Source organism: Mesoplodon mirus (genome assembly GCF_964341445.2).
Source record: "Mesoplodon mirus genome assembly, chromosome: 2".
Taxonomy (NCBI): domain Eukaryota; kingdom Metazoa; phylum Chordata; class Mammalia; order Artiodactyla; family Ziphiidae; genus Mesoplodon; species Mesoplodon mirus.
Genome location: NC_138977.1, coordinates 89,898,372 through 89,953,510, shown reverse-complemented (window position 1 = coordinate 89,953,510; position 55,139 = coordinate 89,898,372). Strand labels below are relative to the sequence as shown.

General features: G+C 41.1%; 2 protein-coding genes and 1 pseudogene across 3 annotated transcripts; all 3 read left to right on the top strand.

The window, feature by feature from the left end:
* Nucleotides 1–4,525: 4,525 nt before the first annotated feature.
* Nucleotides 4,526–25,862, top strand: SGCB (sarcoglycan beta). Its single transcript, XM_082638563.1, has 6 exons — nt 4,526–4,628; nt 11,233–11,442; nt 18,620–18,805; nt 19,466–19,657; nt 19,990–20,121; nt 23,446–25,862. Exons 1-6 carry the CDS (start codon nt 4,566–4,568, stop codon nt 23,647–23,649), a joined length of 987 nt encoding a protein of 328 aa, XP_082494689.1. The 5' UTR covers nt 4,526–4,565; the 3' UTR covers nt 23,650–25,862.
* A 1,492-nt stretch (nt 25,863–27,354) lies between these two features.
* On the top strand, nt 27,355–51,608 carry LRRC66 (leucine rich repeat containing 66). The gene is made up of 5 exons (XM_082638491.1): nt 27,355–27,697; nt 30,291–30,791; nt 40,511–40,680; nt 47,311–47,500; nt 48,771–51,608. The coding sequence occupies exons 2-5, from the start codon at nt 30,296–30,298 to the stop codon at nt 50,642–50,644; spliced, it is 2,730 nt and encodes a 909-aa protein (XP_082494617.1). The 5' UTR covers nt 27,355–27,697; nt 30,291–30,295; the 3' UTR covers nt 50,645–51,608.
* Nucleotides 42,972–43,949, top strand: LOC309813631 (dr1-associated corepressor-like; annotated as a pseudogene). The gene has a single exon. The product of its transcript is annotated as a dr1-associated corepressor-like (transcript).
* Nucleotides 51,609–55,139: the final 3,531 nt, after the last annotated feature.

Genomic DNA, 55,139 nt, shown 5'->3' with positions numbered 1-55,139 from the left:
TAATCTACATTATAAGATACCCTTAAACACCTCAGGAGAGGGACATGGGACAGCATGAGAACAGTCTCTAGGATGAAGGATGTTGAAATAGATCTTTTCAACACATTTGATAAGCATTTACTGAATTTCTAGTGTGACAGAAACACCTGCCTTAATCCTAAGGCAAAATTAGACTCAGTCCCTTCTCCCTAGCGTCTCACAATCTATTCAGGAGAGAGAGACACAATCATAGTTCATTGTGACAAGTTACAATAGGGTAAATATAAAATTGTATGGAAACACTGGCCTTCCTCTACTTCCTCCTCCATCTCCCTGAAGAAAGGAAATTGTAATGCATGTGCACATATCAGCAACACTTAGGTGCTAGTAATATTTTTTACCCAATAGAAAAAAATTAATCCAATAGTTACCCATCAAAGTTACTAAGTACATATGATGTACTTGGTTCCTAATATGTCCAGGATTTGGGGCAACACAGAAGTAGTAACACATTATCCCTGCATTTTAATGAGCTTACAGTCTCCCCAGGAGCACAATCTATGTGCATGAAAAGTAAAATAACACAAGATAATGTGTTACTAAGTATCAAATGGGTGTCATAGCAAATTGGTGCAATGCAGTTAAAAATAGAGAGTAAGGGCTACCCCTGGTGGCACAGTGGTTAAGAATCTGCCTGCCAATGCAGGGGACATGGGTTTGAGCCCTGGTCTGGGAAGATCCCACATGCCACAGAGAAGCTAAGCCCGTGCGTCACAACTACTGAGCCCGCATGCTGCAACTACTGAAGCCCGCACGCCTAGAGCCTGTGCTCCACAGCAAGAGAAGCCACCGCAATGAGAAGCCCGCACACCGCAACGAAGAGTAGCCCCGCTCACCGCTACTAAAGAAAGCCAGCGCATAGCAATGAAGACCCAATGTAGCCCAAAATTAATTAATTAATTAATTAATTATTTTTTAAAAAGAGCATAATAATGATTGGCTGTAATTGTCAGGCAGAGGTGGAACTGAGGTTGGTGCCTAAAGATGACTGGAATTTGGGGAGGTGTGAATTCATAGACCAGAAAGATGGCCAAATAAATAAATTTCAGCTTAGTGGCAGAAATGTGACAATAAAGGCGGGCTTGAGGATCACAGGCAGGGGCACGGAAATCAGCAATTCATGATGGGGAGGAAGATTAAAGAAGTCTTCCCAAAAGAAATATCCCTTGAGCTGAATTTTAGTGGACAAGCTGAAGAATATCTAGATAAAAAAGAGAAATATCCACATATGCAAAGGCACAGAGACATTAAGAACTTGATATGTTCAGACAAATACTTAGGAACTGCAGATACTGCACACGGCAGGAGTGAAGGATGAGTTTGTGGAAGGGGCAGGAAAGGAGGCTAAAAAGAGGTAGACAGGAACCAAAAAGTAAAGGACTATATATATATACATATATATATTACTATAAAGAGTTTGATTTTTATCATGGAAGGTACTGGAGGGTTTTAAGCAACAGGGTGAGGAGAGACATGATCAGGTTTGTACTGTAGAAAGATCATGCTAGAAATAGTATAGAATGACTTTTTAGGTTTCTGACAGGATGGTGGTGTCATTCACTAAGAAAACACAGGAAAAGTAGATTGGGGGGAAGTTTTTGAGTTTAATTTTTGGATGGTTTCCTAACGGCTGCCATAACAAATGATCACAAACTTGGTGGCTTCAAACAACAGAAACTGATTCTCTCACAGTTCTGAAAGTTAGAAGTTAGCAGGGTTGGTTCCTTCTGGAGCCTCTAAGGGAGAATCTGTCTCAGGCTGCTCTCCTAGTTGTTTTTTTTTGTTTTTGTTTTTGCACTACGCAGGCCTCTCACTGTTGTGGCCTCTCCCGTTGCGCAGCACAGCCTCCGGACGCGCAGGCTCAGCGGCCATGGCTCACGGGCCTAGCCGCTCCGCGGCATGTGGGATCCTCCCGGACCAGGGCACGAACCCGTGTCCCCTGCATCGGCAGGCGGACTCTCAACCACTGCGCCACCAGGGAAGCCCTGCTCTCCTAGTTTTTGGTGACAAGTCTTGTCATCCTTTGCCTTGTAGACACATGGCTCCAATCTCTGCCTCTGTCTTCACATCATCTTCTCCCATGTGTGTGTCTCTGTCCTCACCTCTTCTTATAAGGACATCAGTCATTACATTTACAGCCTACTCTAAATCCAGAGTGATCACATCTTGAGATCCTTAACTTTATTACATCTGCAAAGACCCTATTCCCCAAAAATGTCACATTCACAGGTACTGGAAATTAGGACTTGGATATATCTTTTGCGGGGGGAACACTATTTAACCCACTATAATGTGAATGAATGGATAACTGTCTCTATGTTCTGACTAGTACTCTAGCCTTGCGGAGCTCTGCTTTGCACTTCTAAATGCTAATAATATGTAACAGGCAAAAGGAAGTGCAGAATTAAAGGTTATGTGATATGGTAGAAAAAGCAAACACTTTAGTCAAGTGGACTTAGGTTCAATCCTGGCTCTTTAGTAGTTGAAAGCTTGGTTAGGTGTTTAACCTCTATAAGCCTTGATTTCTTCATTTGTAAAATGGGGATAACATGACCTATCTTGTAAGACTGCTGGGAGAATTGGACCTAAAATATTATTTCTGAAAAAAAAAAGCTTGAAGATAATGCATTTGGGACTGACCTACATTAAAGTTGTGATCTTATGAGCGAATTTAAAGACTATACAGTAATTGGCATCAAGGAGAATAGTGAGGTGTCCTTTCACAGAGCTGGAGATCAGCAAGGAGGAATCCAAGAGAAGGTAATTTTTTTTCAGATAGCCTAAGGGGAATTTGGCATTAGGAAAATCAGGTATCTCACCACCAGAGAGGTTGGCAAAATCAAGGCAGGGCTGCTGGTCTTAGAAACTGGGGTATCAGGCATATTTCTAAGACACTTATTAAGTTTTCTTACTGTGTTAGGCATTGAAGATAAAAGAGTGAGTGAGATACGGGCGTTCCAGATAGAGCTCCCTGTTTTTTAGATGAAATTAGACAGGTTAACAAAATAGAATACAATGCAATCTAAAGTGCGTGTAGAAGACCAGGAGCAGAGTTAAGGGACAGACCAGCTAAAACTGCACATACGCCTGGGAAGGCTTTAAAGAGAATGCGACGTTTGAATGGATTTTTGGAGGACGTATAAGAGTGTGCTTGCCAGAAAAAAAGAGAAGGATTTTCCAAGCAGAGGGAAAAAAGGCAAAGCATAGGAAGTAAGAACTACAGGACCAGAATTGGAGACAGGAAATAAGGATCAGTCAAAAGCCCTGTTATCTGAATGGATAATTGGGACCACAGTCAAGACTATTCAAAGAGACTTACTGCTGACTCCCAAAGCACTGGGCTATAACTTATAGTCTTCCTGCCTAAGATGAGGTTTGTCCTAGAGACCCAGGCAGGAGTGAGCCTAGACATGCAAAACAATTGGTTCCAGCATTTGGGAAAGGATAGGCAGAGACTGATGACCAGGTAGGTACTGATATTAGCCAAAACCAGAGGAGAGAAGGGAAAAGATTACGAGAGACTTACCACGTGAGAGAGTGTCTAACTTAAACTTCACGGCAATCCTCCGAAGTAAAGTAGGCCGAGAGCGAAACAACGGCTCCAGTCATCGAAAAGCAAAACTGACCTAGTTCCCAGAGAACGGAAAACTTGGCCAGCAGGTAGGTCTCTTTGGTGCTTCCTGCTGAGTTAGGCAGGCCTAGGGCCCAAAGGTGCTTAGGAGAACTGGTTTCGGCTTCCTGAGGAACAGTTCTTGGAACGGTTCTTGCACCTTGATTGCCACTGCCCTCTTTTTTTTTTTTTTTTTTTTAAATAAGAGGATTATTGGATTATATTGACTCGACTGGGAACAAGGAATGTGTACTCGAGTTACTTGTGTATCTGAGTGGCTTCCTGGTGTGAAGTAAATATCTGTTAAATCGGGTTCCCCAGGAGATACATCGACACTATCTCCAACCCACCTCCAATACTACAGAAAAAAGCATCAGACTTCACAGGCCCTGCAGAGCTAAGAAGCATCCCTGAAGTGATTGTTATGTCTTCTTAAGGGGTCTCGGTTTTCAAGATTTTTCCTACCTAATCGGCAACTTGTTAACTTTTGCCACATTATCACCACCTCCTTCCTCGTCCACGAGTACTCTCCTCTCTCCAGGGAGATCCCGGCCCGTGCAGCAAGGAGGACTCAGGATGGCACCAGCCCCTCGTGATGGGGAAGGGAGGGGAAAGGGAGAGGCGTCTTCCGTATTTTGAGGGCGCCCTTTTGGAGGAATCCAGAGGCAGCCCGGGGTCGCGTGCAATCCCGGTGCGTGGGAAAACGCGCCCGGAGACCACCGCCTGGGCGCCAGGCCCCCGCGGCCGCCGCGGGCTCGGAACCTCCCTGCCCGGGCGGGGCGAGGTTGGAGGTGGGGAGGGGCGGTGAGGGGCTGGGCCCCCTCCCGCCCCTCCAGGGCGCAGGCGCAGGCGCGCGGGGTGCGGCCGCGGCGGGGAGGGCGGTGGCAGCGGCGGCGGCGGTGGCCAGCGGTGGAAGATGGCGGCATCGGCGGCGGCGGCGGCGGCGGCGACTGCTGCGGCGGTGGCGGCAGCCGAGCAGGTCTGTGAGCCCCGCCGCGGCCGGGCTCTGGAGGGCCAGCGGAGGCCGGGGTGCTGCCGGCGGGGCCCGCCTAGGGCCGGCGGGGATGACTCCGCGGGGTGGGATGGGGTGGGGCGGGAGGAGCTGTCCGCAGTCCGCGATGCTGGCAAAGGCCGGGCGGGAACCCAGGCAAGGGCCCCGGGGTGGAGAAGGGGGAGCCAGACCGGCCCTCGGCCTGGCCTGGCTGTCCGTCGGCGGGGTAAGGAGGGGTCGCTGTCCTGAGGGCCCGGGAGGCAGCCGTGGCAGCCGGGAGCCTGGGCCAGGACGTGCCGGGGACATGCCATGCTCGGTGGCCAGCGAAGATGCAGGCAAAAATAACCCCAGCCAGCGATCCAAGAGCCTCCCCTGACACCAGCCAAGAAACACTCAGCTGTTGCCTGGGTGTCAGCTTGCAGCCCCTTCGTGTGTGCCATCCCCGTATGCTGACATCCACGTTTCTCCTCCCGCTTTGGTTTTTGGAGACAGTCACCAATATAAAACTGTCTCCTATCCAGTTGGTTTAAAATCATTTTTTAAAATGCTTTATCAAGTATTTCCTGATCTGCATTGTAAACGGGTAACTTAGAATAATAGTTTAAAAGGCTATTTTCTTACAAAAAGCAAGCTATACATAGGCACACATGCACACACACATATATACATACCTGTAGTTACTAGGGTCATTTGTTATAATAAAAATAATTTTGATAGTCACTTTTTCCCCTTAATTGTTATTTCCTTTTAAAAAGAAACTGGTATTATAGTTTCTTTGGGAAAGTCTCATTCTTCAACACTGCTGAAAAAATACACAAGTCAAGTAGCCAACATTCTGTTTCCAGAACTGGAAAGATTTTCTTAGGCAGTTAACAGCTTTTAGAGACATAGTAGACAGATATCACTGGAACAGTCATTCTGAGGGACATAAAAAATAAAAGACATGACATCTGCCTTCAAAGCTTAAAGTCAAACTGCCAGATAAATGCAGAAAAATCAGCTAAAGATGGTAGGCAAGCTACAGGTCCTAACAATAAAATAAAATCTAAAGGAATGAGTGAAATTGAAAGGAGACAAAGCTTCTTGAAGTTGTTGAGATTAAAATTGTCCCTTGGCGGGCTTCCCTGGTGGTGCAGTGGTTGAGAGTCCACCTGCCGATGCAGGGGACGCGGGTTCGTGCCCTGGTACAGGAAGATCCCACGTGCCGCAGAGCGGCTGGGCCCGTGAGCCATGGCCGCTGAGCCTGCGCGTCCGGAGCCTGTGCTCCGCAACGGGAGTGGCCCGCATACCGCAAAAAAAAAAAAAAAAAAATTGTCCCTTGGCTTTCCTGATTTCCCTCCTGATTTATCAGTGCCCATTTTAGATGGTTCTTTTTTCATCTGCGTCACCTGTTGACGCTCTTGAAGTTCCACTGAACTTCTGTTCTTGCTTTACACCTGCACTGGGCAATCTGATCCATTCCTCAATCTCTACTGCAGAGTTAGGCGTTTATGTCTCCAGCCTGAACTTAACTGAATTTTCCACAGGCACCCCAAACTCAAAAATGTTGGATTGGATCATATTCACCATTAAAAGGGTTACAGCCATCCATTCAACTTGGTTCACCTCGCCACAAATTTGGGAGCAGGGCGGGCTCAAGGGAACTGAGGAGGGACCCGCATTTGGTTTAATGCTCTGCTGTCCCAAGCTTGATATTTGAGCAAAGGGCCTCACATTTTCTTTTTGCTCTGGACCCCACAAATTATGTAGTGGGTCCTACTTGGTAGTCATCTTAGATGCCTCTAAGTCACACTCACATCCAGTCAATCACCAGGTCCTTTCGGTTCTACCTCTTAAGGCTTCTCCCCAATCTTCTCTTCATCTGCAGTGCCAAAGCTCAGTCAAGCCTTCATTTGGACTGTTAGAGAAACCTGTTGTTGAAATCTCCATCTTTAAACCCTTCTATTCCAGTTCATCTCTTTTTGGTTTGATTTTGCTATAATGCAGATCTGATTATATCAGTGACCTATTTGAAATCTTCAGTAGTTCCCCATTGCCTTCAGGATAAAATTCATCATTCTTGATGTGATATTTATGTCCACTCATTTTCTAGCCCCTAATGACATCTCACCTCAATTTTTGTCCCATTCCTATACTCATCCTCTTCACCATCCACATAAAGCTACCAAAATTAGTTTGCAGAGATGACTTATACTCAAAGTTCCCATGCTGTTCCCTCTGCCTGGAATGCCTTTCTCTGTACTTTGCTTGGCTAACTCCTGTTTGTCCTTCAAGATTCAGCTGAAGCCCCAACTTTTCTTAAAAACCTTCAACTGATGCCCCTGCTCGCTAAGTCGAGTGGCATTCCTCTTATGCACTCTTTCAGTATTGTGTGCATTGCTGTACGACAGCACTTGCCATGTTGAACTGCAATTGCTGGTGACCCTGTCTGTCTACTCTGCTGGCCTATAAGTAAGTTTGTTGAGGGTAGCTGCTCTGCCTTGCTCATCTTGGTAGTCTGGAGCCTCTGACATATAGTAACTCCAATAAATGGTAAGTGCATCAAATGAAATATAATACTGTACATGAATTGGCAGAGAAAATTAAAGAATGCATCTCAGGAGGGTAAGTTTTGCCCTGTCTCTCTATTATGTAGACCTGTATTCAAACTCTGGCTAAGATTTTTAAATTGCCCACCTTTCAGCACTGTCATAAACCCATACTGTGTCTGTGAAAATTAGAAGCAAGCACACTTCCCCTAAGGTATTTTACTGCTTTCGGCTGTCAGAATGCATGTTCAACTCTAAAATGTTTGAGTGTCAATGCACCCTCATAGCTGTTGTACCTCATGCAGATATACAACCTACACAACTGTATTCAGCAACTTGTTTTGTGTTAAAGCTGTTGAGTAGATTGAATTAACTTCTACAGAGGCTTTCTTACCGCTTTGTAGAATTTAAACATTTTTGTCTGCCACATTACTCGCAATGATTATTCCTGTCTTTTTCCATTTGCCATAAGCCCTCAACCAGCCTGCTACCCCTGCCACCACAATAAGATTCCAGCTGCCCTCTCCACTCTTTCTTGGCAGAGGACCTTGCCTTTTACATCCCCAGGGAAAAGAAGAATTTTTTTTTTTTCCTCCTCTTGGTGTGAACCATTTCAATGAGGTGGGCGCCCACCCTTTAAGACTGGTTTCTCCTGTACTATCACTTTTCTTTCCTATCTCCTGAACGATCTTATTTCCCTCATTATTCTGCCCTACTCTGAGATCTTTGACCTTTGCCCTTCTTGGCATCTTTCCCTCTGCCGTCAAACATACAAGTCTTCCTGCAAATTGTTGTGAGGAGAGAATGAAGACATACTAACAACAACAAGAACAAGCACAGTTGTCCTCCGACAGTACCTAATTCTTTAGTCTTCTGTCTTAACGCTTCTGTCTTTCTGGACTCGAAAATAAATGCATACATGCTGGCATCCTTTCAGGACTATTCCTACTTACCAATTTGCTGCTCAAAGTTCGTATTTGAAAGTCACAGAGGCACTTCTTGACAAATTCAGCAACACTGCACATCCGTGGTTTTCTTGTATTTCTCATTTTCCACTGTTCCTGCACATTTAAAGTTTCCCACGGGTACATCCTTGTCTCTTTATTCTCTTCCTCTATACTGTTTTTTACAGCAAACTGATGTGGTCTCATAGATTTAATTTACCTTGAAGGCGAAGACTCACAAATCTGTATTTCTAGTCCTGACCGACCTAATACCCCGTCCCATCCTTCCCATTGCCTTTAAGGCAGGTGGTTATTTCTCAATCAGTTCAAATACAACATGTGTAAAATCTTCTCCCTACTTCATTCCTCATATTTAAATAGTCACCATTCAGTAAACATGAGAGGCTTTTTTTTAACCTGCTACAAATTCACTTAACTCTTCTCTTGAAGTATATTTTAAATCTATTCTTTTTTCATCCCACCTTAGTTTAGGCCCTCAATACTTCAGGCCTCCATTACCACAGCATCCCAACAGCCTACTTGCTGGTTTTCCTCTTTCCTGTGTCTCCTACAAATGCCCACACAATGAGCATCCTGAAACGTGTGTCATTCATCTTCAGAGACTTCCAGTGACTCCCAAATAAGCAGACATAAAGACTAGAGTTTGTACCCAGATGTCCAAAAATTTTCACAACCTATCCTCCATTTCCAACTTGATTCTGCCTTCTTTGCCAGATTTGACCCACCTACTCCTCCTGGTTTCCCTGACAACTCCAAGCCCTCCTGTCTCTTCTCCCATGAACTCCACAGGATGTATTGTCTAAACTATTGATTTGGGCATCTGAACATACAGAGCATTTTATTGCATTGCTAACTGTTTTGTGTACCCAAATCACAATTGTAATATCTGGAGGATAAGGATCTTGTCCTATATTTCTTTTGTATTCCTATTTATAGTATTAGTGTTTAAGCATAAAGTGCTTAATAAATGCCTATTCAATAAATTAATTTTCTCAGAGCTCTGAAAAATATGAAAATTGGGCAGTATTCCATTCTACTCCTTCCTTTTGTGTTCCTGATATACCAGATTATTATGTAAAATGTCTTTCAACCATAGTCGAAAGTCAGAGGTTCTCAAACTCTTTGGTCTCAAGTTCTCTTTATACTCTTTTTTTTTTTTAAGATTTTTTTTTTTTAGATGTGGACTAATTTTAAAGTCTTTATTGAATTTGTTACAATATTGCTTCTCTTTTATGTTTTGGTCTTTTGGCGTGAGGCATGTGGGATCTTAGCTTCCCGACCAGGGAACAAATCTGCACCCCCTGCATTGGAAGGCAAAGTCCTGACCACTGGACCGTCAGGGAAGTCCCCCTCTTGATACTCTTAAAAATGACTGAGAATCCCAAAGAGCTTTTGTTTATGTGGGTTATATCTGTTGATACTTACCATATTAGAAATTAAAACTGAGAAATTTTGTAAACACAGGAATATACAAACACACATTCCATTAGCTGTTAGAGCAATGGTGTCATCACATATGGTCATGTAGCCTCTGGAAGCTTCACTGTACAGTTGACCCTGGAATGACACAGGGGTTAGAGGCGCTGATCCCCACACAGTCAAAAGTTCATGTATAACTTTTGACTCCCCCAAAACCTAAACTAATAGAATGCTGTTGACCGGAAGCCTTACTGGTTACCTAAACAGTCAATTAACATGTATTTTGTATGTTATATTTGTTATATACTGTATTCTTACAATAAAGTAAGCTAGAGGAAAGAAAATGTTATTAAGAAAATCATAGGAAGGAGAAAATACATTTACAGTACTGTACTGTCTTTATCGATACCATAAATTTATGTCGTCTGTTTACAAGATGAATCATCTATCAGCACCTACATCAATATTGTCTTATAAGGTACAAAACACTGTAGGTGTTATACATATTACTAACACTGGACATCAAAAATGAAAAGATAATGTGGAAAAGAAATTCATATTTATTTATGTGCATAACGATTCATGCATTGATAACGAAGAAGCAGCAGTATGGTTGCTTTACAGTAGCCTCATGTAATCAGTACAATTCCTTCACAGTAGCCTAACCTATACAATAATGGAAGGATCGTAATAAAATTTTTTATGGCATAGAGTATCACAGTCATATTCATAATATCTTTTTTAAAAAACCAGTTACATGGGATGACAGGCTGATACACAATTTCTCCAGTTATGAGAGAGAGAAACTGTACAGTAATGTAATTCTTTGAAAGCAAAGTTATAAAACAGTAAGAAAACTAGCATTATTAATTTTATATTAAATATCACTAAACTTATGTATCTACATATATTTTATGCATTCATGACGCACCTTTTTCTTATTTTTTTTGATATTTCTAGGCTACACAGTTTATCTGCAAGTTTTTTCAAATTGTTGCAAATCTCCAAATTTTTTTCCAGTATATTTACTGAAAAAAATCCACCTATAGGTGGACCCATGCAGTTCAAATCCATGTTGTTCAAGTGTCATCTGCATATTCGTGGGATAAGAAGAGTAAAACAAGAAAGTAACATCTTAGTATTATTTTGAAAATAATTTGCACCCTCCAGACACTTGAAAGAGTTCAGGGGACCCCTCCAGGGCTTCCCAGCCCGCATTTTGAAAACTGCTAGTCTAGGATAATGTTAACTTTAGCCATTTGGAGTGATAAATAAAGTGTATTAGCCTTTCCAAATTATTTTCATATAAATGAAAAACTATATACAATTAAACAAATCGTTAGAAATCATTAATTAAAACAAGATTACCCACTGTAGAATGTGTATGTTAACTCTTCCCCCAAATGAGCTAGCTGTTCAGTTTACTGACGGTAGGACTATTCAAAGCAGACAGTGGAAATATGTTATCAGATGGTCACACTGAAGGTTCTTCTCTGTGACCCTTCTCAGCACAGTCATGTCCTTACCTGGAGCCTGCAGCTCAACATGACTTGAGGTTTATTGGTGGAAAATGTATCACTAACCAATTCAGCTTTCTTTAGTTATGAATTTGCACCTAACAAATAAATGCATCAAAAAGAGAGGGTATAGCTGTTCCATTGTGTTGTATTTTGTTTTTAGCAAAGTTCCAATGGTCCTGTAAAGAAGTCCATGCGTGAGAAGGCTGTTGAAAGAAGGAATGTCAATAAAGAGCACAACAGTAACTTTAAAGCCGGGTATATTCCAATTGATGAAGATCGCCTGCATAAAACGGGACTGAGAGGGAGAAAGGGTAATTTAGCCATCTGTGTGATTATCCTCCTGTTTATTCTGGCTGTCATCAATTTAATTGTGAGTATTTAGTACAGAATATTCTTTTCTTAATTACCATGGGGAATTTTTCTTCTGTTTTTCAGTCAAATCATGAACTCTCTTCCTATCATTTCTTTCAGGACCCTCTTTCTGCTTTTCTATACAGGCATACCTTGTTTTATTGCACTTAGCTTTATTGCACTTTGCAGATACTGCGTTTTTTACAAATTGAAGGTTTGTGGCAACCCTGCATCAAGCATATCTGTCGGTGCCATTTTCCCAACTGCATTTGCTCACTTCAGTCTCCATGTCACAGTTTGGTAATTCTCACAATATTTCAAGCTTTTTCAATATTAATATATTTGTTATGGTGATCTGTGATCCGTGATCTTTAATGTTACTATTGTAATTTTTGGGGAGTTGCCACTAACCACATCCATGTAAGATGATGAATTTAATTGATAAATGTTGTGTACGTTCTGACTGCTCCATTGATTGTCTGTTCCCCATTTCGCTCCCTCTTCTCGGACCTCCCTATTCCCTGAGATAACCCTACAATGGCCTCTAAGTGTTCAAGTGAAAGGAGGAGTTGCAGTTGTCCCTCACTTTAAGTCAAAAGTTAGAAATGTTTAAGCTTAGTGAGGAAGGCACGCGAAAAGCTGAGATCAGCTGAAAGCTAGGCCTCTTACGCCAAATACTTTGCCAAGTTGTGAATGCAAAGGAAAGGTTCTTGAAGGAAATTAAAAATCCTACTCTAGGGAACATATGAATGATAAGAAAGCAAAACAGTTTTATTGCTGATATGGAGAAAGGTTTACTGGTCTGGGTAGAAGATCAAACCAACTACAACATTCCCTTAAGTCAAAGACAAATCCAGAGCAACGCCCTAACTCTCTTCAATTCTGTGAAGGCTGAGAGAGGTGAGGAAGCTGCAGAAGAAGTTCGAAGCTAACGGAAGTTGGTTCATGAGGTTTAAGGAAAGAAGCCGTCTCCATAACATCAAAGTACAAGGCGAAGCAGCAAGTGCTGATGTAGAAGCTGCAGCAACTTTTCCAGAAGATCTTGCTAAGTAATGAAGGTGGCTACACTAAACAACAAATTTTCCATGCAAACAAAACAGCCTTCTATTAGAAGAAGATACCATCTTGGACTTTCATAGCTAGAGAGGAGAAGTCGGTGCCTGGCTTCAAAGTTTCAAAGAACAGGGTGACTCTCTGTTAGGGGCTAAGGCAGCCAGTGACTTTAAGTTGAATCCAGTGCTCATTTGCCATTTGGAAAATCCTAGGGCCCTTAAGAATTATGCTAAATCTACTTCTTCCTGGGCTCTATAAACGGAACAACAAAATCTGGATAACTGCACACCTGTTTACAACATAGTTTACTGAATATTTTAAGCCCACTGTTAAGATCTACTGCTCAGAAAAAAAAGATTTCTTTCAAAATATTACACCTCATGGACAATGCATTGGTCACCCAAGAGCTCTGATGGAGATGTACAATGAGATCAGTGTTGTTTTCATGCTTGCTAACACAACATCCGTTCTGCAGCCCACGGATCAAGCAATAATTTTGACTTTCAGGTCTTATTATTTAAGAAATACATTTTTAAGGCTATAGCTGCCATAGATTATGATTCCTCTGATGGACCTAGGTGAAGTAAGTTGAAAAGCCTCAGGAAAGGATTCATCATTCTAAATGCCATTAAGAACATTAGCAGTTCTTGGGAAGAGGTCAAAATATCAAAGTTAACAGGAGTTTGGAAGAAGTTGATTCCAGCCTTATGGATGACTTTGAGGGGTTTAAGCCTTCAGTGGAGCAAGTAACTGCAGATGTGATAGAAATAGCAAGATAATTAGAAGTGGAGCCTGAAGATGTGACTGAATTGCTACAATCTCATGATAAAACTTTAAAGGATAAGGAGTTGCTTCTTATGGATGAGCAAAGAAAGTGGTTTCTTGAGATGGAATCTACTCCTGGTGGAGATGCTGTGAAGATTATTGAAATGACAATAAAGGATTTAGACTATTACATACACTTAGTTGATAAGGCAGTGGCAGGGCTGCCTGAGCTGCTTCCAAGCCTTAAGAATGTTTGCATCTCGGGGCTTCCCTGGTGGCGCAGTGGTTGAGAGTCCACCTGCCGATGCAGGGGACATGGGTTCGTGCCCCGGTCCAGGAAGATCCCACATGCCACGGAGCGGCTGGGCCCATGAGCCATGGCTGCTGAGCGTGCGCGTCCGGAGCCTGTGCTCCACAACAGGAGAGGCCACAACAGTGAGAGGCCCGCATACCGCAAAAAAAAAAAAAAAAAAGAAAAAAAAGAATGTTTGCATCTCCGTGAAGCCCTGCTATACCTAAGTTTACCAGGAGATTTCGGTCGGAGTGGGGTTGACGGGCTTCTTTGTTTATAAAATCAGGAGTGCTGATAAAAGAAGTAAAGCCTTGAAAGCTTCTAGTCCTACTCCTGCTCATGGTCATCATCAACCAGCTTTACTTGGATGGGACATCAGTCTGGCTGTATTGTGGGAATGTGGGACATCATGCACACTGGTAGCAGTGCCGCTGTCCTCGAGCATGAATAGACATACCTGTGAGATACCCGCAACAAAAAGAAAGAAATTAAATAAAGCAGTGGCAGGATTTGAGAGGATTGACTCCAATTTTGAGGGAAGTTCTACTGTGGCCGAAACGCTATCAAACGGCATCACATGCTACAGAGAAACCGTTCATGGAAGGAAGAGTCAGTGCAGCAGACTTCATTGTGGTCTCACTTTAAGAAATGGCCCCAGGGGCTTCCCTGGTGGCGCAGTGGTTGAGAGTCCGCCTGCCGATGCAGGGGACACGGGTTCGTGCCCCGATCCCGGAAGATCCCACATGCCGCGGAGCGGCTGGGCCCGCGAGCCATGGCCGCGGAGCCTGTGTGTCCGGAGCCTGTGCTCCGCAACGGGAGAGGCCACAACAGTGAGAGGCCCGCGTACAGCAAAAAAAAAAAAAAAAAAAAGAAATGGCCCCAGCCACCCCAACCTTCAGTGACCACCACCCTGGTCAGTCAGCAGCCGTCAGCATCAAGGGAAGACCCTCCACCAGCAAAGAGATCACAACTTGCTAAATGCTCAGGTGATGGTTAGCATTTTTTAGCAAAAAAGTATTTTCTAATTAAGGTATGTACATTGGTTTTGGGGGGTTTTGGTTTTTTGGCTTTTTCAGCCACATCGCATGGCTTATACAGGACCTTAGTTCCCGAACCAGGGATCGAACCCTGGGACCCCAGCAGTGAGAGCACCGAGTCCTAACCACTGGACTGCCAGGGAATTCCCTATACATAGTTTTTTTAGACATAATCCTGTTGCACACGTAATAGACTACAGTATAGTGTAGCCATAAGTTTTATATGCACTTGGAAACCAAAAAAGTTTGTGTGGACTTTCTGTATTGCAATATTCGCTTTATTGCTCTTATCTGGAACCAAACCCACAATTTCTCTGAAGTGTGCCTGTATATGTTTTATCTCTTATTGAATTTTGATGAATATTTTCTATGAAAACCTAGTATGTTAATATTGCCATGCACTAATTTTATTTAGAAAAAAATGTTCCTAGACTCTTTCCTTTAAAAGACTTAAATTTTAGGGCCTCCCCCAATGCAGGGGACACAGGTTCGAGCCCTGGTCCGGGAAGATCCCACATGCTGCGGAGCAACTAAGCTCGTGCGCCACAACTACTGAGCCTGCGCTCTAGAGCCCGTGCTCCACAACAAGAGAAGCCACCGCAATGAGAAACCCGCACACCGCAACAAAGAGTAGCCCCCACTCGCAAGCAACAAAGACCCGATGCAACCAAAAATAGTTGATTAATTAATTAATTAATTTTAAAAAATAAAAATAAAAGACTTAACTTTTAAAAGGTTAGAGTCAACTCAATAGAAGAGACCTTTGCCAACATGATTTTACTGCCTTCATCTCTCCTAAAAATATACTCCTTCCTGTTTTCATTCAACTTTTCCAAAATTTGCTCTTGCCTCCTCAGCTAGATTTTAAAATTGTAAACCTTGGATGGCAGTAAAGGGTTATATTTTGTAGTCCTAAATCTCTGTTATAAAAGAATGAAAGGATCTGAGGTAGACTGGTTTACACTAAGGTGTGAGAAACTGGTGTGTTGCCTTTTCCAAAGATATTTGCTTTCTTAAAGAAAGTGGTTAAATTTGAACCCCTCTGGCATGTGTGTGGATAGATATTTTCAGAGAGTGATTATTGGTATCCCTGAGACCAATCATGAACATGGATGCAGCAGTTCTAACGTAATTTCACTTACTACTGTATTTTTTTACTTCTAATACTCTCAAACCAGTCTATTGTATTTTATGTACATCCAAAACATTTGTATCTAATTCTTCACTTAAATCAAAAAGAGCTGATACTGTAAATAGCTTTACTAGGAGCACATGTTCTGAAGTTATTTTATTTTAGAAATTTTTTGGGGGGAAAGTTATGGTTAAGATGGCAAAAAAAAAAAAAAAAAGACATTTTCATCCCCTTCTGCTTTAAAAGCTCATCCTAAGGTGACAATGTTAAGAACCAGAAATACCTTGGAAGAAAGTGAGAGGCAACTGAAATCCTGAACTGTAATATATGAAGACAAAAAGGAGGAGGAGTGGCAAATAACTTACCAGAGAAGAGAAACTGCATGTTGCAGGGGGCATGGGTGGAAGTGTCTTGCAGAATCCTGAAAAGCCTCAGGAATTGGAAGTACAAGTGCCTTGAAAAGTGAAGGGGGAACTGAAAGCAGAGAGCTTGTTTGAAAAGTCCATAGAAGGAGGCATGCGATCCCCACCCTCCCTCTCCTTCCAGGCAGCAGTTAGGCAGCCAGCCCTCCTAACCCCACACTGAACCAGAGGGGATTCTTTCTGCCTGAGGATATTGCCAAGAGGAGAGTAAGGATGGGTTTCCACACCGAAGGCAGAAAAGTCTGTATCCTGAGCACTGAGGCTCCCTTATCCTCATCCTCCACCTCCAGCTCCCTGTACCAGGCTTACATCCCCCAGCAGGAGATAGAATAGCCTGCTCTGGAGAAACTGAAGAACATAGAGAAAAGACCTGAAGATACACTTGGCAGGTCCCTGTGAAAAAGCCACCTAATCTCCCTACTGTGAAGCCTGTCAGTCACAAGTGCCACCCCACCCAGAGAACTTTCCCTGAACTTTTTATAACTGCTCTGTGAACTATGAACACAGAGCCACCAGGGGTCAGTAGACTTTTATGGAAAGCTCCCAGAATTACGAAATGATTGAGACCAAAAGCACCCAAACCATGGGGAAAGTGGGAATTCAGGGAAATGGAGAAAATGCAACAAATGACAGGAAACTTAAAAAAATTAAAACACACAATCAATAGCTTCAGAGAAGTCAGAGGATATTGCATCCATTAAACAAGGATACCATGCCATTAAAAAGAAGCAGTTAAAGAATATGGAAGAACTCATAGAAATACACATACATGGATGGATGGATGGATAGATAGATAGACAGACATTGGAAGATAAAAGAAAATCTTCCACAAAGTTCAACTAAATTAAAGAATGAATCCAGGAACATTCTGTTAATTGGAGTTTTAGAAAGAGAGAAGAAAAAACACAATGGGAAGAAAGTTATCAAATAAATAAATCAAGAAAGATTCCTAGGACAGGTTGAAAACTACCATTCTGGATCCAGCATATGTATTAAAAAAAGGCTCACACCAAGGCTATTACTGTGAAATTTAAGAAGACCAGGAATAAAAAGATGATCCTAAAATCTTCCAGAGAATTAAAAAAACAGGTTTTGTATAAAGAACACAAAATCAGAGTGGCATCGGACCTGTCAAAAGCAGTTCTGGAAACTAGAAGGCAAGAAAGCAAGGACCTTCAAGATTCAGAGAGAACATAGTTTCAAATCTAGAAATGCATACCAAGCTAAACTCTCAGTCAAATGTGAGGAATTATAGAGACATTGTTTTAGCCACGCACACTCTCAAAAAATATTTACTTCACGTACATTCTTTCTAAGGAAGCCACGGGACAATGTGCTCTACCAAAAGAAGGTACTAAACCGAGAATGTTGAAGACAAGGATACCGGAAACTGGGTATCCTGCATGAGAGAAAGCTGAAAGGAAGTTCCAGCATGAAAGTGAAGGGAAAGCTCATAATTACAGCCGTGCGACAGACCCAGAGGGCAGGAGCTCAGACTGGAGCAAGAAGATGAGGGCTCGTTCCAGAAAGATTTCCTGGGAGAGGAAAATAGAGCTAATACATTTTCTGGGAGGTTTGGACTTTTAGAACATTTTATTGAGAGACATTTTACAGAAATGTTGGAGGGTTTGAAAAAACTTAATCTGATTTTCAAAGAAACTAAGCAAATGAAAGAAGGACAAATATTAAACTCTGAAAGACACAAAGTACAAGAAGGGAACTGCCATCATAGTACAGTATTTGACTTAGCAGTGAACAATATTTACATTGTTGTAATACTGAAAATACTGAACATGGATTTAACCAAAACTTGAGATTGGAGTTGGAGGAGAAGAAATATAAATTCTCATCTGCTGAAATAGGAAATTGATAGATAAAACCTAAAATTGATCAGTAAAGAAATAACATATACTTATTATTTAGAAATATGGAGATAAATTCTAGATGAAATGGCTAAGGTTGTTGAAAGTGGTTGTTCTGGGACGAGGTATAGGGGAGGTAGAAGAAATAAACTGCTCTTTTTTTTTTTATTATTATAGAACCTTTAGCACTTTTTTTTTTTTTTTTTTTTTTTTTTTTTTTTTTTTTGTGGTACGCAGGCCTCTCACTGTTGTGGCCTCTCCCGTTGTGGAGCACAAGCTCCGAACGCACAGGCTCAGCGGCCATGGCTCACAGGCCTAGCCTCTCCGCGGCATGTGGGATCTTCCCGGACCGGGGCACGAACCTGCGTCCCCTGCATCGGCAGGTGGACTCTCAACCACTGCGCCACCAGGGAAGCCCACCTTTGGCACTTTTTGACTTTTAGTTATTGGTATGTAATACCTTGATAAAAATAAAATTGGTTTTGTTTGTAAGTGGAAACCCAATTGATGTGTTCATCTCACTGATGAAACATTTTAGGAAGTTTAATCCTTTAGCAACTATCTTTCCTATTTGTTTACTGATTATGTTAAATGTATGCTACCTATTAACAGTGGGCTTGATTTCTTTTTTAGGTAACACTTGTTATCTGGGCTGTGATTCGCATTGGGCCAAATGGCTGTGACAGCATGGAGTTTCATGAAAGTGGTCTGCTTCGATTTAAGCAAGTGTCTGACATGGGAGTTATACATCCTCTTTATAAGAGCACAGTAGGAGGAAGGCGAAATGAAAATTTAGTCATCACTGGCAACAACCAACCTGTAAGTAACCACATTAATTGAGGAACATTAGAGAAAAATTCTTCGTAAAAACCTAGAGTTGATTACTGGAAATGGATATTTTCCTTTAAAGAAAATTCATAATATATTTAATAATATTGTTGGTCTTCTCATCCATCTATTAATGTTAGTTACTTTCTTAATATTCTAGATTTTGTCCCATGGTAGCATTTTCTGGGATAGATATAATTACTGTAAAATACATAGTTTACTCTTTTCTCCTCCATATGTGGAAACCATTTTAAAAAGCACCTTCCCAGGTTAGAATACCCTCTACTCTCTGGGAGTCTGGAAGAGAATATGCCAGTCTAGTCAGTGGCAACCCCTGTCAAGTGGCTACTATAACGTAGGTTTTCAACTGACCAGAACCTCAAGGAGGCATCCTTACTGCCCCTGCCCGTCTTAGCTCTGGGTCCCTGTGCTCTGCGACCATCTGTGTCTGCCAAGCATTACAGCAAATAAGCATGTTAAGCCCCCGTTTTAAAGGACTCTTCTCCCAAGTGGGTGGAGGGAGTCAGAGAGAGGCAGTTAAAATTATTAGGAGTTAAGCCTGCTATTGTAGAGTTCTTTTAGAATGTTCTTGATGAATTTTGGATGCAGCCTTGTTCGAAAACATATTCATGATAAAGTGTTTTTCTGAAGGTTGTTTTTCAGCAAGGGACAACAAAGCTCAGTGTAGAAAAGAACAAAACTTCTATTATAAGTGACATTGGTGTGCAGTTTTTCGACCCAAGGACTCAAAATATCTTATTCAGCACAGACTATGAAACTCATGAGTTTCGTTTGCCAAGTGGAGTGAAAAGTTTGAATGTTCAAAAAGCATCTACTGAAAGGGTATGATTTATTTTCCTTGCTTTATTAATGGAAGAGAATTATTATCTAAAGTTACAAAGTGTGTGAGGTGGGGGGCAGGGGCAGCTTTACTGATAAAATGCTATGAACGAAGTGACTCCACAACAGCGGAAAAGATTAGTTCTAGATTTGTCATCAACTAGTTTATGTGACCATTATCAAATCATCTCTCTTTATCTCTACATGTGTGAAATGTGAGTTAAAACACTTGTCTTTCATATTTTGTCATTGAAACGCCTCCTCCTCTATCTCTAATAATAATCCTCACTTTAATTTAGAAACTCTTCATCACTACTTTTTTTTTTAATCTTCAGATTACCAGCAATGCTACTAGTGATTTAAATATAAAAGTTGATGGGCGTGCTATTGTGCGTGGAAATGAAGGAGTATTCATTATGGGCAAAACCATTGAATTTCACATGGGTGGTAATATGGAGTTAAAGGCTGTGAGTATTTTTTGATTTTAAGAGAATTATTAGATTCTTGGGTACATAAGTCCTTATGTGGAAAAAGAGTTATGAAAAATGATAATGTAGTTGTATTTTTCGGACATGGAAAGATGTTCAAAATGGATTATGAAGTGAAAGAAAGTTATAAAACAATCTGTGAAATATCTCATTTTTATTTTTCAGATTATGTGTATGTTTATAGAAACCTAGAAGGGTATGCCAAAATGTTAACAATGGTTAGTTATGGGTAGCAGGGTAACAGATGATTTTCATTTTATTTCTTCTTGCCTGTTATTTTCTAAATTTTTTTTTGCATAATGATGCCTGTGTTATTTTAAAAGGCAAACAAACAAACAAGCAAAAAGCTTCCAAAAGAGAATTCTCAGTATGCATGCCCTGAAGTTGATAGGGTTTTTTTCAGTTAAAGATTTTTCACATCTCTTCATGGGTTTTGTGTCTAGTGATGTGAAAATCAATTAGCAAATATATTAAATGTATTTTTATTTATACATCTATTATTAATTGTAAAGGAAAAAGATTTTGCCTTTATTACACCTGTTGAAAAGTAAACTTTTCTTTGTGCCTCACAGATTATATCTGAACTTTAATAAGTAACATATACATTTCATTTAAGGGAGCTATAAGTTCAAAAACATTTTACCTGCTCACAATTCTGGTCAAAGTATATTTATTCAAAATGTCTTTGGGCATCTGATCTATGCTACCTAATTAAAGCTAATTAAATTTGCTCTACTAAGCATTAAATGACAAAAGTTAAACCTAAGGACTTATAAAATAGTTCTTTCCTTTTAAAAAATTTAATCATAGTTCTTGAGGGGAAAAACTTAAAAAAATTAAGTTCTTTCACTTTCATAAATATCTTTTCCCCCTGAAGAATATGTTCCAATCTCTAAATAATAAATATGAACGTAAAATGTGATTCTTGCCCGAAACTCAATAGTAGTGCTGAGTATTGTTTACATACATTGTAGAAAGAAGCCATTCCTCTGAGAGAATAATAGTGTTGAAGAATGGTTACAGTCGGGCTGTTGTTCTCTGCATCAGAAACTCAAAGCAGCAAGAGATGTGATTGATTTGTTTATAGCCATTAGCAAGTCACCTAAATCTTTTAAGTTTTTCTACCTGTTGTTAATATGACATACTTTGAAATACATATACACACATATCAGTTTCTCCACAGTTAAAAAAAAATAAGCCAGTATTGAAAAGATAATTAGCTTTATAATTCAGTTAATATCAGAGGTTAGTTTTTAAGTGTATGGCTAGTCATTAGAAAGAATTTTATCAATCAAACTGCTTTTTAAAAAAAACTGCTAAGACAAATATTATATCACTTATATGTGGGCTCTAAGAAACAGTACAAATGAATCTATATACAAAATAGAAACAGACTCACAGACATTAAAAACAAATTTATGGTTACCAAAGGGGAAAGGAAGTCAGGGAGGGATAAATTAGGAGAATGGGATTAACAGATACAAACTACTATATATAAAACAGATAAGCAACAAGAATTTAATAACCTATAATGGAAAATAACCTGAAAAAATATATATATGACTGAATCACCTTGATGTACACCTGAAACTAACACAATATTGTAAATTAACTATACTTCAATTTAAAAAAAAAAAAACTACTTTAGCAGTTTAAAGAAAGTAAAATTACATAACCACAAGATGGCAGCGTTGGAACAAAATTTGAAAATTCCATATACTATCACTACATAGTCAATTAGCCACTTCCATTACTTCATAATCAACTTTCATTGCTTTAAATACCCTCTATAAGCTGATGACTCTCAACTTTGGAACTCCTTCTTTCTCCTCTGAACTAAGTAAGAGTCACATATCCAGCTGCCTTCTTACCTCTCCACTTCAATATCTAATAGGCATCTCAAACTCAACAAGTCTAAATTCTTCATATCCTCCTTCTCTCCCCAAACATGCATTTCTTTCAGTGTTCCCATCTTGTTAAATGGTACCCATTATTTCATCAGCAAAGCCTTTGGGCTCTACCTTCAGAAGATGTACAGAGTCTGGCTGATTCTCACCACCACCACCATAGTGTAAACCAGCATCGTTTCCTGCCTGCACTGCTAGAATAGCCTCCAAAGTGGTCTCCCTGCTTCGTCTTTCACCCCGGTATTCAGTTCTCTGTACAGCAGCCAGAGCGATCCTTTTTAAAAGATCATCACTTCTCTGTTCAGAACCTTCCAAATGGCTTCCCATCTGATTCAGAATAAAATCCAAAGTCCATTCCCTGGCCTTTTGTGTCTGGCCCCTAGTTATTTCTTTGACTCATCTCCTACATACCAGTCGACTCCCTCTCTCTGTCCTTCAACCACTCTGGCCTCCTCTCTGTTCCTAGAACACAAGGCACATCCTCACCTTGGGGCCTTTGCATATGTGCTTTCCTCTGCCCAGTTACCCACATGTCCTACTCCCTCATGTCATCCAGTTTCCGTCAGACTGTGACCTTATCAGAGAGGCCTTCCCTGACCATCCTCTGGTCACTCTCTCTCTACTTACCCTGACTTGCTTTTCTCAGATGATGTCCTGTTTGTTTTACCTCTTCAGGTGTTTGTTGTCTGCCCCTCCCCAGTAAATGGGGACTTGGACTTTGCCTGTCTATTGACTGCTGCATCCCCAGCACCTAGAACAGTATCTGACACATAGGAGACCTTTAATAATTATTTGTTGAATGAATGAAAAGAAGAAAAGGGAAGAAGGGAGAGAGAGGGTTAGGAGTTCCGAAAAAGAGAGAGTCTGCAATACAAGAATGTTCCTGGGATAGTGGGCTTGAAGAAGAGAACTTCCAGGCAGTTTTCTTTGAGTGCCTGGGCTTCAAAATTGTATGGTTTGAATCTTCATTTATGGTGTTACAAAAAAACATTGGAAATTAAAATTACTTTTCTCTAGGAGAAAAACAGTCTTTTTCTTCTTATCGTCAGAAATTTATCAATCAGTAACTTGGTTAAAACTGTCTTAGGAAATAATAAATGAAAATGATCTGAGACTTTATCAGTATTAGTCTTATTGTGCACTTAGGAATTTTGATATAATTTTTAACTAACTGGGAAATAAACTGTGTTAACAAGCGTACTGATATACATTGTGAACAATTACTAAGAGGTCACTAGGTGAATTTTGATTGGTTTTGGTTTTTTGTTGTTGTTCTGGTCATGACTTTTTCTTGCTGCCTTCTATTCTTGCTAATATTTCAGTGAGTTTTGTTTATTAATTTTGTCCTCTCCCTACTTGTGGATGCAAACAAGCCATATCAGTTTTCTCCTGACAGGAAAACAGCATCATCCTGAATGGAACTGTGGTGGTCAGTACAGCTCGCCTCCCTAGTTCCTCCAGCGGAGACCAGTTTGGTGGTGGTGACTGGGTGCGCTACAAGCTCTGTATGTGCGCTGACGGAACCCTCTTCAAAGTACAGGTGACGGGCCAGAACATGGGCTGCCAGACCTCAGACAACCCCTGTGGAGACACTCGTTAGAAGAACCTGAGAGGGCGTCAGTAGGTTCATATCGTGACTTGACTTTTTTTTTTCAGAGTAGGCATGCAAATCATGTTTTTACAGAGTGTGTGATAACTCGTTATTATTTTATCTGCAAAGCACTACTGTATCTATTATATAGTCTCCATGTTTAAAATAGTCTCAGAGAGCCTAAATTCTAACACATTTCATTAAGTTGCACTGATCTTCAATTTACAGTTCTCTAAAACAATTAAGAGAAGTGAATGCAATCAATATTAATCTTTAAAGAAGTGTTTTTAAAATGCCACTGTTCCTTGTCTAAAGGCTAAAGGTCTGAAGCAACTGTTTAGACTCACTATAAGTAAGCTTTTGGTAACTAACGGGGATAGACCCACTTAAGATGTTTAAAGGTACACCATCAGTAAATGTTACATGCTCTGTCTTTTGGCTTCTAAGAGGAAAGACAGATTTTTAGTGCATTGACTTTCAGCCATATTCTCACATGCAAGTGAGGTCATTAAAGAACTTCACATATGGGAGTTAGTAAGAAACTATGGTTCCTTAGTTTTGCACTAGGAAGAAAATACTCTAAAAGAATGTATACTCATTAAATATTGGTAAATATTATGCTCGCAGTGTGGTAGAAATTAAAGCACCATCTCAGCTTTAACTGTTAAATGATGATAGCTGTCATGTATTGAGCATCTTACAGTTCTAGGCATTGTCCTAGGCATTGCACATGGAATGTCTCGAATTCACACCACAACTCTATAAGCAGGTGTTGTTATCCCAGTTTACCCATTAGGAAACTGAGGTTCAGAGAAGTTAAGAAACTTGCCTAATGTTACAGAGGAAATAGCAGAGTTGGGATTAGAATTCGGGTGTGATTCAAACCTAGATGGACCTGTTTCTAAATACCGCATTCTTTTCACTATCTGCGCTGGAGTTTTAATTATTTAAAACTCTGCAAAGATGAACAAAGACTAATTCAGACTTACCTAGGCAGATAAGAATCAAACAAAACAGGTATGCTTACTCTAATTAAAAGAAAATAAATCAATCTCAGTCAAAAAACTGACCAATCACTGTCAGATTTTAAATTTTCTTAAGCCAATTCCAAAATATACTATAGAGAGATCAAATTGGCCTAGTTGTGGGTTACCCCCATTTCCCAACTGGGGTACCTGAATGGGTAAAAGGGTTGCCAAGATATGTATACCCTCAGCCCTCGGGGCAACACATTGGGAAATGGGGATGCCATGCCCCAGACGAGTCCTGCTGGCCCAGAATGGCTGGTGGATTTACCTCAGCAAGCCAGACAAATATTACCCTTTTTAATATGTGCCATACCTTGAAAAAAGTCAGGAAGCACTGGACTAAAGGGTACTAATGCAGGAAATAATATAAGTAATTTTTACGTAAGTATGAGATTGATCTCTGCTTCTAATATCACCACTCGTTATAATGTTTTACAACCCTCAAGCCAGTTGATTTTTAAGGTGTTTTATATTTGACTTGAAAGGAACTCTCTGGTATTATTAAGATACACACAACATCAGGAAGAGAGACCTCAAAGTAGTGTGCTGCCCCAGAAGCCCCATTGTGCTCCCTCCCTGTCACTATCCTTTTCTGTCACTATGCCCTCACAACCACCCCCTACGTGCCAAGACTAGTTTTACCAGTGTATGGTCTCTTGTGTCTGGGTTCTCTCACTCAGCATTTCATTTGTAAGATTCAATATATCAGTCATTTCAATATGGTGTCCTACTGTGTGACTCTCACACCATTTATTTATCCTACTGTTGATGGGCATTTGGGTAGTTTCCATTTGGAAGCTATTAAAATTATGTCTTTTGGTAGAATCCTATATTCTTTAACAAGACTTGGGCAAGGAAGTGGAAGCCATCTGGTCTTATAAGATTTAGGTTAAATTCTAGGTATTTTCATTCTTGTTACTTTGGAACAGTATTACAAATTTCATTTCTAAAACAGTATGTATAAGTAAATAATGCTTTCTATGAATATAGCTCCATACTTCTAACTTGCCCCATGTTTTCCTGCCTGATGCTTAGAATATGCTTCCATATCACCCTTCCTATCCTTCAAGGCCCGGCTTAAAGAACATCTCCTCCATGAAGCCTTGCCTGATCCTACAAGAAGTGACCTCTCTTAAAAAAAAAAAAAAAAAAAAAAAAAAAGTAGTGTGCTGTAAAATAGGCAGAAGAGATAAATCACAGGCCCCGTTCTGCATTCAAGTAGAATATTCTGTCCTTGCCAGTTTGAACTATATAGATAGGAAAATCAATACAAAAAAATTTGCATTCAATATTGTCACAGTTCTCTCTGATAGAAAAACCAAATACGTTAGAGATTATGAGTAGTCAAAGTATACTAAAGTAGAGATTGACTTACTACCTACTACTGAGTGAAGTTTTTTTTTAAGTGAAGAAAAAAAGAGAGAGAGTGAAATTTATGACCTCTGGGTGTTATTTGTTGTAGTGATATTCAGAACCCATATGACTATATTCAGTATCATTTAATATCTGAATAATGTTCAGAAAAACTCCATCGGAATATTCGTTCAGATGCTCAGTGCATTTGTAAATTTTACATTGTAAATTTTACATTCATTACTTGTCTGCTCTATTTAGATTTGTTTTGAAAGTTTAGATAAATATTTTTACAAAAACCACAGAACACTATGTTACAAAGTATTATTTATTGAATGTAATTCATGAAATAATCTATTTTTACTCCTCTTTGAGAAATACTTGTTTTTGATACATCTCCATTAAGTGCTTTGGACATGAGAGAATATTTTGATGTTTTTACAGAACTGATTGTTAAGGTAACAGGTATAGTAATTTAGGACACTTCACAGGTAGCTTTTGCTTTTTCATTGAAATGTAGACCTGGGAAATTCCCTGGGAAGCAGAACAAGAACAAACTGTCCATTTTACCTGTGACCTGTTTAGCATAACAGTAAAGCCTCAGCTACTCATTCTCACCATCAGATGCTATTTTTCTATAAACTAAACTGAATTGTTAACTTTGCCTCTTCTGCTGTCATTCCTCCCCTCCATCAAGCGCTGATATGACAAGCAACAGACCTGGGGGAGGTAGAGGACAAAGACAGGATCCCCGGAGATGGGGCAGACACATGCTTGTTTAAATAACTACAGTCCTTCAGAGGTGGATTATAATGACATGGGGGACAAATGAAATGAAAGCAAGGTATTTTAGGGGCTCTCTAATGGGCAGGTAGGAAGAATGCAAAACTATACACAGTAGGGACTGTATGTGTGCTCTGTAATATTTTAAAATATACTTATTTGTATTCTTTTTGCATTGAAAAAACAAATTGTGTGTGATAGTTTTGAATGAAAAGTGGACGTTCTGCCTAGTTTTTGAGTGAGTTTTTTTAAAGATCATGAGAATGTTACGGTGCTAAACTTGACAAAAAAAAAGAGAACATTGAAATGCTGATAATTTTAGTAATCTTTTTTAAAGCACTGAGGGGGCAAAGATTACAAATTATGCCATACAAAAGTAAACCTATAAATGTGTCGAGTTACCAATTTGACTTTCAGTTGATTCAGTTTGTAATAACTATTAATGACCTCTGTTTACAATAAAGATTCTGTAAAATTGTTTGCTGTTAATTTTTTAATTGTTAAAATATTAGCAGGTTTCTACTTACTCATATAAACGTGCTGAATGTAAATACAGCTTGAGAATTGGACGCCGCCAGTATTTATGTAATCTCTCTGGAATCCTGGAGCTTAAAGTTAGAAGTTGTACAGACCCAGTCTGGAAAGTCCTACCCTCTGCATTGCAGAAGGCCTCTCTCTGTTGACTTTTCCCCCAGTATCCCAGGGGAATGTGCACCACGCTGTCTGTTGCTGTCACCTCTGCAAGAGGCCAGAGCTTGGAGATGAAAGGGTTGAAGGTTTGCCACAGGGCAGGCTCCAGGGCAGATGGGTGGAGCCTCAAAGGCTCAAGTCTAAAATCCCCACCTGGCTTGATTCAGAGAGAGACCCATTTGAAAAATCCCTAAGGATCAAAGGTATGCCTTAGAAACAGTGTTACTGTTGTGTTCTTTCTACATCTTAACAAAACTAGCCTCTCCTGCTTTTTTTCTTCTAACTGTTGTAACTTCTCTTTCTTTTATATAGGAATGAACTCTTCATTTCCTTTCTACTTTTTTTCTACTGCCTTCTCCCTGTCTCACTGTCTGACACACCCAGTATTTCTGCTTCCTCATACTTCAGCTTGAATATGTCCATTTAAAGATTTACATTCCATGTAATTGTCTCCAATATCCTCAGAAAATTTTTCTGGAGTTCTCAGGTGTTCCTTACCTAATACATATAAGTTTGTTTTATACATATATAATATTTTTTAAAATTTACAAATGAATACCTTTCACTTTATGATATAAGATTATGCTTATCTAGCTGTTTTGAACTCAAAACTATTAGTTATAGATAAATCTCTTCAACTTAGAAAGAATCAGGTCAGTGAAAATCTTACTTAAGTCCCCTTAAGAAGAAGTTTTTTCCAACCACGTTTCTCGTCAGTATTGTAGTGTGCCTATGAATGATGAATCTTTTTTTGTTGCTGATGTCGTTACATTAGCTCGCTATATAATTACGTATGTAATGATTGCAGCTTTGAATATGGTAACAAATATCTTTCTGACTCTACAAATTAATTGAATTTCTGGTATTGCATAAGAGGCACACTTTAAAAATAAATCACTCCTCCATGTAGGGCACCTTTGCAGTTCATAGCCATGTGTACCGGAACTTAGGTGCCTTTCAAAATATGGCAGATTTGACCTTGTATGAAACCAAAGTTTAAAAAGTTACATGGTAAATTTCATCCATTGCATGCATTTATCCAAGCAGAGCATGACAGACTGCAGACTATTAAAAATATAAAACATGGGGGAAAATATATAGATACATAGATGAGATAAATAGATGATAGATAGGTAGATAATACAGATATAGCCCTATATATAGATATATAGATAGCATAGTCCTATGACAGACTAAAGACTATTAAAAATATAAAACATGGGGGGAAGTTATATATATATGTATGTATGTATGTATGTATGTATGTCTGAAAACATGGCCCTTACCATCTGGGAGCTTATAGTCTTTTGGGCTGTTTAAAACAGATGCAATGCAAAGCAATAGCAATATAGGACAGTACTGATATTCTTTCAAACTGAATGTTACTAACATGCATTCATTCATTCAATAAATATTTACTGAAAGATTTCTGAACAAAATAGAGGCCAAAGCAGGAAGAAGGGTCTTCAGGTCATAGGATTTGTGATGGATCTGGAAGGGCATATGTAGGATTTGGACTGAGGAGAGGAAAAGGCATTGGGCTTGGAATTGGAGTGAACTAAAAGCTAATTTTTGCATGAGATCTACATATATACTGAGGTGCACAAGCCCCATCTTGCAGTTGCTCCACATGTACTTTTAAAACTAGTTCATAAACTTAGGTAAATAATACAAAGCGTGGGAAGCCAACCTGAGGGATTTGGACTGTACGCACTGCAGAGCCCTTTAAGGATGCTGAATGAGGATATGATATGGGAAAACAGTACTATGGGGAAGTAACCCTCTGGAATTTCATTGGATGAAGCAAGAAGGAAAATTGAAAGGCAGTGACAGGAAAACCAGTTAGCCCATTCTAGCATTGCAGATTAGTGATGAGAACTAGAGTGGTGCCATTTGCCATTGGAACAGAATGGAAGGGACGATTTGTTGTAAACCTATGTGCCAAGTAATGTGGTTATTTGTACACACACTGATCTTTTAATGGAATTTAGTAATTAAAACAAGTCACAAAAGTCATTCATCTACTCTTAAAATTTTTTTGTGTGTATACATTCAGGCATTGTGATTTGTAGATACTTGTTTTAAAGCTTTCAATTGCTTCTCAAGAATCTTTGGTGAAAAAGATACTTGAGTTTCTGTATCTAATTATATCTTCATGGGTCCTAGGGAGAGCATCCTTTTTATAACCCTTTTTTTTTTAACGTAGATATCTAAATGGTTTCAAGTGGATTTGAAAAACCACAAAAGCCACAAAGACAAAGCTTGTAGTTCTTCTGGTCATTAAAAAAAATCGAGTCTCCTTCATGAGTTGATCTTTCCACCTATACAGTTCCACGGTTTGGTGTAACTGTATGGCTTGTCACTCATGTGATAAAGCACATGGCTGATTACCGTGCTGTAAAATAAGGATAATAGACTTTGCTCGGTACTAAAGACCAGGAAGGAAGCAGAAAAGTTTTTAATCTTGGTAGGTTTCCCTCATTCCAAAGCAGACTGCAGGGTGAGTAATCCTGGAAAAGCAGACACAGGTGAGGCCCAAGTGAGTACATATTTTTTGACAAATCAGGAGATGTTCTTTCTTTAAAATTGTGGCATAAATGTAATTTTACACTAAAGCTGTTTACCATTTTGGTACCTACATTTTGCCCCACTGTCTAAGAAATCAAACATCCATGTAAATTGGCGATCAAGGCAAGATAACTTTCCTAAATCTTAAATTGAAAGTTAAAATTTCTGCTTATTTGCTATTAGTTTTTACATAAGTTACTTTGAATAAGTCAATTTTTCTTTCTCCAGGCATTATGAAAAACCTACGTTTCAGAGTCATTACCATGGTTATAGGTCTTTATTTTACTGGCACAATGACAAACCCATCAAGAAAAAGCAGTATTTTATTCAATTCCGAGTGCCAATGGAACGGATATATTCTGACAAATTGTTCTTTTGCTGGAAAGCATGAAATACCTGTGGACATATCACAGACAGCAGCCACAGTGGATGTAAGTTCCAGTTTCTTTAGGGTTCTCTTACAAACTCACATGAAAAAAGAAGAATGGAATATAAAACACCTGGACCTCAGTAACAACCTCATATCGAAAATAACCTTAAGCTCTCTTGCACATTTTCATGCTTTGGAAATATTAAACCTCAGCAACAATGCCATTCACTCCGTGTCATTGGATCTACTCAGTTTTAAGTCCTTGTGGGTGAAACGCCACAGAGGCAGCTTGAGAAATGGGCTTCCATTTCTAAAGTTGCTCATTCTTCAAAGAAATAAACTCAGTGACATTCCCAAGGGTAAGTACAACTTTAAAAGATGGACTAGACCAAGAAACAGTGAGTATGTGGAGAGCTAATTTTTATGTCAATAAGAATTCCAGGTTCGTTTTCAGCTTCAAGGAAACAGCTGAAAGTAAAGCAATTGGATCAGAGCAAATATAATAAAAGGAGTTTCTTAGTGGAATTTTAAGTTATAATATGTGGAATTTAAAGTCAATGTAATTTAATCTCCCATTGCTATAACTTACATTAATCTTATATGGATTTGTCAAGAGATACTAGGAAGTACTTAAGTACTAAATAATAATGTGTGATTTTAAATTACCTACTTTGATTTATGTATTTTTTTTTACTAATTACAGAAAAGCACTGAGAAATAAGTATTTCAGATACTTTTAATATGTAACAATGCAAATTAAGTGTTACCATATTTATAATTTTTATTTTTACCGAATACATTTTACATCTTCTTATCTAGTTTTCCTCCAAATGTAGACTACATATATGCTAATATTATATATAAACTTCCTTATTATCAAATCAAAGTAGGACTCCTTATCAGAACTGCACATACCCTCCTATTATAATAAATTCTCATCCATTCCAATACTCAATAATCTACATTTTGGAGTTCCTTAACTAATCCACCAATGTTTTATTTAGAAAATGTATCAGATTCATAAACCAGAGCTTCCTTTTTATATTCAGGAGTGCTAGACAGTTTCCTTTCCCTGTCTGTTTTCAGTCTTGGTCACTATTTGCTAAGTACTTACTTTATATAAGATCTTATGCTAAAAAAAGAAAGTGTAAGGATATTGTCATTTTTCTCCATCTCAAATTATGCATATTTAGTTTTTCTCATTTTCAGTTCTTTCATTTCATGCTTTTATTTTTTTATGTATTCTTTTATTTTTTGCTTTCTCCAGTATCTTGTTTTAAGCATAATTTTCACTATAATAGCCTGGCAGGTGAAGAGACTACCATTTCAGTCACCACAGCAGCAGAATTGTGTGAGAAGGACAGGAGTCTTCTCTCCCTGAACTTTCCCATAAAAGGAGTGTAATGTATTTTCAGTGCAAAGTGTAAACTAATTGCGTTTTATTTTATGATTTTTATCATATTGCTCTTATTACAAAAGGAATGCCTGTTTTTTGTAAAACATTAGGAATTAAAGAAAAATTTAAAGGGAAACATTAAAGTCCCTCATGTAATATGTATTCTTCAAGTTTATTCTTTATGCCTACATATATATTTTTCTTTCAAAATTGGATTTACTGTCCAAAATATTTCATAACATAATTTTATATCACAGAATATTTTGAACATCTTTACATAATTAAGCAATCTCATATTAATATATACATATATTATAATCTGATCAATCAAACAGCATTTAGATTATTTCCATTTTGTTTGCTATAACTCTGACGAACATCATTAAAGCTACACATATCCACATGATATAACTGTGTTTTCTAACTAGTATGGTAGATGTGAATCTCAACCCACAAATTCAAGTGTACTAGAGATATAACCTTCTGCTGTTTATAACTCAGCACAGTTTCTGATTCTGAGCCCCCATTTTGCTAGCGTCAGTTGTGATGGGATGTAGGGGTACTTACACTTAACATCAGTTTTTCATGGGCTTTCCTTTATCTTTTCCTAGATTTATACCGCAGCTCTAGAATCTTATACCCTGACAAGGCATCAAAGTGTGTGTGTGTGTGTGTGTGTGTGTGTGTGTGTGTATGTGTGTGTGTCCCTTACCCCCTCTGGCCAGAGAATGTTTCTTTTCAGTCTTTCAGTTTGGAGAAAATTCTTACCTGCTTTTGTTTCTTCAAAACTCTCTATCTAGATCTAGAAATTCCTTTCCTCTAAAGATTCAGGCCTTTGGAAAACAAAAGCCAAAAAGACTTGTAGTCGCCTCTGCTTGCCTCTGCTTTCTGCCTTGCGATGTGCCTCCCCTGGAACAATTAACACAGAGCTTTTACTTTCTGCTTGAACAGAGAGAAAGGTCACAAGGAAAATAGAGACAGGTAAAAGCTTAATATGTCAAAATATTATCCCACCATAACAGTAGATAGAGAAACGCTGACTATATCTCCTTAAGGCAGATGAATTCTCCAGAGCTAACTGGAGGTTAGGATGAATACATTTCATTTAAGGACCAAATATCCCTATAAAATGCAGATGCAGTCCCATCCTCCTTTCCCAAGTTAAACTTCTGCCTCCCAGAATATCAGGAAATATGTTAAGCTTGCAAAGGAGGGGATAAAAAGATGTGAAATGAGTAAATCCTTTATCTGAAATTCTAATGGAATTCTAGCAAATAAAACCATGGAGAGATGAATGAAACAGATTGATGATGGAGGTCCACTGTAAGCCCGGAATCTAATTGGATGTAATTCAGAGTTCTTTTCTCCATAGCATTTTGCGGTTTGTTTTCCTGTAATCATCATACACTTTCAGTTCTTATTAGGGACTAGAGTCCCCTCTGGCATCCCGTCCCATTTTATGATTCTGTGACTATGGCTGGGTAACTCTGATGTTGAAATCCCATTTTCGAGGGAAAAAGCTGGTAAGAGAGGTGCTCCCTGAGGTGCCATCCTATTCCTGACCTCTGTTCTTTTTTGATTCCTTTATCCTACGCCTTTTTAAAGGAAATGTCTAGATAATGTAATATTTACTCAGAACTGTGAGGTTTAAAGGAAAGATGTATCTTAAGAACCTAACTTAACACAGTATTTGGCATCATAAATAGTAGCTATTAAAATGAGAAAAGTACTTCATAAACTTCTAAAGTACTTTGCAAATATTAGTTATTATTACTCTCGGCACAAATTGAGAATAACAGTCTTTTAGAAACAAATGATAAATTTGTTTTTGTCTGAATCTCAAGTTATCTTTTACAATGTTAACTAATTATTGCAGTAGATACGACTCCTAGCCCACTATAATTCATAAGCAGAGAATCATTTGTATCTATTTACATAGGTGTTTGCACTCATCTAAAGATGATTAATTAGAGATTTCTCAGAAAGCAGCAATCAAACAATTGGCCTATAGCACCTTTATAAATCATGTTTCACATGTCTTAATATGGTGACAGTTTATAGAGCCAGTGAAAAGTTGCTTTGACTGTGGAAAGCCCTTTTTTTTTTTTTTTTTTTTTTTTTTGCGGTATGCGGGCCTCTCACTGTTGTGGCCTCTCCCATTGTGGAGCACAGGCTCCGGACGCGCAGGCTCAGCGTCCATGGCTCACGGGCCCAGCCACTCTGCAGCATGTGGGATCTTCCCGGATCGGGGCACGAACCCACGTCCCCTGCATAGGCAGGCGGACTCTCAACCACTGCGCCACCAGGGAAGCCCGAAAGCCCATTTTTGTAAGGGTGCAAGATCACATTGACTAACCAGCCCAGTGTCAGCTGATTTCCTTTCTTGATGCTGATCATCTGTGATGTTACCAATAAGCTTCATGTTGGGAAAACACCCAGAGGAGGTACTGGCCAATGCAATTCACAAAACAGAAGCCAGCCATGAATTTAACCTTCATGATCATTCCACCTTCCTCCCATATTCTTGGAGTACAGCATTAATAATGGAAAAATCAGTTTAAAAAAATTGAGAACAAGGGGATTGGTCTCCAGTTAAACTATCCCACTTTCATCAAACAGTATCAAACAGTATTTCTGGAGTGCCCACAAAGTGCCTGAAAATGTATCAGCACCAACATCTTACTGAGTTTCCAGTGAGGTTGAAAGACCAGATGTGACAGCCTCACATTAACATACTAAATTCCAGAATCCAAGAGATAAATATGTTATCAATGAGATGAAATAATACCTGATTTTTGAAACTGGTGGAGGAGAAAAAAACATAACCAGCGTATTGTTGGAAAAAAAAGTATATTGTATTCTTTTCATTTGTAGGGAATTAAACCTTTCATCCTGATTACTATTTGGATTATGGAAATACCAATAACCAATGTTCTCCAAACCAATTCAGGTTCTAAAGTAACAAAATGAATGTATATCATTAAGCTAAGAGGTCAAGGTCTTTGGCTCACCTATATAAATTTGACCACATTAAGGGGCTGATTTTATGACCCAAATATCTTATCCAGGATCATTCCAGACTCTATTCCAATTCCTAATACTCTTTGAACTTGAAGCCATAACCCTTGAATATCATCATTTTATGTTATCAGATTATCGAATTTGGGAGACCACTTAAGAAGTTCAGAGTCCAAAGGAATGTTTCTAAGATGGTGTAATGTCTGGGCATGCCCTCTGCGGCCTTTTTTCTCATAGACACTGAGATAATTTCTTGGAAATAATGAAACTGCCTCTGGCGTTTTAAATGCAAAGGCTTATCAAATTCCTGCCTATGTGAGCATCAGAAAGCAGTTCAATAAATAACCCCATCTCCACAAAAGTGCCTCCATATGCCTCTCCCAACATTTGACTCTCTCAAAACATAAAATGTACTCTCTGATGTCCAAGCCCCAGCTCTTAATGCACCTCACAGCCTCTTTCACTCACCTGAATACTCCTCAACATTGATTCGCCATGCAAAATATGTAAAAGAACATATTCTCTTATTGAGAAACACAGCCAAGTGTCATAGAAGAGTTTACCCCAATTTTCCAACTCCATCTTGAGAGACCTCCAAACAAAAAGGTCATTTGGGCTTCCCTGGTGGCGCAGTGGTTGAGAGTCCGCCTGCCGATGCAGGGGACACGGGTTCGTGCCCCAGTCCGGGAGGATCCCACATGCCACGGAGCGGCTGGGCCTGTGAGCCATGGCCACTGAGCCTGCACGTTCGGAGCCTGTGCTCCGCAACGGGAGAGGCCCCAACAGTGAGAGGCCCGCGTACCGCAAAAAAAAAAAAAAAAAAAAGGTCATTTGCAGGACTCCACCAGTTCTCTTAATAACATTGAACCTTAATTCTCTAAAATTGGAAGTAAAAGGAAAATCTTCATGTGGGAGGAGTAACTGAACTTCACAGTCTTAATTCCCATGTGCAGAAGTTTCCCTTCTTGGGGATCTTAGCTTCATATTAAGAAGGGAATCAAATAAGAGGATATTCTTACAACTCTCCATGTTCAAAATCACCCCCCCCCGCCCATGTTTGGGCATGTTCTGGTCCCACTCTTCCTATTTACTCTTTTACTTTATCTTTTATACTTTTATATGCCTTGTATTACTCTATTTGCTTGTTTATTGACCTTAAGCAAGTCACTTAACCCATAAAAGCTTCCTGGTCCTTATCTTTAACTGGAGATAGTGATATATACAGGGTTGATGTGAGGGTTAGAGATAGCATTTTTAAAAGCTATAACACACAGAGTGATGATATATGTAAAACATCTCTCATTGTACCTTGTACATAACAGGTGCTCAAAAAGTGTTAGTTCTCCTTTAGGGCCATTTGATGAGCCTGAGTATCTAATTCTGTTTCCCATCCTAGTCTTTGCTATAATAATCATCACCTCCTTGATTTCTGGTACAATGAGTAACTGAAGGTGATTTTCATTCTCTTTCTACAACTGTTCAGAGTTTGTATAAAGTTCAGAGTACTCACCAACAATCTTGCACTACAGTTCATACTTCTGTAGGCCTGTATAATGTTGGAGGCCCCTGATTCTCCATGTTCTGAGTGCTCTGGTCTGTCCTCTGGCTCTCTGAACCACACTGACTTGTGAGACCATCACCACTATAAAGATAACTATCCATCACCCCCCAGAATTTCCTCATGCCTCTCTGCAATCTATCTTTCCCACCCATCATCTCTCCCCTGCCCAAGTAGCCACTGATCTTCTTTCTGTCACTATCAATTCATTTGCATTTTCTATAATTTTATATAAATGCAATCGTTCAACACATTCTTTTATTTTTGATGTATCTTCTTTCATTCAGTATAATTATTTTGAGATTCATCCATGTTGTTGTATGTATTAAAAGTGCATTCCTTTTTATTTCTGAGTAGAATTTCATTGTGTGGATAATCTCATTTACCTGTCAGCAGACACTTGAGCTGTCTTTTTTGGTATTACAAATAAAACCGCTAGCTAAAGGGATGGAGAAAGATATGCCATTAGAGAAACAGTAATCTAAGGAAAGGTGGAGTAGCCATATTAATTTCAGACAAAGGAGACTTCAGGGATAAAGAAAGCACCACTTAATGATAAAGGGATCAGTTCTTGAAGGGGATATAATAATTCTAATGTGAATACACCTAACAATAGATTGTCAAAATATGTGAGGAAAAACCTAACAGAACTGTAAAGAGAAGTGAGCAAATCTGTTACCAAACCTAACTTGTGTCTGCTGGCCCAATGTGCAACAAAGCCGATCTACTGACACCGGGTTGTGGTGAAGGAAAGCACAGACAACATTTACCTCAGGGTGCCGAGGAAGGAGAACAGGCAGCTCATGCTCACATGGCCTGAACTCCTCGATGGTTTTCAGAGAAGAGTTTTTAAAGACAGGGTGAGGGAGAGGGTCACAGGGTGTGATCCACTCATGTGCAATTCTCTGATTGGTTGATAGCAAAGAAACAGGGTGATGTTTCAGGAATCATCAACCTTCTGGTTCCAACCATGGGGTCTATTTGCTCATGGGGTCAGCATGCAGTTAACTCCCTCCACCTGGTGGGGTCTTAGTATCTGCAAAACAGCTCAAGGCTATGACTCAGGATATTATCTATACCCTTGAGGAGGAACTAAAGGTCATTGACTTTTTTTTATAGCTATTGTTTTTTTAATTGAAGTATAGTTGACTTACAATGTTGTTCCAATCTCTGCTGCACAGCAAAGTGACTCAGTTATACACTTATATACATTCTTTTCTTATATTCTTTTCCATTATGGTTTATCACAGGATACTGAATATAGTTCCCTGTGCGATACAGTAGGACGTTGTTTTTTATCCATTCTAAAGGTAATAATTTGCATCTACCAACCCCTAACTCCCCCAGTCCATCCCTCTCCCTCCCCCCGTCCCTTGGCAATGACAACTCTGTTTCTGTTTTGTAGATAGGTTCATTTGTGCCATGTTTTAGATTCCACATATAAGTGATATCACATGGTATTTGTCTTTCTCTTTCTGACTTACTTCACTTAGTATGATAATCTCTAGTTGCATCCATGTTGCTGCAAATGGCATTATTTCATTCTTTTTTATGGCTGAGTAGTATTCCATTGTATATATGTACCACATCTTCTTTATCCATTCATCTGTCAGTGGACATTTAGGTTGTTTCCATGTTTTGGCTCTTGTGAACAGTGCTTCTATGAACACAGTGGGGCATGTATCTTTTTGAATTATAGTTTTGTCTGCGTATATTCTCAGGAGTTGGATTGCTGGACCATATGGTCATTCTATTTTTATAAACTATTATTATTTTGTCTTGCTTGACTGTTTTCCTTTGTTTCTACATTTTCTCACTTCTGTGATTGAATTTTCTCTTTGGAACTTGAGGAAGCCCTAGGAGGCTAAAGCTTTTCTACAAATGAGAGGCCAGGGACACAGGGGTCTGTCCCTGAGAAGGCCCTGCAAGGTCCAGCTCCATTTCAAATCCACTGTTACAGTTGGAGATTTCAACACACCCCTGTCCATTGATAGAGACCAAACTAGACATGGTCTCCCTCTCCACTGAACTCCTGGGGTACTTATTCAATTCAATTAAGTACTAGATATGATAGGGACCATGAGCTCACATCCCTGTACAGGTCAGGCAATTATCATGAAAATGTTAAGAAACTTCTTTCATATCAGCTTCTGTGTTGCATTTTTTTCTCAAGACCCATACATTTGCATATTAAAACACGTAGGAATATTCTTCACTCCAGAAAGAAATGTATTTTCTCCAGAGCTTATATTCAAAATATTTAACAAGAGGCCTTTAGCCTGGGTTCCCAAGTTGGATGCCTCCTGGCTGTAATGATGAAGCAGAATCCTGCTCTGGGTGAGAGGTGGAAGGGAGAATAGACTAAAGTGCCTAGAGCAGCGGGGCAACACACAGTGGCTCAGCAGTGGCTATTTATGAACCAATATGGAAGTATTCTCACCAGCGTATGCCAGCTGAATCTCAGCCTTGGCTCTCTCTCATTTTTTTAAACATGCAGGCTTCTTGGCCTATCCTTTGTCTTTCTATTTTTTGATAGAGACATCATATTCTTCTATAAGTGCATGCCCCATCCATAGCAGGCAGCCCTCATTCAGCTCCAGCCAAAAGTCTTGTGCCAGTTGAGACTTATTTTTCAAGAGAAGCTAGAAATGTACATGTTTGTATTGAATCTTTGATGTTGGCTCAACAACTTTTAAATCTCTGTGCAGGTCAAACACTGTGACTTCTAGCCTATTGAATGTATATTATATATTGGGCATTACAAGTGTTCACAAAGGTGTGAATTCTGCCCTGAAAGGACTAATCATCTGATGGAGAGGCTGACAAACAACAATTGTTTTACAGTCAATAGTGGGGGTAAAACTGCTTTATATAACTAATAACTTTTTCTTGTGTGTGTGTCTTATCACGCAACCAGACACAAAGTTTCTCTGCTGTCTTTGTCCTCAGCACTAAGTGCCATGCTCATAATATTTTGACTGAGTTGTCGTCCTTGTGGTCTTTTGCTTAGTCTGTACAGCTGAAATGAGCAAATGAGAACATAGATGTGCAGCCATTTCATTTAGGTCATCATCTCTCTGCATAATTAGTCTTACAGTAAGTACTGATATTTTGCAGATAGTAGACAAGGAATAAACCCTTCTGGAATTGAACCAACCTGATCTGCTATGTAGTAGTTTGTTAAAGACACAGACTATGTGTGAGAACAGAGCAGAAGGAAATGTAAAAATGCAGGGCTTCCATGTGAGACTCATATGGGAACTCAAATTTGGAAGACTGCTGTGGCTGGCACATCATTCTCAACCTTTATCTTCAGTGCCAAATGGGCCTCATGGTTACTTCTGGAATCAAGTGAAATACAAAGGCAGAGACCAAAACTCAATTATATTATTTTGCCAGAAAATAAAACCTCTAGCTATAACATATTACCTTTGAAAAGTATAAAAAATAGTTATAATATCAACAATAAGTAGTTAAAGGATACAGCTACAAAATAGAATAAGAACATCTTAAAAGGGGAAGAATTCATCCATGTAAATAAAGCATCAAAACAACTTTTTCCTCTATAACCATAGCAAGATCATCCAGTTTTACCCATAGTTCAATCAAATAAGCAAGTATCATATTTACCGTTTCATTCAATCAAGGTTAGATTTTTGATTGATGCTTTTATTATAACATTATCACATGTTCATTCAAAGGAAGAATTCAAAAGTGTATAAAATAGAAGCATAGTTTCACCTCCCTCCACCATCCTACTTCTAAGTGTAGCTACCACTGGTAGCTTAGTTCATCTGCTTCCAGGCCTTCTTCTCTGCTCTCTTGAAACATATGTGTATGTTTGCATGTGGGCTTTTCTTCCCAAGAACATTGGAATTATACTCTACTTTCCTGCAACTTAACTTTTCCTTCCTGTTCAGTTATTTCATGTTGATCTATCCCATTCTCTTTTAAGACTACACAGTATTTTGTAGTATTGATATACCATCCTTTGCCCATTTCTCTGTCGTGAACCATTTAAGTTGTGTCCAGTTTTCCACCATTACAAACAATGCTGCGGTAAATACCACCAATTTATATTTCAATTTGCTTTTTAATTTTAACAGGGCTATGGAAACTGAAGTCATTACAGAGTTTGGATCTGTCATTCAATGGGATAACGCAAATTGGTTTGTCTGGTTTTCATAACTGCCTGCAACTAGAAAACCTCCATTTAAAGAGTAACAAGATATTCAGAATTCATCCAGAAGCCTTCAAGGACCTAAAAAATTTACAGGTTAGAAAATAGTGTTTATAATATTTCTAATATGCAGAACTATAGGCAATTACATTAGAAGAATATTTCCATTGAAGAGTTTCTTCATGCCCAGTAGTACTGGCTACCAATCAAAAAATATAAGTCTATTTTAAGATTCCCCTAAAAGAGCTGAAGTCTCTCTCTTACCTCAAAAATCCAAGGCCTCAGTAGTGGACATGAATGTGGACATTTTATTTGAACATGTATGCTCAGCAGCAAGAATTGGTACATTATTTTTCCTAAATCTAATTAAACCCAACTCCAAGCTTCCACTTACCAGTTGGCAAGAAATTAAATCTCGGTTATTAGCAAGACTCCCTCCCTGAACTACAAGGTCAGTCAAAGGTCCCTGGGGTTTTATGCAATTTGGACTATATGGGCCTAAATGGGCTCTACACCCCATATAGCCCAGGACCACATGGGCCTCTGAAGGCCAGTGACCCTGGTGCTTCCACATCAAAATTGGGCACAGAATAATACAAATCATAATGATATCAACTCATCCTTGCATCCCACTTACCACGTGCCACACGCAGTTCTAAACATCAGAGCCACGTTGGGGGGATCGACGTCACATTTTGGAGGCATGGTGCCTGTCTCTCGGGCACCTTGCAGTGAATCTCACCGAGGTCCTGACAGCTGGGAGTGTGAGTAACACCTACAGCCCTGCTCTAACTTTGGCAGCTTCAGCCCCTTCTCCTCCTAGCCCCTTCCTCCTCTCTCCTCCTCTTTGGAGAGATATTGTAAAATCTCCCTTCAGTGCTCCTTTAGAAACACCAGGACCTAGAGATGGCTTAGGAGAAGCTTGAATCCCCCGTCCCTGTAACCTGCACCACACCCCCCCATTCTTTATATAGGCCAGTATCGTCCAATAGAGCATAATGTGGGCCACATATGTAACTTTAGATGTTCTCGGTAACTAGATTTAAGAAGTAAAAATAAGCAGGTGAATTTAATTTTACTAATATGTTTTGTAACCCAATATATCCAGATATTCTCTTTTACACATGTAGTCAATATAAAAATTATTAATGAGATATTTTCCATTCTCTTTTTTCATACTGAGTCTTCAAAGCCCTGTGTGTATAGCTGATGCTTGGTGTCCAAGGGGATTGGTTCCAGGACCCCCATGGATACCAAAATCCGTGGATGCTCAAGTCCCTTATATAAAATAGCATAGTACTTGCGTATAACCTAAACACATCCTCCCATATACTTTAAATCATCTCCAGATTACTTACAATAATACAATGTAAATGCTATGTAAATACAATGTAAGTGCTATGTAAATAGTTGCCTGCGCAGGACAAATTCAAGTTTTGCTTTTTGGAACACTCAGAATTTTTTTTTTTAAACTATTTTCTGTCCATGGTTGGTTGAATCCGAGAATGCAGAAACCACAGATATGGAGGGCAGACTGTATCTTAACCTTACTGCACATCCCAGTTTGGACTAGCCATATGTCAATGATCGATAGCCATATGTGGCCAATGGCTGTCACCTTAGAGAGCATCAATGCAGACAGCTGGCGTTTTCCCAGTTTTATGTAAGGTGCTCTTCAAGCATAGCTGCAAGACAAATGCCCAACCTCGCCCCCGCCCCTTTCAACCAGAATGGCCCTCCAAGCCCGTCCTCTCTCGGAGACTAGTGACGCAGTGGTGAGGGAGGTCGACTCTGCAGCCAGCTGCCTGAGTTTAAACCTAGGCTCTGCTGCTTGCCAGCCACACGAACTTGGGTAAGTTACCGAATCACTCTGTGCCTCAGTTTTCTCAACTGTAAAAGAGAGGTAAATTGCTTCCTTTTTCATAGAGTTTTGTGAGAATTAAATGTTTTAATCCATAGACTGTGCTTTGAACAGTAGTTGGAATACAATAAGCCCTTTATAAATGCAGACTACATATAGAAATGCTAAAGTGGCTGCGTCGCCCTACTCTTTTAACGTACAAATCTGATTGTAAGTTTTCACGACACGGGCCTGGCCCCTGCTTGCCCCTCCAGCCTCATTTCAAGCCACCCTCCCCTGCTGACTGCATCCCTGCCTAGTTTTCACCCCAAGCCCTCCCCTATTGCTGATCATTTTGCCTGGAAGAGCTAACTCTTACTACTCCTCAAGGAAGCCTTCCTTGGGTCTCCAGATTGAATTAGTTTCCCTTTATACACAGGTATAGTAGACTATGCTTTTTCCATATTGCATGTATGGAAACTGCAATTATTTCATTTTAGGTATGGTTTAGCCATTAATGCCTATATCCCCATAACCCTTCTACCAGACGGTGAGCTTTTTGAGGACACACATCATGTCTATTTTGTTTTCTAATGCTTAACATATGTCCAGTACATACCATGTATTTACAAACACTTGTTGAATAAACAAAGGAATGAATGGCTAGATGATGATCATGGATAGGTGTATTAGTTATCTATTGCTGATGTCAGCAATCCAAGCAAGGCTTGCCTGGGGCCTCTGCTGAAGGTGTCTCACGAGGCTGCAGTCAAACCACGGAGGACAGGTGGGCGACGAGCAGGCCCAGGGGCCGGGAGGCTGCGGGCAGTGGCGCTGGGCCCGGCGCAGCAAGAGAGGCCCCGAGATGCCGAGCAAGAGGAGGTACAACGTGTGGCTCCCACCGGCCCGGATCAAGAAGATCGTGTAGACGGATGAAGAGATTGGGAAGGTGGTGGCGGCCGCGCCTGTCATCCTCTCTTGGGCGCTCGAGCTTTTCCTGGAGTCACTGTGGAAGAAGGCCTGCCAGTAACCCAGTCCTGAAACGCCAATCCCGTGACCACATCCCACCGGAAGCAGTGCATTGAGCTGGAGCAGCAGTTTGACTTCTTGAAGGATCTGGTGGCATCCGTGCCTGACATGTAGGGGGATGAGGAAGACAACCACATGGATGGAAACAAGGGTCCCCGCAGGGGCCGGAAGCTGGGCAGCAGCAGCCGGAAGAATGGTGGGATGCGAAGCAAAGGCAAGGTCAAGAAGCTGTCAGGGACAGACTCACAGCAGGAGGATGTCTGAGGACACAGATACTGACGGAGAAGAAGAGACACCACTGGCCCCATCCCAGCCCAGCCAGCCCCCTGCCCACTTTCAGAGCCCCCCTGACACCCTTCATGCCCTTCACCTCGACTCTGCCTCTGCCCCCAGCACCCCACCCCCTGGGCCCCTCAGCACCTGAGGCAGAGGATGAAGAGGATTATGACTCCTAGCGCCCTCTGCACCCCAGGCCACACCCGCTTTTAGCTGGGTTTAGTTGCTCTGGGGGAAAGAGAGAAGTTAGAGCTGTTCTTAAGTTTATTATCAGATGAGTGGATAAAGAAGATGTGGCACATATATACAATGAATATTACTCAGCCATAAAAAGAAACAAAATTGAGCTATTTGTAATGAGGTGTATGGACCTAGAGTCTGTCATACAGAGTGAAGTAAGTCAGAAAGAGAAGAACAAATACCGTATGCTAACACATATATATGGAATCTAAGAAAAAAAAATGTCATGAAGAACCTAGGGGCAAGACGGGAATAAAGACACAGACCTACTAGAGAATGGACTTGAGGATATGGGGAGGGGGAAGGGTAAGCTGTGACAAAGTGAGAGAGTGGCATGGACATATATACACGACCAAACGTGAAATAGATAGCTAGTGGGAAGCAGCCGCATAGCACAGGGAGATCAGCTCGGTGCTTTGTGACCACCTAGAGGGGAGGGATAGGGAGGGTGGGAGGGAGGGAGACGCAAGAGGGAAGAGATATGGGAACATATGTATATGTATAACTGATTCACTTTGTTATAAAGGAGAAACTAACACACAATTGTAAAGCAATTATACTCCAATAAAGATGTTAAAAAAAGTTTATTAATAAAATAATAATAAAAGGCGGGGGGAAGGCTGCAATCAAGGTGTTGGCCAGGGCTGGAGTCTCACCTGAAGACCTAGCTGAAGAAGGATCCACTTCCAAGCCCACGTGGTTGTTGGCAGGATTCAGTTCCACGTGGGCTCCTGGGCTTCGGGCGCCATTCCTTACTGGCTGGCAGCCTAAGCCTGCCCTCAGTTCTCTGCTGTGTGGACCTCCCCACAGGGCAGTTCACAGCATGGCAGCTCGCTTCAGAGCCCAAAGGAGAGAGCCTGCTAGCAAGAACATCACAGTCTTATGGAATGTAATCGTGGAAGGGACATCCATAGCTCTTGCCATGGTCTGTCGGTTAGAAGAGAGGCACAGGTCTTGCCTATACTCAAGGGGAGGAGATTACCCAGATGGTGTGAATATGGGGGCAGGTTATTGGGGACTTGTCTGCCGTCGTAGTTATAAGAGCAGACGAGAAAGTCCACTTAACTTGGCAGTGCTCCCGGTTCACCACAAACAGGCTGTCAGATTGCCGGGGAACCTCATTTAGTATATTGTATACTGATTATATTTGTATGTGTAATTTCCCTGTGCCTGTTTTATTTCCTGTGCATTTTTATTGTGCTTTATAAGTCTTCTGCAGCTCACAGGCAATAGATGCTCCAGGCAAACTAAAAAACAAGCCCAAGAATGTTCTGAATCATCTGTAATTCTAAATTACCTGAGCTGCCCAGAATCATACAATTTCTCCTTCTCTATTAACCCTTCTGCCTGTTCAGCAATAACTCTAAAAACTTCTTTGGGAACATGATGAGCATATTTGGTACCAGAAAGTCAAATATTAAAATGGATGTAGTTGGGTTTTTTTCCAGGAGACGTATTTAATACTTGCATTATATATTACGTGTCTTTCCACGTGGGAATCTTTTCAGAAACCAGATAGATTTCTCAAAGCATAAATTCATCATCGTGTGCAGGTAGAATGAAATGTTTCATTGGCATTTCAAGTAAGCATTCCTTTTCTTCTGCCATTCTTCTTAGAGCAGTGATTTGTTAGCAACATTATATGCTTCTCCCAATCTTTCTATAATGTACACTCTTTTCAAATGACAGTGGATGGCCACTTCTTTAGCCAAATTGGACTATTCTGTTTTAATCTCTTCTCAGAAATTATTCCTCCTGAATCATTTGATTAGCTTTCTGTCCTCTCTTCTGTTTTGCTTTTAGTTTCGTGATTTATAATATAATAGCTGCTAGGATGAAAAAAAAAATGCAGACGTGCACTAAGAAGAAAATACCCCCCAAAACATTAGAATATTTCATCCTTTTGTTGAGGGGGTACATAGAAAACTACTGATACTAGTCAAGGCCAGGCCAAAGCAAAGTTTTGTTGTGATTTTTTTTTCCTTCCTGGTCCCAGTCTCCTACTTCCTATTTTTGACAGCCTTCCCTTGGGAGTCAAGAGTGCTTGGTTACTCAACAGTGCAAAGGTCCCCCTCACTACTGAGTCTTGGTTATGGTGCTGTTTGAGTGTCTGTCTGAGTAAGCTCTTCTCAGGAATTTATATAACCCAAGATGCCAGTGCTGCTTTTTCCCTGATGTTTATTAAACAATTGACCTGAATTACATTCAGCCTCCATGGTTTTCATCCATGGCCCTCTTTTTTACTTTTCAGCGAGGTTTGCATTTATGATTTTCTCCCAAACCCCATGACCCCACTCTGGTGGCTCATGCTTCAGGCCTCCTCTGCGCATCCCTTCACTCCAGTGCAGTGGGAGCTCAGGATCCGAGAGGCTGTGTTCTGGAGTGGAAGGCACTCAGCTACAGAGCCAGATCAGATCTCAACTCTGCCATTCACTCATTCGTTCATTCCTCCATTATTTTCTGAGCACCTGGTACCAAGCCTTAGGAGTAGGGATTATATGGGATATACTGTGACCTAGCCCAGTTTCCTCCTCTGTAAAAAGGGGGAAATGACAAAGTTGTTGGGAGGAATAGACATAATGCACGTAAAGCACCCAGTAGGATGGCTGGTACACAGCAATGCTCTGCAAATGGTAGCTAGAGCTATACCTAACTCTGCTGTCCTGGCCACATTACACCACTGCCATATCCAGCTTCACAGATCCTACTCTGTGTTTTTAGAGTCACTGAATCCTTTTTGTTCCCCAGTTTCCTCTTCATTTCTGATGAGACTAGGAAAATTAGTCATTTTGTTTATACTGAGTAGCCATAGATGCAGAGAAATGTACTATTACCTTTAAGATAATACTTGATGCAAAAGAACTCTCTTTGCTACCTTTAGTCAACCACAGTTCTTCTGGGCTGTATGTCCTCATCATCCAGTATCTCCTGCCACTTTCAAGATCACAGTGCTTCTAGACATTCAAGACCTGATCTCTAATTCCAGACCTTCATAACAACTGGGAATCTAGGTTATATCGAACAGTACAAATCACAATTCATAGGAAAGAAGGAAGGGAAAGTGATTGGGCATCTAATACAGGCACCATACTTAACGTTTTCACATACATTTAATCCTCAGAACAACGTGGGGATGTAGGCTCATTGAGAGTCAACAATTTGCTGAGTCTCACAGAGTTCTTAGGGACAGAGCAGAGAATTAAACCCAGTATTCTGCCTCTGAAATCAGTGCTAAATTCATATTGCTTCCATAGAGATATAGACAGTAACTGTAACTAGTTTATTTTGTCTCCAAATGTCTTTATTCACAGACTGTCCTCAATTTGTTTCTTCTCGAGCAGGTTGTAGACCTCAGCAACAATGCTCTGACCGCCATCCTGCCGATGATGATCATGGCTCTAGAGCTTCCCCACCTGGAGGCTGACTTGGCTGCTAACCAGTGGCAGTGTGACTATGACGTGGCAGTCTTCCAAAATGTTATTTCTGAATCTTGGAGAAAAAAGTGGAATGCAATTTGCAACAAGTCTATTGGTAAGTCTCTTCTCTCAGAAATGGTTCCATTTAAACAGAAAAGAGACATGAAAAATTTAGTTTCATTTGAAACAATGACAGTCCCTCCAGAAGCAAGAGTGCCGATCTATGGCATTAGTCATCCTTGGGCTGTATCACAGAAAAATCATTGGTACCTAACTGTTCTCCTCAGTTCATGAACGAGTTTCTTCACATGGTCAGAGAAACCTAGTTCAGCTAGCTCAGAAACCACTGGATTTGGTCAAAACCAGAAATTTCACAAAGAGAGAATTTTTCCCTAAAGCCCCAAAATGTCATATTTTTATCCCAAATATTAATAAAATAACTGATCAAAGAAAGGACTTCTAAAATTTGAAACATAATTATTTAAAATGCTAGCTAACCCTCTGAAAGTATAATCCTACACATACACAAAACACACATATTTCAAAAGTATATTTTTCTTTGATTTGTTCCCTGCCACTCTCCCAAACTGCTAGAATATGTTACTGCAACTGAATATTTTGGAAAGGTTTCCCCTGCCCCCCCCACTATTAACTATCTTGGCTAATTCTCAAACTCTTAACTGGGGTGGGGGTGGGGGCGGGGAAAGAGTCATTTTTTAAAGAATGAGTCCTGGCCTCTGTTCTATTCAGGACTGCTATTAAGTAGAGACATGGCCATGCTTACCATGTTTAGGTTTAGGAGAAATCCATGAAGATTAGAGAGAAGTCTTAGTGGTGTCAGCCACACTTGTTTCATCGCCCTGTAAGAGCCACACTGGCATTCTGAGTGTGGAGGGCAGAATATCAGGAACCAGCAGAGAAACCTGAATATTTTTGCTGTTTGCCAGCACTGAGGAATGGTGAGGAAATGATATAGCACACACAGGTGTGGCCAAGGCAGATTTTGCAGAGGGTTGATGGAATGTTCTCGTAAACGTGCAGTAAGTAGGGAAGGCTGTGGAGAAAGGAGGAACAATGTGGCTGTCCCTACAGACTGGCTTCCTTTCTCCTGTGGGCAGTAGTCAGTCAGGAAGCCTAAGAAACACAGTCTCCTGGGCCTGGGAGCAGCAGACCCGAGCCTGAGAGCCTTGTGTAAGTGTGCACAGAGCCTGACACATGCTGTCGGCATCGACAACCAATCAAGCAATCAGCCAGTAAAGTTGCTAATCGTGTAATACCCACTTTAAATCTAGCTAGACAAGGACTGAGGACCCACAGATGCTTTTTAAACCACTGGAATCTCATTCCCGTGTCAACTCAGCATGTGCTTTTACCCCCACTCTCAGGGAAGGAGGAGGCATACTGGTGGACACCCACAAGGCGTGTGTCCAGAGAGACCCACCTTCCTCGCACTAATCTGAATCATACGAAAAGCCTCACGACGAGCAAAGCTGAGAGGCCCTGGGATGTGCGCTTTTCCACTCTGCGCAAGAAGGACCCTGCGGGCTCTGACACCAGTGACAGGGAGAGGCGGCTGCCAGGAAGGGTTAGGAGCACCGGGGACGTGCAAGCTGCTGGCAGAAGGGAGGACGCTTCCCAGGACCTGGCCCTGGCCGTCTGCCTGTCAGTGTCCATCACGTTCTTCGTGGCTTTCTGCCTGGGGGCTTTTGCGAGGCCTTATGTGGATAGACTGTGGCAACAGAGATGCCGGAAAAAAAGTCCAGGTTCAGGGAACGTGTATTCAAACCAGGGCTTCTACGATGAAATCGAAGCTGTAGGGAACATGCAGCAGCCAAGGATGGATCTGCGCCAAACTTTCCACGATCCAAACCTCTGTGAGAACCAAGCCCCATACGCGGCTGTCACTCCTGCGAGAACGCTGGCACCAAGCAGAAAGGAGGCTGGCGGTCGGCAGGGCGGAGAACGATGCGGGGACCACAATGGGGCAGGAAGCGGGAAGGATAATGCGCTCCCAAATCACGGTGCGGCCCGGCCCGTTCTCCGCGGACGGCCGCATGCTGATGATACCCAACTAATGCCGGCGGGACAGGACTGCATCTACAGGTATGATATTCCTGGAGAAGTAAATTATGACACTGTGGCTGGGGAAGATTCCCTCAGTGAGCGTTCAGTGGGCATCCCTGCCGTGGCTGCCAGATTACAGACAAGCCCTGGCTCAATCCGTAAGGATTCCAACGAATTCGGCCCACCCCTCCCCAGGGAGATGACCACGCCTCTCTCCCAAATGGTGGCGCGTACAAAAGCGCTGAGGACTGGAGAGAAGGAGGGGAGAGGGGGCACTCCACACTTCCCTTCGGAGTTTTCTAAGGAGAATGTGCTGAGCGCACAGCAGCAAAGGCTCGAGGGCGCCGGTGACGAGGAAGAGCCCCTCGCCCACTACGGAGCGGCCACGCTCAGTGACTCAGGGGCCACGGACCCGTCCCCACCCGTCTTCGCTCCGGGGTGGGGTCATGACCTGCATGTGACTCCTGCTAACAAGGAACTAGTACAAAAGGACACGCCTGACGCTCAGTACGAGTTGGACACCGATTCTGACGAAGGGTCTTTATTTACTCTAAGTTCAACAAGTTCAGAAGACTGGAGAAATGTGGCTGAAGCAGAGGCACATGGTGAGGAGAGCTGCAGAGCCAACGAGCCCCTGGGGGACGAGGACTCAGGGGAGAGGAGGGACAATGTCGTGTCATTAGAGAGTCTTGAGGACAGCATCGCCTTCCAGAAGATTCTGGGGAAATGTGAGAATCAGGAAGATCATTCTGGAAAAACTCTCATTTCTGATCCAGACTACGGTTTGTACGAGACTCATCCGGAAAGTGGCTCTGACACCAATAAATTTGAGGATCCATTGACCTTGCCCAGGTCACTGGGCAACAGTCCTTGCAGTGATGAGATCCCAGGCATGTCCATTTACGACTATGTCACAGCTCTTCAATCCAAGGCAGTAGAGTGGCAATGCTCACTTAGAGACTTGGAGTTTTCAAATGTGGATCTTTTACCACAAACACCAACATGTTGTTCTGAAGTTCCCTCAGATCCTGATGAGAGTGCCTGTGGTGAAGGAGATGCAGACATTTGCAAATATGAACCTTACGTTCAGGGAGTAGACACAGCTCAAAGCACTATTCCTTCCAAGATCGCTGTGGGGAAGAACTTAAGACCCTCACGACAAGATTCTGAAGAGGACAACATGAATGGACACTGATGAGGGGTTTGTATGTCCTCTTGAGGACAGTGATTCCAGAAAGGTTATAAGCCAAACACAATTGTTACACTCCTGTGGTGATGAACTAGATCTTCAGTGTGAAAGGGGGTGGGGTGGTGGGAGGGGTATTTTGAAGATGGTGTCAAGAGCCAGGTACCACTATTATAGATGCTTCCAAATGAAACCAGTTCACTAAGAACACAGGAGCACTTCAGTGACAGAGACTTGGGGTCAACATTCAGAGCCGAATCAATGAATTTGATTCTCTAAATTCTTCCCTATGTTTAGTTAATTCTAATAGAAAACTACCATTCACAAGACATAGATCATTTAGGTAGGAAAGCACTGAGATATTTGAACATCAAAGGTTCCAATTAATAAATTTTACATTAAAACTTAACACTGATGATGTTGCAGTTAGGAAAAGATGATTCTAATTTTTTTTTTTTTTTTTTTTTTTTGCGGTATGCGGGCCTCTCACTGTTGTGGCCTCTCCCGTTGTGGAGCACAGGCTCCAGACGCACAGGCCCAGCAGCCATGGCTCACGGGCCCAGCCGCTCCGCGGCATGTGGGATCTTCCCGGACTGGGGCACGAACCCGTGTCCCCTGCATCGGCAGGCAGACTCTCAACCACTGCGCCACCAGGGAAGCCCTGGTTCTAATTTTTATACTCAAATGCAGACCCAGAGAAACCTGATGGTTGTTGGCTGTCTATGTGAGGACCAGATCTACTATGACAAAGACAAGGACGTTCACCTTGAAAATCAAAGGGAATTCAAGTAACATTTTTAGTGCATATTGAAGCACTTACACGGAGCTGCTGAAGAGATTTTAACAAGTTCTGCACAAAGAACAGCACAGCCTTTTGGAGTTTGATGAGGAAACTAAAAAATTGGAGGGATTCAGAGCAATTCTAAATATTTGTTAAAAGCAATGTTAAAGGAGGGACCATTTTGTAGAACAAAGTGTAAATTAAAAATCAATTTTCAAGAAGGGAAGTGACGTTTCTTGTAAAAGAAAAAGGCACTCCACCATTACCCTTGAGTAGGCCTTCCTCGGAGTGACTCTCCAATTGGGGATCTCAGGAGCTGTGTTCTTCTGTTTATCTTCCTACTTCTCTGACAATTTCTCCTTTTCCTTCCTGACACTTCTCCTCTGCTTTGTCTTCTTGAAGAGCATTCCTCAAGGGTCTGTTCCCAGTCTTTGCCACTCTCCTTGGACCCCACTGCTTCACAGCCAGCTCTATACAGGTGACGCCCAGGTCTGCACGGCAAGACCCAACCTTCCTCCCAAGCTCCAGACTCCCATTCTCCACCCCAATTGCCCAAATCCATGTAGATCCTCCGGGGGCCAAAATCTATCATTTTCCCTCATGATCATGACCTCCCACATCCTCTTCCTTGGTCAATAGTGTCATGACACTCACCCAGTAAAGCCAGTTAAAGTTTCTGACTCCTCTCTCATTTCCTAAATCTGAGTAGCCTCTAAGCTCTATACAGTGGAAATTTGTCTCTGCAAGGAGACATTCAGGCTTGAAAATCTGGATGTATGTTGAACCAGTGTTTGCAGAGAAAGCACCCTCTTTTTACTTAGACTGAATATTTAGGATAGACTAAGATGGAACGTGATGGAGTTTGGGGGGAATGACCTTAAGGACCTCCCAATCCAACTGTGGGCATCACCACTAGTCTTACAGGATCCAACTCCTGAGTAGCTCTTAACTTTGTGATCTCAACTCTCAATGCCCAAATAAGGCACATCCCTTATCTATCACCTAGATTATTTTGAGGCCTCTTTGTGACCTTTAGTATCTCTCCTCGACTCCACTCACCCCCAAACAATCTTATACCGTATCCATCTGTCCACTATGCAAAAACCTTTGATAGCTCTCCATTGTCTATATAAAGACCAAACTCCATAATCTAGACATATCCTCCCTTTCCAGCTTCATCTCACAACATTCTCACCTCATCTCACATTCTATATTCTGGTTTATATCATTTACATCAATAATTTATTCATTTATTTCAGCAAACTTTTGAAGTCTTCACTGGTCCCTGATCAATTTCTCCCTCCTTGTCCATGTTCATAATTGCTATTTTGAAATTTCCTTGTCCTTGAATTTTCACTGAGGAAATTTAGGCTATCAGGAGGAAACTCCTTCACGCCCCTACCCCATGCAGTAAACATTTTTATAACCATATCTACACTCACGCCTTTCCTCCAGTCTAACAAGTCTGCATTCTTTTGGTCAATGTCAATCCCTCTGCTCTTGCTGTGGTCCTGGGGTGTGGATCCACTCATGTTTCCCCTTCCTGCACTTCCAAGCTTTCCCTGTCTAATGGCTTTTACTCACAGGCAATAAGCATGCTCAAGTCCCTTCAACATTCACATTGAAGAACAGAAACACCACCCTGCTACTCCCTCAAAATACCACCTTCTTTTCTCCTTTATAGCTAGGCTCTTCCAAGGAATGGTCAGCAACTGTCTGTTGACACACCAGCGTACCGTGGTCAGGTTTCAGCTCACCGTTCCTTTAACCCATGCCAGTAGAGGTCACCAACAACCTCCAACGGGACATGCATGGACTCTTCACTCTCATCAGGTAAAACCTCTGGAGCTTTGGACACTGTCGGCCACTCCCAACTTGACATTCTTTCTCTGTGGTTTTGTGACACAACTCTGTAAAGGTGAGGATCCCAGCAGGACCCAGACGGCAAGAAACAGGGATGACTAGAGAGAGTTTAGTGAAAGAACCATTTGGAAAGAACTGGACAGGATGAAGGGAAATTAGTAAGGGAAGGTGAAGGACCTAAAGGCTAGTAATAAATAGGAGAAAGCCTTTCCCACACTTAGGCCTGAAGAGACAAGGGGAATTGCAGCTACGGGTGCACAGCAGGAGCTGTGACCTTTGGTAGAGGAACACAGCCACCAAGAATCCATTGTCTAGTAGGAGGAAGCCAAGAGGATCACCACCTGAACTCTCTCTCTCCTCACCCTCCAGCCTCCCAGTGGCTGACCTCTGGAAGCCAGAGGGCAAGACAGCCTGTTGATGCAGTCCACAGAGGTCAGCCTTCCAGGCCACAGAGCAGGACAGAGAGGGGGAGAAAGTCAATTTGGAGAATAGATTTGGACAAATAGGGACCATACAGCACGTACTTCCTTTTGATTCTTCTACGATTCTGGTCACTCTCAGGCTCTTTCTACCTCCTCTTTCTATGTTTGCCTGGTAAATATCTATGTTTCCCAGGGTTTGATCCCAGACCTCCTTGTCTTCTCACTCAATGTCCTTTCCCCGTGTGAGGTGTCACTTGTCATGGCTTCCACCATCACCTAATTGCTGATATTTCCTGCTTCTGTACCTCCAGCTCTGAAATCTTTCTGGAACTTTACACTCACATCCAGCTGCCTGTTGGATATCCCCATAGGCACTTCTAACTAAGCAATGCCTATGCCTACAGTGAAACTCAGTAGCAACCCCTAATCCTCTCCATCCACCCAGTCTGATCCCCCGAGTTCCATTTCACTATCTGCTCCGTTGCTCCATTCAGAAACCCAGGAGTCTTCACTGCCCACATCTAATCATTGCCCACTGAGTGCAGCCACTTCTGGCCCCTCAACATCTGTCAAGTCCATTCCATCCTCTTGGTCCACACAGTCCCAGCTTCAGCTCTCACCTTGACACTCCCCCCAGATCTGTGATGACAACACACCAACTGGTTTCTTTACCTCCAGTCCTACGTGCCTTTATTATCCCCATGCTACAGCCAGGGGCTGGTTCCTAAAACCCAAGTATGATCATGTGGCTCCCCTGAGTAGGGTCTACATGGCTGCAGGCTTTTCTGTTTTTCTAAAGCACCGCATAACTCCCTGTCTCCAGACCTTTGCCCACTTCACATCTGCCTGAAACGCTCTTAACAACCCTACCCAACAAGCCCACCCAAACAAGCCCCCCTTTAGCTCAGCAGATCCTACCTGGGTCCCAGCCTTAAGGGTCACTTCCTTGTGGAAACCTTCCCAGACCCCTAGACTAAGTTAGACTTCCCTGTTGCAAACTCTTTCCTTACACAGGCATTGTCCTTCTCAGAGGAGAGCTTATCACAAACAAAGTTAAATAATTGCTTGTGTGATTATTGATTTAATGTCTGTCTGCCCCTTCTATACCCCTACCTCCGTGAGAGCAACAACAACAAAAATGTGTCTTGTCTTCTAAAGGCCTGGCATTTAATAGGTTGTCGATATATGGATTCATTAAATAAATGAATGAAAACAAACTCTTTAGTGTGATACACAAGGATGTCAGTGACCTGGCCCGGCTTTCCATTCAACTTTCCATGTGGCATTTGTCTCTCTGTGCCCTACCTCCTTCCTGAAAGCCACAGTTACAGACACACCAGACTATGTCACCCCACCACGCCTTGCCCACCTGCTCCCCACATCTGGGGGCACATCTGGCCTCTCCGCTAAGCCCTGTCTCATCTGCCTGGCAAATATC

Coding starts and splice junctions, on each gene's coding strand:
- LRRC66 (XM_082638491.1), top strand. CDS start 30,296: ATGAAAAACCTACGTTTCAGAGTCATTACCATGGTTATAGGTCTTTAT. Junction 30,792..40,510: donor ACTCAGTGACATTCCCAAGG/GTAAGTACAACT, acceptor TAATTTTAACAG/GGCTATGGAAACTGAAGTCA. Junction 40,681..47,310: donor AGGACCTAAAAAATTTACAG/GTTAGAAAATAG, acceptor CTTCTCGAGCAG/GTTGTAGACCTCAGCAACAA.
- SGCB (XM_082638563.1), top strand. CDS start 4,566: ATGGCGGCATCGGCGGCGGCGGCGGCGGCGGCGACTGCTGCGGCGGTG. Junction 11,443..18,619: donor TGGCTGTCATCAATTTAATT/GTGAGTATTTAG, acceptor TTTCTTTTTTAG/GTAACACTTGTTATCTGGGC. Junction 18,806..19,465: donor TCACTGGCAACAACCAACCT/GTAAGTAACCAC, acceptor GTTTTTCTGAAG/GTTGTTTTTCAGCAAGGGAC.